Source organism: Cryptomeria japonica, chromosome 1, assembly GCF_030272615.1.
Source record: "Cryptomeria japonica chromosome 1, Sugi_1.0, whole genome shotgun sequence".
NCBI classification, from domain to species: domain Eukaryota; kingdom Viridiplantae; phylum Streptophyta; class Pinopsida; order Cupressales; family Cupressaceae; genus Cryptomeria; species Cryptomeria japonica.
In genome coordinates, this window is record NC_081405.1 from 203,120,135 (window position 1) to 203,192,223 (window position 72,089).

The window sequence follows — 72,089 nt, forward strand, 5'->3', positions numbered from 1 at the left end:
TTGATTAATATATGTTTAGTCTTTGAATGCAACACTAGATTCTTAGAAATGTTGATAGCACTTGAATTATCACAATATATAGTTGTAGACTCATCATAAACAACTCTGATATACTTTAACATCTTCTTCATCTATACCACATGAGTACAATTGCTAGCAGTGGCAATATACTCAACCTCTACATTATATAAAGAAATAGCATTCTATTTATTACTCATCCAGGAAACCAATCTCTTTCTCAAGCAAAATGCACCACCACTAGTACATTTTTTGTCATCCACATCTCTGGCCCAATCAACATCAATAAAAGCACTCAAAGTAAAATCATCATCTTTAGGATACCACAAACTAAAATCAATTGTTCCTTTCAAATATCTAAAAATCCTTTCCACAGCTACAACATGAGATTCCTTAGGATCAACTTGAAATATAATAACAAGATAGACAACATTCATGATATATGGTCTAGTCTGAGTTAAATATAGTAATCCACCAATCATAGATCTATATCTAGTCTAATTTACTTTAGGGGATTCATCATCCTTTATCAACTTACATCTCATCACATAGGAGTACCAACTGACTTTGAATCATATAAACCAAACTTCTTCAACAATTCCTTCACATACTTGGATTGATATATAAAAATACCTTTATCCAACTAAGTAATTTGCAATCCCAAAAAGTATTTCATCTCGGCAATCATATTCATCACATACTCATTCTGCATCTCAACAAACTTCTTGCACAAACTATCATTCACTCTAGATAATATCATCAACAAAAACTTCAATAATCAAAATGTTATCATGGTCAATCTTGAAATACATATTACTATTAGCAGTACCTTTACTAAATCCAAGCTTTAGTAAATACTTATCCAATTTGGCATACCATGGTCTTGGAGCTTGCTTCAATCCATATAGTGCTTATTTCAATATGCAAACCATATCTTCTTGATCTATCAACTGAAATCCATTCAATTTCTCAATACAAATCTCCTCTTCCAACTCACCATTAAGAAAGGCTGACTTGACATCCATTTAATAAACTTTGAAATCTTTGTAAGCAACATAAGCAAGAAATAATCTAATAGCTTCAATTCTTACCACTAGAGAAAAAGTCTCCTCAAAGACAATTTTTTCCATCTTAGAATATCCCTTACAAATAAGTCTTTCTTTGTTCCTGTAAAGTGGAAAATTGGGGTCTTAGCAAATTTGCCATTTGGAAGGGAGGATTCACTAAGCTCAATTTTCACTTGGAGGACTTTACATTCAAAATACGAGGATGAATCCATTATATCCAATCCTAAAATGATACTAGGACTTAATACAAAGTAGATTGATTGTGTTTAGATTGTGGTTGACCCTCTTTTGTAAGTTGAAAAAGTAAAGTGCTAGAAATGAAGACAAAGTATGAGGAAACAATGAGCTACAAATTTGGGATTCAATTGTGCACCTATATCTAAGAAGTTTGAGATGATTCAAAGGTGCTCCGTGAAATCAGGCAAAAGTTGTAGGGACCATGTGTCCAAATAGGAGCGTCCCCAACTTGGTCCTCTGAACTTGCCATGCATCAAAAAGGGTTTTTCCATCTTTGCAAATAAAGCTTAATTCTAGAAGTATAGTTGCGCACCTACTTCCTACACACACAAAGAAGAAGAAAGAGGTTGGGAATAGGGGTTTTTCTAAGTCAAACCTCAGTTTGGAATCAACCTTGAACAAAATAATGCAAGTTCTTGAAATAAATTATGGAAAGATATACCTTCAGATCTGCAATAGATGACGATGCTTTTCTTATTAGATGTAATCACATATGTTGTATGAAATGTCATGAACATGACAAAACCCTAACACACACACATGCTAGCAAATGAATGATGTAATAATGCTCCAATGGATAGATGAAGAATATGCAGCCTTGAGGAATGCTAGATGATGAATGCTTGAATGCTTGATGCTTCAACGCTTGAGATCCAATTCCACCTTCATGAAGGTATGATGATATATCAAAATGAGAGGAGAACACATCCTTATATACTTTCCTATTGTCAAATATTTAATTTTCCAACACAGGTCGACAGGGGATTCATTTCTCTCTCAAAATTGACATGGGGCCTAGGGGCCAAGATATGTCCTAATTAGGGAGGATAAGGGCATGGTGCCCTGGTCCTACCCCAATTTGGGCCAGGATCAAAGGGCTATGCAAGTTGTAGGATGCAAATATGAGGTTTGGTTGCATAAAATATGCATAAATAGGTCTCAATCAAGCATGGCAATGAGACCGATAAGGTGAGGGCCCAAAATGGGGTCAAAATTGCAAGGGGTGCAATTTTAGGATGTTACAGTTCCTAACAACCTCACCTTGTTCATCCAATTTGTTTCAGAAGAACCATTTAGTTCTAATTATATTTTTATCCTTATGTCTAGGAACAAGAATCCATGTATTGTTCTTTTCAATTTGGTTCAATTCTTCTTCCATTGCTTTCACCCAATTTTCATCTGTGCATGCTTCATTAATATCTTTAGGTTCAATCTTAGAAATCAAGCAATATTCTTCAACAATTCTTCTTCTAGTCATCACACCTTTATCCTTATCTCCTATGATCTAATTTTTTGAATGATTCAACCGCACATCCCTTGGAGTCTTAGGATTTTCTTAACTTTTAGACTCTTGAATTCTTTCTTCTGCACTAGCACTAGTCTCTTCTTGATTTTGTGGCTTTCTTGAAACAATCCAAATTAGATTCGGGGTTTGCACTTTCTTTCCTTTGTCTAATCTGTCATCTAATCATCCTAATCGTATCCATAGGATCTGATCCGTTTCTCATTTCTTTCAACTTTCACATTTGCACTTTCAACTATCTTTCTCAATCTCTTATTATAACACCGGTAGGCCTTGCTCTTAGAAGCATAACCAATAAAAATTCCTTCATCACATCTATCATTAAACTTCCCTAGATATTCATCTCTTTTGATATAGCATTTACTTCCATTTTTTTTGAAATATCTAATTGTAGGAACATGACCAAATCATAACTCATAAGGAGTCTTACCGGTATCACCTTTGATATGCACCTAATTAAGAGTGTATGCAACAATACTCGCAGCTTCTCTCCAATAGATTTGTGGAACATTTCCTTCAATCATCATGGTTCTAGAAGCTTCCTGAATTATTCTATTCTTCCTCTCCACAACACCATTCTTTTGAGGAGTTCTAGGTGTAGATAACTATCTCTTCACTCCATGCTCTTCCCAAAATGCATTGAACTCACTGGAAATGAATTCACCACCTCTATGAGATCTATGACACTTTATCTTCAATCATGTCCTAGTCTCAACCAGGGCATTGAAAAATCTTGAACTTCTCCAAGGCTTCAAACTTCTCCCTTAATAAAGCAACCCACATCATCCTTGAATATGTTGGATATCATTGGCATATGATGAACCAACATGTTGATATGATGATAATATATATTGTCATTGATGTCAATAAGTGTAAGTGAACCGGTATGCAGATTGAAAGAAGTTGGTGAACTAGTATGAAGAGGTATGAAGAGATGTAGTGAATTGATGTTAGGGTTTCACTAAGTGTGACTACCAGTTGGTAGTCTCAGCTCTATGGTTATCGGTATGGCAATTTAGCTTGTGCGATGTAACCGATGATACCTTGTGATTAGTTAGCTAAGAGATATGAATGAGATCAAGGTGCCATGTCAGCCTTGTGCACATGAAGGATTTTCTAGAGGATCTTGCATGAGAAGATAGATCGCGTTTGAAGTCTACCCTGGGAATGATCATTCTTCTTAGTGGTATGAGAAGAAAGCATGATGGGTTACTAATTCCTATGTGCAGTGAAGAATGAATGATGCAGATTGTCTTGTGATCTGTTTGAATTTGTAAAGCTCTATGCAATGTGTTTGGATGGTCAGGAATGGACCACTTGTGTTGTAAACCTAAGATGCTTAGGGTTTAGGGTGTATGCCACCGACATATTTGTTGTCTATAAGGTTGATGATGTTTGTTATTGTAAAGTTGTTGGAAAATGTTGTGTGTGTATTCGAGTGATGAGATACTTGATACTTGCTAGACCTGTAAGAGGGAAACTACAGAGTGTGATTGCAAAGTAGAGGATATGAAAAGGACTTGTCTTGGCATGTAGTGCTATTATTAGATCAGAGTTTTACCTATTGTCTTCTAAGCATTTCAACAGTTGGAAAATCCCTTTACCGGGTATCTTTAACAAGCTTATTGTAAAACCTATAACCAGGTGACTCAAGATCATTGAGTTCTTCAAATCCTCTAGCGAGGTAACCTCTAATAGGGTTTCAACATTTAACAAGGTATGTATCCATCCCTTAACCGGGTGATCTCTAACAAGATTGGTTCCTAACAGAACCTTATTGTAAAGTCTTTAACCGGACTAGGCTCCTAACAGGGCGAGATTCAAAAGAGTTCAAAAACAAGATTGTGGGTATTCATTCCCACTGTGGTTTTTCCCATTTGGGTTTCCACGTGAAAAATCTATGTTATGTGTTATGCATTTTTCATGTGATGTTTATGAAGTATTTGACTGAAAGATTATGCATGCAGAGTTAATAGGTTATGGTATTTCTAGTAGACCATATGCATATGTTTATGGGTGAAGTTGATGTCAAGTATTGATCTTATTTGAAGTGTTCAGACTTATTAGTTTATGGTGTCTAATGTCTTACTGTGTTTAATCAGTATTGTTGTGGTTAAGTTGAGTAATGGTGATAACCAGTTGGTATTGTTTTAACTAGATAAGTTGTTGAGAATTGTTTTGTTTGTACTGATTCACCCCCCCCCTCTTAGTACCGGTTGGGGTATCTACTATTCATCATTATTCATCAATTGGTATCAGAGAAACTCCAGGTCCTCGGTGATATAAGCTTAACCACTTGAGGTAAAAGATCCTACTATAATTATGAAGAGGTAAGGTCCTATGTTCAATAGAGATAACTTTGAGATATGGAAGGATAGAATGAAGATTTATATCAAGAGTATGGGTGCTCAACGCTGGATCTATGTTGAGAATGCCTATGTTACTCCCACTGGCACTTTGACTAATGATCAGAAGAGAGAGATCCAATAAAATGGGCAAGTCATGGAAGCCCTGATTTATCAGCATCCTCTCAGATATTGAGTTTATTGATGTACAAGACAAGGACACACCTAAGGATGTATGGGATGCACTGGAAACAATGCTGAGAATGTAAAGCAAGCTAAGGAGGAAATCCTTAGAGGTAAATTTGAGGATATGAGGATGGTTGAACGTGAGACCATTCAACAGTATGGTATTAGGATTAAGACTGTGGTTGGTGATATCAAAAGCATTGGTGGAACTATTGATGATACCACTATTGTTAGTAAAGTTCTTAGATCATTGTTACCAATCTATGCAATCAGAGTTGCTTCTATCCAAGAACAAAGGTCTATTGATAAAACCAAGGTATCCTTAGATTCTATTATTGCAAAGTTAATTGTGTATGAGTTGAATAGCTATGATGATAGTGTTCAGAAGACAAAGTCAACTTTTAAAGTATCTATTGTACCATATAGAAAAGGAAAAGAAACTGGTACCAGTTACGAATCCAGACAATGCAGAGATATGGATGATGAAGAGATTCTAATGGAGTTTGAAGCTCTTCTTGCTAAAAGACTTCCAAAGGATAGAGGTAAACTTCCTTTGAAATTTTTTTCCTACAAGATAGGACATATAGATATTAATTGTCCTAACAATGACAATAAGGATAAACCCAAGAGGTTTAGAAAGTTTAAAGGAGGAAACACAAGAAATTTTCTAGTTGTTGTGGATGAAGGTGTCATTGATGAAGAATCAGAGGATTAAGAAAATGAAGACATAGTGTTTGTAGCAGTAAAGGAAGAAGTGTCTGACAAGAAAGCTCTTGTCTCTCGCATTGACAACTCTAATGAGTAGATAATTGATAGTGGTTGTTCTCACCACATGACTGGTGACTGGAGAAAGTTTCTATCTCTTGAGGAATATGATGAAGGTGCTATCAGATTTGGCAATGATGCACCATTCTTGGTGAAAGGTAAAGGATCCATCTCACTGAATGGAAAGAGTAGTGCAGATGATGTCTACTGGGTAGAAGGTCTTAAGCATAACCTGTTAAGTGTTGCTCAGTTGAATGACAAAGGATTAGTTCTGGAATTCAAAGGTGGAATTTGCAGTATAACTGGGAAGAGTGGTGAAGTTATTGTGACCGATAAGTAGACTAGAGGTAACCTATTTCAATTGAATGCCAAGATAAGTCGGTGTCTAATGGCTAAGTTTGATGATAGTTGGATATGGCATAGGAGATCTGTCATATGAATTTTGACAACATTGTTAAAGCCAGAAAGATCAAAGCGGTAAGAGGATTACATTTGTTGAACAAACCTGAGAATTATTTGTGCAGAGAATGTCCACTTGGGAAGATGTCTTCCTCAACTTTTAAAGGTAAGTCTTTCTCATTAGAAAATTTACTTGATCTTGTGCATACTGATTTGTGTGGTCCTATGAAAACTAGAAGTATTCAGGGAGATAGGTATTTTATGATTCTTACTGATGACTACTCAAGAATGATGTGGGTCACATTCTTGAAAGACAAGTCTAAAGCATTTGGAAAGTTCAAAGCTTTCAGAGCATTAGTAGAGAAAGAAAGTGGTAAAAAGAAAAAATTCCAGAGAATTGATCAAGGAGGAGAATTCACTTCTGATGAATTCAATAAGTACTGTGAAGATAATGACATCAAGAGGCAGCTGTCTACCCCAAGGACACCACAACAGAATGGCATAGCAGAAAGAAATAACAAGACTATAGTTGAAGCAGCTAGAACAATGCTGATCCAAGGAAAGGTTGCTCACACTTTTTGGAGAGAAGCGGTGAGCACTGCAGTCTATACTATGAACCGGGTACTCATCAAGAAAGGAAAAGATAAAAATCCTCATGAGTATTGGACTGGGAAAAGTCCAACTGTGAGTTACTTTAAAGTGTTTGGTAGTATGTTCTATATCAAGAGAGGTAAACATGTGAGCAAATTTGATGCAAAGTGTGATGAAGGAATATTTCTGGGGTATTCCACTAAGAGCAAAGCTCTCAAGTGCTACAACAATAGAACTTAGAGAATTGTTCAAAGTATCAATGTTAGGGTTGATGAATCCCCTAAGGAACCTGAGGAAACATACAACAAAGAAGTGGAAGATGAACCAGGTATAGCCTTCTGGGAACTGCTTAAGAAAGAAACTTGTAAAGATCTCAGTGTTCCTATACCGGTAGAAGTTATAGTGAGAGAAGAAGAAGAAGTTAGTGAAGAAGAAGATGAAAAGTTAGCAGATTAGGCTAGAATCATTCCTAGATATGTGAAGCTGCATCATGATCCCAAGAAAATCATAGGAGATAAATATGCAGGGATACTCACAACAAAAGTGAAAGAAAACTCTTGCATGATTTCTGAATTTGAACCCAAGACTTCCAGAGAAGCTCTTACATATGAAGACTGAATTAAAGCAATAGAAGAGCTAGACCAAATAGAAAAGAATGCGACATGGTCTTTGGTGCCTAGACTGAAACATAAAAATGTCATAGGTACCAAATGGGTCTTCAAGAATAAACTAAATGAAGAAGGCATAGTTGTAAGAAACAAGGCTAGGCTTGTATGCAAGGAATACACTCAGGAGGAGGGAGAAGACTATGGAGAAACCTTTGCTCCTATGGCTAGACTAGAAGGTGTTTGAATACTACTTGCATTTGCAACATTTAAGGGATTTAAGGTTTATCAGATGGATGTGAAATCTAATTTTCTAAATGGAATCCTAGAAGAGGAAGTGCATATAGAGCAACCAAAAGGGTTTGCCTTATTAGAAGATAGTGACATGGTGTGTATATTACTGAAAGCCCTATATGGACTAAAACAAGAACCTAGGGCATGGGATGAAAGACTACACTCTCATCTTGTGAAGATTGGATTTCAGAGAACAAGTGAAGATAGCAACATCTACTTGAAATCAGAAGGTGATCAAAGTTTGATCTGTGAAGTGTTTGTGGATGACATGATCTTTGGAGGAGATGATAAAATGAGTCATGTGTTTGCAGATGAAATTACGATAGAGTTTTAGATGTCTTTGATAGGAGAAATAAAGTTCTTCATTGGTTTACAGATTCAACAAATGAAAGAGGGTATCTTTATTACCTAGTCCAAGTATGTCAAAGAGGTATTAAAGACTTTTGGCATGGAGGAAAGCAAACCGGTTGGTACACCGATGGTGATTGGCTGTAAATTGACCAAGGAAGATGATTCAACACTGATGAATGAAAAATAATACCGGTCAATGATCAGTAAACTACACTATGTGGTGCACAGTAGACTAGATATTGCTCATGCAGTAGGCATAGTAGCTTCTTTTCAGAAATGTCCAAGAGAATCCCACTTGGTAGCTATCAAAAGGATTCTTAGATATATGAAAGGAACAATTGATTATGGATTGTGGTATCCATATAATGGTGACTATAATCTCAAGGTATATACTGATGCTGGTTGGGCAGGTAATGTGGATGACCAGAAGAGCACAACCGATGGAGTGTTCTTTCTCAGTGGAAGATTAGTATCATGGACAAGTAAGAAGCAGAGATGTATTTCCCAATCTACAGCTGAAGCCGAATATGTGGCAGCATTTATGAACTGCACTCAAGAAATTTAGATGAAGCGTGTATTGGAAGGTTTCAAAGTACCTGTAGCTGAACCATTGAATATATTTTCTGATAACACAAGTGCAATAAATATTTCTAAGAATCTGGTATTGCATGCTAGAACTAAGCACATTGAGCTTAAATATCACTTTTTGAGAGAAAAAGTTCAGAATAAGGAGGTTGTACTACAACATGTTTCCAGTAAGGAGCAACTAGCAGATATATTCACTAAGCCCTTACCAAAGACTATATTTACCTATTTGAGAGGTGAATTAGGGGTTTTGCCCCTTCATGAAGTCAACTAAAGTTGTGTGCTCCACATCAGTCAAGTAATATAGTGACAAATCTTTTAGGATTGATGTGTTGAAGGATGCTACTCCTTAGAGGGAGCAACATAAGTAGATTTTGGAAGCTTATGCCTCCACTTTGGCATTGTTGTCAAAGGGGGAGAAGATATCTAATGTATGGGGAGAAGATATCTGATGTTAAATATACACTGGTCTATGATGTCTACAGTTGCAATGCTACATTGAGTATTGCCATCAATGCCAAAGGGGGAGATTGTTGGATATCATTGGCATATGATGAACCAACATGTTGATATGATGATAATGTATGTTGTCATTGATGTCAATAAGTGTAAGTGAACCGGTATACGGATTGAAAGAAGTTGATGAACTGGTATGAAGAGGTATGAAGAGATGTAGTGAACCGATGTCAGGGTTTCACTAAGTGTGACTACCAGTTGGTAGTCTCAGCTCTATGGTTATCAGTATGGCGATTCAGCTTGTGCGATGCAATCGATGATGCTTTGTGATTAGTTAGCTAAGAGATATGAATGAGATCAAGGTTCCATGTCAGCCTTGTGCACATGAAGGATTTTCTTGAGGATCTTGCATGAGAAGATCGACCGCGTTTGAAGTCTACCTTGGGAATGATCATTCTTCTTAGTGGTATGAGAAGAAAGCATGATGCGTTACTAATTCCTATGTGCAGTGAAGAATGAATGATGTAGATTGTCTTGTGATCTGATGAATTTGTAAAGCTCTATGCAATGTGTTTGGACAGTTAGGAATGGATCGCCTGTATTGTAAACCTAAGATTCTTAGGGTTTAGGGTTTATGCTACTAACCTATCTATTGTCTAGAAGGTTGATGATGTTTGTTATTGTAAAGTTGTTGGTAAATGTTGTGTGTATATCCGAGTGATGAGATACTTGATACTTGCTAGACCAATAAGAGGTAAATTGAAGAGTGTGATTGCAGAGTAGAGGATATGAAAAGGATCTAACTTGGTATGTAGTGTTGTTATCAGATCAGAGTTTTACCTATTGTCTTCTAATGATTTCAATAGTTGGAAAATCCCTTTACTGGGTAGCTTTAACAAGCTTATTGTAAAACCTACAACCAAGTGACTCAAGATCATTGAGTTCTTCAAATCCTCTAGTGAGGTAGCCTCTAAGAGGGTTTCAACCTTTAACAGGGTATATAGCCATCCCTTAACCAAGTGATCTCTAACAGGATCGGTTCCTAACAAAACCTTATTGTAAAGTCTTTAACCGGCCTAGGCTCCTAACAGGGTGAGCTTCAAAAGAGTTCAAAAACAAGCTTGTGGGTATTCATCCCCACTGAGGTTTTTCCCATTTGGGTTTCCACGTGAAAAATCTGTGTGGTATGTGTTGTGCATTTTTTCATGTGATGTTTATGAAGTATTTGATTGAAATATTATGCATGCAAAGTTAATAGGTTATGGTATTTCTAGTAGACCACATGCATATGTTTATGGGTGAAGTTGATGTCAAGTATTGATCATATTTGAAGTGTTCAAACTTATCAGTTTATGGTGTTTGGTGTCTTACTATGTTTAACTGGTATTGTTGTGGTTAAGTTTAGTAATGGTGATAACCATTTGGTATTGTTTTAACTAGATAAGTTGTTGAGAAAGTTTTTGTTTGTACTGATTCACCCCCCCCTCTTAGTACCGGTTGGGGTATTTGTTGTTCATCATTATTCATCAGAATAGTCAACAATCAACAACATGAAAAACCTATCTCCTTGTAAGATTCTCACTCTAGAAGGACAACAAAAAGTAGTATGCACAAGATCCAATAATCCATTAGAACAATATTGTTTTCTTTTAAAAGAAACTCTTGTCTCCTTCCCTAACTGACATTCCTTGCATATTGATTTAGTAGGCTTTTCCAACTTAGGAAGATCTCTCACTACTTGAGTAGAACTTATCTTAACCATGCAATCAAAATTCACATGACACATCCTCCTATGCCATAACCAGCTTTCATCAATCTAAGCAATCAAACAATTTTTACCTCTAGCATTCAAGTGAAAGATATTACCTTTAGTCTTTGTCCCTGATGCAATCTCAATTTTGGAATCACTTAAGATTCCACACTTGCAATTATTCAATTGTAAATCATACTCCTTATCAACCATTTTTCCAACACTCAAAATATTATACTTTAGACCTTCTATATATAAAAGATCATCGGTATTGTGCTTACCATCAACAGAAATGGAACCTCTATGACAAATTATACGAGCTTTGTCATCACCAAATCTTACTACACCACCATCATACTTCTCCATACTCACAAACTTACTCTTATCACCTATCATATGATGAGAGAAAACACTATCAATAACCCATTCATCTTTCTCTTCATCTTTTGTAGACAAAGCTTTCTCCTCATTAATGCAGCTAGTAGAATCAATAGGCACTAGATCATCTTCCTTGAGAGAAAAACATACCCATTCATCATCACCTAAATTTCATTTCTCAGATTCATCATCTGTCACACCTTCATCAACAAAATAATAATATTTCTTTTGATATTTAGTCTTGTATTGCTTCCTAGGAACTCTTTCTAGATACCTTGAAGAAAAATGTCCAATTTTATTACATGAAAAGCATTTAAGAGGAAAATTTCCTTCATACTTATTGGCTCCTTTACGCAATCTTCTGACAATAAGGGCTTCGAGCTCCTCAATTTATTTTTCTTCTTCTTCAAGTTCCTTCATCTCCTTCTCATATCTAGATACCCTTCTTGAAAAAAATTCTCCCAAATCATATCTCTGCTTTCCCGAAATAGTAGCTGTGAATGCAGATTCTGTCTTAGGAAGAGAGTCACCAATTTCACTTAATTCAAAGGCAACAAGATTTCCAATCAGCATGTCTCTAGTCACATTAGTCATGGTTTGGATCTCCTCAATAGCAACAACTTGGTGCTTGTAAGAAGGAGGCAAGGATCTCAATACTTTAGCAACAATCTCTAATTCTTCCAATACTCCACCAACACATCTGATATTGCATGCAAGCTCATTCATTTTTTGCATAAAAGATTTAATGTTCTCATCTTCACTCATCTTCAACAACTCATACTTTTCTTTCAACCTCTACAACTTGGCAATCTTCACATGGTTGTCACCTTCATACAAAGTTTCGAACTTCTTCCTGATCTCATGAGCAGTCTGCAAATCTATCACATTTGTCATTTCAGAATTAGTCAAGGCACTCAAAAATACTTCCTTAGCTCTAATATTGTATTCAAATTCCTTTATCTCATCCAAAGTTGTAGGACTTGTTACTACTTATTAAATTGCCATTCGTTTCATATCCAAAGTCATACTATATATTCTAGTTGGTTAGTATTACCGAATCATGCAGTCGGTACACACAGAGAAGTTGGTATGAATAGTCTAGTTGGTTATAGAAGAAAATAGTCACAGAACACAGTATTCACCGAGTTGTTTACCGAGTAATGTTTCATGGCTATCGAGCAGTAAAGTTAACTCACTGAGTTGATATGCACTGAGTGAAATGTTTTACCAGATACATTGAACCTGGACATGCACATGAAAACGTGTTACAAGATCGAGGCACATCTAACCGTTTTTGGATTGGAAATTGCACTAGGAGATTGTGTATGATTACAAGGTCAATCTAACCAATGAGATATTTTGTTTAGTTATTCATTTGGAGAATATTTTTGTAAGATCGAAGCAATGAATTAAATCACCACTAAAAGAGATCTATTTATACAACATGATTTTAGGGTTAGAAAAGACATACAACAAGAGATGTGAGATATGTGTGTGTATGCATGAAGGAAGACTGTTACAAAGACACAAAGAGGTCACTAAGAAGGTTATCAATGAATAGTCAAAGAATAGAGTAAATAGAAGGGTTTACCGAGTTTCATTATGGGTTACCGAGGTATGCTACAAGCTAGGTAATCTTATTCTGAGCACATAGAATCTTCTATAGTGTTTCAGATGTAAAGTTGCAGATATTTGTAATGATTCTATTGTAATATTTGAAGTTGTAAGAGAAACCTTTAACAGGGTAAAAGACTCTAACCAAGTCTATAAATTGTAAATCCTTTAACCAGGTGCAACATTTATATAGTGTTGTAAAATCCTTTAGTAAGGTAGATCTAACTGATCTTGATACTCCTAACAGGGTAAGCTATCAGAAATAGCTAAATGTAACTCTAACCAAGCAATCTTTATTATTGCACTAGTGAAGTTGTGGGTGCCATCCCCACCATAGTTTTTCTCTCTAACCAAGAGTTTCCGCGTGACCAAAATATATGTGTTATGGAGTAAATTATGTATGATTGTTATCTGTTGATTTTAGCTTTATTTTATGTTACTGCACTATTATGTTTATGCATAATAGTAAGGTTATTATCAAAGAAAAGTTTTGGAGTACTGATTCACCCCTCCCCTCTCAATACATTAGTTTTCCATATTGGGCCTAACAATTGGTATCAAAGCTTGAATCTTGGAAAAGGGTTTAACTACCTAAAGAGAAAGATCTTAGCAATGGAAGGCTACAAACAATCTCGGAGGATTGTGTATCTTCAAGAAGAGCTGGATAATGCAAATCAAGTGATTGTAGACATGCAAAGGCAAATGCAAAAATCTTTGAAAGTAAGGAGAAGATTATCTGATGACTTGCAGGATTCTCAAGAGCTAGTGGAACAAATCGAGACATCATTTGAGAACAGTATATCTGAAGAGACTGAAGAAATGATTGGAATGTTGAAAGAAAAGAACAAAGCATTGGCTGATCAACTAAAAGTAATGAAAAGAGAACATGAACATTTCAGTACACAGATGACTGAAAATCTAGATGCATTAAGGATAGCTGAGGATAAAGCAAGAGGTCTACAAAGAGAGAAACAACAACTTGAAGCTCTAGTATCTGATAAGGATGATGAAATCATAAGGTTAACTGGTATTCAACAAAATATTACAGATCAACTAGGTTATGCACATCATGAAGCAATTTTGAAGAATGATGAAAATCAATCATTGAAAATTGAAGTATCAAGGTTGACTGGTGAACTTGAAATAGAGAAGAAATCCAAAGAATCATTAGAGAAAAGTTATGAAGCATCAAAGATGTTGGATGACCAACTGAATACAAGAAGACTCTACAAAGATGGAGGACTTGGTTACAAAGGAAAAGAATCAACCGAGAAAGGAATTCATACTACCGAGAGAGGAGAATCATCAAAGCAAGCTGGAAACAGGAATAACATCAAAAGGAAGAAGCCTATTTGCTACTATTGTGGAAATCAAGGTCATACTGCCAACATATGCCAGATCAGAAAAGGTAAGCAATTGAATATCTCTAAGTCCAATGGATATTGTTACAATTGCAATAAATATGGTCACACACCTAATCAATGTAGGACAAAGTCTATTAACAACTATCAGAAGGAAAAATTCAAAGGGTTTTGTAAAAACTGCAATAGATATGGACATAGTACCGAGAAGTACTGGTTTAAGAAAAAGAACTACATGAAGTATCCACACCAAGCAAACACTAGAGGTTACCGAACTTACACAGATCCTTACCGACAATATGCAGCAGTACCATGGGATTACAATACAAGGATATGGTGTGAATGTTGTGGAAGATATGGACATATAAGTGCCAACTGTTTTATAAGATTTGGAATGAACAACTGGAGATCATGGAGAAATCCTAGTATGGCATGTTTTCATTGTCACAAAGCTGGACATTTAGCTGGAGATTGCAGAGATCAACCGAGAAGAGACACGGAAGAGATAAAAGAAAAATTCAAGATGATATGGAAAAAGAAAGAAATTATGTCTAATGAAGAAAGCACCTTACCTACCGAGTTAGGTGCACCTATTTCAAATTAGTCAAGAAAAGGTATGAAGGGGTTGCATTCTCTAAAAGTTAAATCATAACAGTTCCTATTCTATTATGTACAAAATTCAAAATCTACATAGTTAAGATGCAATTAGTCAGTTTATATACTATACAGGAAACCTGTCAAGTCAGTGTATACAGGAAACCTGTCAAGTCGATTAGTAAAGAAAAGTTGGGTACTCGGTTAAAACAAAAAAAGGAGTAAATCAGTAAAAGGTGAATCAAGTGCATTTAATGTCTTGACCTAACTTGCACGGAGCCCGATGAGGTATTTTTGAGTACTTAAAAGTGTTTTCATGGTCATTTTCTTTCACCCAAGTTTTTGAGAAGCAGAGCAAAGCGAATCAAAGTGATCAAACTTCATTCTGAGCAAATTTCAAGGTATTTACATCAATCTATTCACTGTTTAGCTGGTTTCTGATCTAGTCAAATTGCTGTTGTCTACCGAGTGTGAAGCATCAGTCACTTGTAAACCCTAAGGATAACTTGTCAAATCTTACCCGAAACCTACCATGGCGCCCAAGATCCAAGACCCTGTAGTTGTCCAAAATGTGGAGAAGCCCTCGCTGAAATATTCTCTAACTCCCAAAGTTGCCTCAGAACCGGATGATAAAACTGCATTTTCACTCATCCCGAATCGAATCTTGTTAGTGGAAGATGTCAGATTCTTTACCAAATGCCATGTTGAGGAACTCGGTCATGTAGATATTAGTGACACATATGATGAACTTTTCACTGATGGCAAACTGGATAGCAAATTTGAGCATATCAAAATCAAGGGATTAACTGAAGCCCTAGTCTATCCCTATGTGTTCAAACCCCAGTGGGTTAAGTTTGTATTAAGTAGAGTACATGATGATTTCATGTGGCTACAAGAGCAACCGTTCAAGATCACGAAGGAAGTCATTCACCTGATCACCGGGTATCCCATCTACGATCATGCTCATGCATAGAAAATGATATCACAAAAGGAGCTAATCAGTCTAACCGGAGTAGAATCTGATTACCGAGGACTGAAACTGAATAATGTCACTGATGCAGAACTAAAGTTTGCAATTAGAGTTATTGGTTATTGTTTCTTCCAATCTACAAGGGAAAACAGTGTACCATGTGCTGCAGTTGACTTGGCCTACAAAATAGTGAAGAAGGGAATGAAAGTAGACTTATGTGAAGTGCTACTGAAGAACTTGTTTGAGAATCTGAACACAATAAGGAAGTCGAAGAAGAACAACTTGGCAAATACACTAAAGTTCGGTTCACTACTTGTATGTATGTTTTTCTATTTTGAGAAGTTCTTTCCCTCAGTCGGTAAAGTAGTATGGGAGCTACACTGACCTATCACCCATCAAATCAATGACTACATCAAGAAGTTAGGAGATAACTTTAATGATATCATGGATGATTACTTCAGCGAATTCCAAGAGAAAATGCACAACAAGTACAAGATTCCACCATAGCTAGTCGAAAAATGCAAAGATAATATATGTTTTGAAGTCGACACTGATTATTGCTATGTAAATGATGTTGAACGGAGGACTCAATCATTGCAACCAATGGGTTATGAGATTGATTATGATATTACACATCAACAAATTGATGCCTATTTATCACTGCCAAGGCATGCAACTAAACTAAGGTATGGAACCTATGAAGAGGTGAAGGAGAAAGTAAAAATGAGCATTGTAGTACCTAAGGCTACAAGAAAAGCTATAAAGATGATAAAGGTTTTATCTGAGAAATTCAGAGAAGAATCCTCCTCTACACTTGTCAAAGGCAATCTTGCCATTACCAAAGAGGAATCAGAAGCTCAAGAGGCTGCAATAACATTGAGCACAGAGTTGCCAAAGGGTAAAGTTCTAAAAAGAAAGAAACGGGACATCACAAAGGCCCTACCAACTCCACCAACAAAGAGACCCAACACCAGAGCATCAGCTGCATCACCGAGTAAGAAGCAAAAGAGTGTTATTGCACCAAAGGTAACCAAGACTTACAAGAAATCTACTCAGAGACTCATTTTGGCAAAAGAGTCAAGTGATACAGAGTTTGATGATGCAAACAAATTCCAAACTGTGAAAAGCAAAAAGGTAAACATTCACAGTGTGGAAATTTTTTGTGCCAATCTTAAAGAATACAGTGGATTTGCATGATTCAGATATGTTAAGTATGAGACTAGGAATAATGATGAGAAGCGATAGATTGAAGAAGCTATCATCTGTACACTTTTGAAGTTTCGGTTAGCACCATTAGAACTAGCAAAGTCACTTCCTAGTGAACTCTACTTACACATTGATAACAGATGGAAATATGCAATGGACTCAGAGAGACAAATAAGAGAAAGAAGTCTAGTCCATCTATTTCTTGACATGTTCGTAGCTGAAATCAAGGAGCATTTGACCACATACAGTTCTAAATTTCTTGTGAAACAAAGAGCCTTAAAATTGATGAATGGGCTATACATTGATGTGGAGAATGAGACAAAAGCCAAGTGGCAGGAGATCTTCAAACAAAAGGATGTCGATGAACAATCTCAAATTGAAATTGTTGAAGTCACCGAGCGAGATCTAGATGTCACCGAGCAAGGTCCAGACCCGGTTGACACTATACAAATTGATGAAGATGTAATGGATGAAGTAGCACCAGAGCAGGCAATGATTGAAGGCACTACCTATGCAAAACTTGTCTCTAGTGAATCTGTCTTAGAACAAGTTCAGTCTTATCTGCCGGTGAAGCCACCAGTCTCAACCGAAGCTCCCAAGGACACCGAGCAAGGCACCAAAGGTAACAAATCTAAAGTTGCAGGAGATACAAGTAACAAATCTGAAGCTACATGAGATACAACCAAAGATCAGACGTCTCAAGCACAGACAAGCACTGCAAATGTTACAATTGAGACCCCTAGCACCGAGCCACCCAAAGACACTACAACGGCTACAGGAACCAACCAAAGTGTTGCATCTATCGAGCAACCTACTGAGGGTCAGCAAGCCTCATAAGAACTTGTCTTAGTGCCACCGACCAAAGGAAAAGAGAAGAAGGTGAGAAAGCATGGTTTCAAATTTGACTTATCTAAACCGATCATGTTGCCCAATGTAGACATTTCCAAATTGAAAGGGCAAGCACTCACTGAATTCGGTGAACTAAGCAAAGCAAAGGCAGAACAGGAGAAGCAACTGGCCATACAGAAAAAGAATAAAGTACTTCAGAAGGTTAGGACACTACTCACATAAATGCTACCTTCAACAACAGTGTCAACTGATGCAGCCATCCATATTCAACTGGATGAACTCCTCAATCAGATTGAAACATCTGGAGTTGATGCATTTGAGTACTTAAGAAAACTCAAGGATAAAAGACTTACAGCAAAAATGATAGAGGAAGTACAAAAATCAATTATTGTTGGCAAGGTAAAACTTGTCAAATTCATTACTGAGTTGTCCCCTCAACTCAAGCATATTCTTTATTTATTCTAGAAACTGTGTACATTTTCCTTATTTATTAAAGATGTCAAAAATAAAACTGATACAATTGAGAAAGAGATCACCGATCTCTCATCTAAGTTGACCACCGAGCCAAATTCAGTTCAGAAATTTTATACAAAGCTACAACAACTCATGGCTCAACAGTTAGAACTGAGGAATGAAGAGCATAAAATTAGGATGGATATAATGACCCTTCAGACATTATTCCTTCCTCATCTCTCATCAGTACAGGAAAATATCAATCGAGCTACACGCTTATCAACTACACAAGAGGGAAGCACTCTTGATGGCTTAATATCACTCTTATTTGATATTCAAGCACAAAATTAATTAATGGAAAGTGTCAAGGACTCACTCTCATTCGCCCTCACCGACACCCGGACCAAGTATAAGACTATTTTTGATCAGTTACCACCTCCGGATGGAAATTAAGTTTTTAATGTTTGTCAAAAAGGGGGAGTAATATTATGATACCACATAGAGGAAAGTAATACCCAGCAAAGGGGGAGTAATTCTACATTTGGAGAGTAATACAGTTTTGATAACACAATTTTGAGTATTGTATACAAGGGGAGTATATCAAGCAGAATATACAGAGCATTCAGAGCACACAAGTACAAAACAGAACCGAACATGCAAAATTCAGAGTTATGTATAGAATAATGATAAGGGGAGTATATCTACATATACTATTTTATTGACTATTGTATATATTGTCAAGTATAGTCATTTTGCAAGTATATAGTTTTTGAGTTATGACTTTGAAAGTAGTTTTTGTCAAACATCTCAACTAATGTCAAAAGGGGAGATTGTTACTACTTATCAAATTGCCATTAGTTTCATATCCAAAGTCATACTATATATTGTAGTCGGTTAGTATTATCGAATCATGCAGTCGGTACACACAGAGAAGTCGGTATGAACAGTCTAGTTGGTTACAAAAGAAAACAGTCACAAAACGCAGTATTCACCGAGTTGTTTACCGAGTAATGTTTCATGGCTACCGAGCAGTAAAGTTAACTCACCAAGTTGATATTCATTGAGTGAAACATTTTACCAGATACAGTGAACTTGGACATGCACATGAAAACGTGTTACAAGATCAAGGCACATCTAACTATTTTTGCATTGGAAATTGCAATAGGAGATTGTGTACGATTAAAAGGTCAATCTAACCAATGAGATATTTTGTTTAGTTATTCATTTGAAGAATCTTTTTGTAAGATCGAAGCAATGAATTAAACCACCACTGTAAGAGATCTATTTATATAGCATGATTTTAGGGTTAGAAAAGACATACAATAAGAGATGTGAGATATGTGTGTGTATGCATGAAGGAAGACTGTTATAGAGACATGGAGAGGTCACCGAGAAGGTTATCAGTGAATAGTTGAAGAATAGAGTAAACAGAAGGGTTTACCGAGTTTCATTATGGGTTACTGAGGTATGCTACAAGCTAGGTAATCTTATTCTGAGCACATAGAATCTGCTATAGCATTTCAGATGTAAAGTTGCACATATTTGTAATGATTCTATTGTAATATTTGAAGTTGTAAGAGAAACCTTTAACAGGGTAAAAGACTCTAACCAAGTCTATAAATTATAAATCCTTTAACCAGGTGCAGCATTTATATAGTGTTGTAAAATCCTTTAGTAAGGTAGATCTAACTGATCTTGATACTCCTAACAGGGTAAGCTATCAGAAATAGCTAAATGTAGCTCTAACTGAGCAATCTTTATTATTACAGTAGTGAAGTTGTGGGTGCCATCCCCACTACAGTTTTTATCTCTAACCAAGAGTTTCTGCCTGACCAAAATATATGTGTTATGGAGTAAATTATGTATGATTGTTATCTATTGATTTTAGCTTTATTTTATGTTACTACACTATTCTATTTATGCATAACAGTAAGGTTATTATCAAAGAAAATTTTTGGAGTACTGATTCACCCCTCCCCTCTCAGTACATTAGTTTTCCATATTGGGCCTAACAGGACCATTCTAAGGAATGTTATACAACTATCTAGTAGTCTTGACCAGTGCATCCCAAGTGACACTCTATCTAGCTTTTCCAAAGAGTGTAGTTTGATCCATCAAATCTTGGACTATCCTTCCTATAAGTTTCCATCCTGGATCACCTCAAGTGATCAAGCTTCTTCAGAGGAACATGCTCTAATACCAATTGTTAGAAACAAGGTAGAAAACTAAGAGGGGGGGTGAATGAGTTTTCTCAAAATATTTTATTAGCTCAAACACAATTTAAGATATGATTATTAACAGTGAAAGCATATTAAATCAACACATCAATAACTCACATAACACCAAGATTTTTGACATGGAAAACCTATTCAAGGGAAAAAATATGGTGGGAACCTACCCACAATATGATGATACCCTATTATAAGTATATGAAATTTTACAATGGGGAATGCACATGCATTCAATCACACTACCTAGAGCTCACTGCTTAAAAACAACAAATGGCTACAACCCATGGAAGACTCAGTGTCTTACAAACATATTCAGATTACATCTAGAGGATCATGAACTGATAGAATAGAATCTCCTCATGCCTGGTTACAGTTTCGGTTAGGCACATAACACATATTTTTCTCTTTCGCACTTCTTCACACTTCTTCACACTACTTAACTTTTTCCAAAAGATCAAAGAATTATTCGCACACACATATACCTCTCTAACATGAGTATTGCATTTATTTATACATATCATCAACCTATCTTTCAAGGTCAGCTCAACACACATCAAAAATTAAAAAGCTATAACTATACACGATACAATATTATATACAGACCAAATCAATGTTGACTAAGACATAGTATGGACCTAAATAAATACCTCAAACATGAAACACCTCCAAGAATTATGCCTCAAACATCCATAACACGCTACAATCATCATGTCAACCAATAACATAAAGAACACCATTGAAATGGAGAAAATCATCAATAACATGCTCACCAATCAGTGAAAACCATCAACACAAATAGGACATGATCTAGAAACATCCACAAGCATCATGAATTATCACATCAACAACCACACTAACACTGCTTACTGGAATCTTCATCTATATTATACCGAACTTCAAGAAAACTAACTGCAATGATTGTCAAACTAAAAGATTCACTTGCGGACCTCCAAATCTCGAACAATCTGAATTGAGGACACATCAGAATGTCCCAAACATTCTTCCAAATATGAAAACCAAGATATTGCAATGCAGAGAAAGATCTAGAACATTGATCAACATTGAACAATTGAAAAACCGACTGCAATAGTGGATCTCATAATTCATTCAAATCTACATGTGAACCGTTGGAACTTGATCTGAATCAACTAGAGATACTTATCTCAAAACCCTTTAATCCGCAACAAATCATCTGCAACACACTGGCCAAATCAACTCACTTAATCTACCTACAACACTGGAACACAAAGAGGAATATGTTGACATCAATGATAACACATCACTCAGTCAACCCAAACACATATTTGCACATTATCCTAATAATCTCCCAAATGCCAACATTGAGGAGACTTGAAGGTTATTTTGGATGGTTGAGTTAGGGAATAAGTGTCTGAACTGAAGTCAAAAGTGAGTTAGCTTGTTTAAAGAGAAAAAGGTTTTTAATGCTACGTAAGAGCCTTAATTGTTTTTGGGAGACTTTGGGAGCTAACTTGTGGAAGAAAAGGGCTTTTAATGTTATGTAAGAGCCTTAATTATTTTGAGAAAAGACTCCTTCCTAATCCTTAGTTTAGGAATGTGCAAATATTTAGAAGGGGATTAGGCTAATTTAGAAGAGTTTAGAAGAAAATTAGTGAGCAAGTGGGTATTGTAGGAGAATGCAAGTGGATGAGGATAAAAAGGATTTAAATAAATTTTTATTTATTTAAATATGCATGAGAATTTTGGATTTTATTTAAATTCTTGAAGACTTGAAAAAAGTCAGTAAAGGCTTAAGAGGACTCTATAAGGAAGCCACTAAAGGATTGAAAACTTTGAGGGAAACCACTAAATACTTGAGAAGACTCTAGAATGAAGCCATTAAAGGTTTGAAGACTTTAAAGGAAGCCATTGAAGGTTTGAGTTGATGGGTTTTGAGTTAACCTTTGGTTTAGGAATGTGCAAACCATTAAAGGGTGATTAGGCTAATAATAGGGGTTTAGACATGATTAGGAGGAAGGTTAAATTTTAAATTGTATTTTATATAAAGTGCAAGTGGGGGAGAGATTTTAGGAATTTAAATAAATATTAATTCGCCAAAGGCATTTCTTATTTGAAACGCACGACCTGGATTTCATGATCAATGATTTGGCTACATCGAGAAGGGTTGCAAGACGATCAAACTAATCCTGGTCCTCTATTTTTGTATTGCAAAAAATTATTTCGATGATGGAATGCCTTGTTTCTTATGGTAGCCAATTTTCCGCACCATTTTCCACACAGTGTTGAATGCACCTCTGTAAAATGCATTAAATCCACCTATTCGATTTCACTACAACACTTTGACGATATTTTGGATGTTGTCTTAATAAATTAATGTCACATGGGGAGTAATGTATCTCCTCATAAATGAAGGATAAATAGATGGTTCGGATTTCACTTATATTTCATCTAAATGTTTATTTCACCATTTTTAAAATATTGGAAAGAGATCCAGATTTCCAAATATTTTCTTTATATTTGCAATGGTTTTAATATAGGTATTGCTTCAATTAAATTTATCATGACATGCTTCTGTGCTATATCTTATTTGAACAATCATTAGTGGAAATCAAATAAACAAAATAATAAAAAAAATATTACAGAAATTTTAAAATATAAAATAATGCAATTTTATAATATAAAATAATGTAATTTTATTATATTATATTACATTAAAAATATATTTAAAAATTTAATAGTATATAAAAATATAATACATAATAATAGAAAAGTACAATATATTTCTTAAAGTGAAAAAAGATATATAATTACATACAATTATAAAAGCATAAAATTATAATGAAAATCTAAATCAAGTAAATAAATTGTTTTTAAGATAAAATTATAGTGAAAATGTAGTTTAGATAAAATTGAAAGAATATATTTATAAAGTACAAGATCATTTAAAATAAATTGATTTGTTACTTTTAATTATATTTTTTCTGAAATTATATTTATACATATTTTGTTTAAGCAAAAGTGGTAAACCACTAATATATATTAATATAATAAGGATTACAAAAAGTGGTTCAAAGAGCATACTAGGAGGAAAGAACCAACAAGAAAACCTCTGGTTATAGCTCGATATAAATTACAAATGTTATCAAGATACATAATGTATCTCAAAAAATTAATTGTAAAACTATCACCTATCTAAGCTAAACATTGGCCACAATCATAATACAATCAACAAGACCACATTGGCAAGAGTCATCCCGATGTCTACTATTCTAGGGCCAAAATAACTCGACTAATACTTATTGGCCAAGCCACGTTGATGTACAACCAAATAGGTTCATCGGTCACACAAAAACCATTAGAGTCACAATCTAAATGTTGTCCCGAAACATCATGTCACCCCAATAACCCCGACTCCAAAAGTTCATCAGCCAGACTCTCACCAAACAAAACCCCATTAGCCAAACAATAAAAGTAAATTTGACATTCAACAGGTCATTTTGAAGACAAATGTCACTCCAAAGCTCCTCTATACTCAATTTGTCGCCATGGGTTACGTCGATAGCTTTTCTAAATCTGCTCAAATGGCATAGGCTTGACTTACACCGAAGAATTCATCGATCACACAACATCCATTAGAGTCACAATATAAAAGTCATCCTAAATCATCATGTCACCCTGATAACCTCGGCTCCACAAGTTCATCGGCCAGACAATAAAAACCGGTCTAACATTCGACAAGTCATTCCAAAGACCAATGTCACCATGAAGCTCCTCTATACTCAGTCCATCGCCATGAGTTAGTGGATAGATTTTATAAAGCTCTTCAAACAACATCGGTCTGACTTATGTCGAAGCATACATCAGTCACTCAACATCCATCAAAGTCACAATCTGAAAGTCATCCTGAAACATCATGTCATCCCGATAACCTTGGCTCCACAAGTTCATCGGCCAAACAATAAAAGTCGGGCTAACGAAGACAAATGTCACCCCTAATCTCCTCTATACTCAATCCATCACCATGGGTTATGCCAATATCTCTTCTAAAGCTACTCAAATGGAATCAGCCTAACTTACACCGAAGAAAATCCCCATCGACTTGACTCTCCATATTACTAAGACTCTTACAAAGAGCTTGAGACACACCATTGAATTCTAACATCAATCAGAGTCACACCGATGGATAGAAAACACCACCTCATCGGAAAGACTCACTCTGATAGGACTATTCTGACCTATTATCAACTAGACATGATTGGTCAATAGAATACATATCGATAACCTGAGTCAACTCGATAGTAAGCACTATTTGAACATCAGCCAAAGTCACACCGATCAAATAGACCAAATATAGTTCAAGAATACTACGTAAGTCGGCCAAAGTCATACTGATTAGGTCACCAAGGGAGACTTCTCCAGCACTGCTCAGTTAGCCAGACATCTCAGGGATCTCACCAATATTGCTCTCTTAGAGGTTCAGGCCAGTAAGATTGAGGTACATTTATCCAACAATATCCCACTTGATGAAGATCTTACTGGCACCTCCAAAGAACTCAAAGACTACTAAGATTCATGGATTCCAAGGCCAATCAAAGTAGAAACAACCAGATCAGACACTACTCTTGTTTGTCAGCATAAAGGACTCTTGATCATAGATTTCATAGATAATAGTCTATTCAAACAATCTGAAAGAAAATCATGCATATATATGGCTCTAACCTACAACTCACTCTAAGTTGAGATCCTCTCCTACTTCACAATTTTCTCCAGATGGGGTAATATCCCCGAATGACATCTCAAAAAGTCATTATTCCTATTGATCATATACTTTTCATTCATCACAATATCTTGTAAGTGGGGAAAAGCATCTATATCTACACCTCCATCAATTGAATCCACCTCCATTTTGTCACATCCCATGTTAGCTAACATGTCTACTAGCTTATTGCCTTCTCTGAATGTGTGTGATAAAATGTAAGACTTAAAAGAATCTAAAAGAGCCCAAGCCTGAATTAATACATAATTGATATGCCAGTTGAAAAAAAATCTTGTTTTACAAGCATTTATAATCAATGTAGAATCACCTTCTACATGAATCTTCAAGTATCCCAATTTCTTTGCCATTGATAGTCCACATAAGAGAGCCTAAGCTTTTGCCATATTATTAGTCCCTTGTGGCAATGAAGATGATTTAAAAGCTTGAACCTCACCCAAATAATTCCTAATGCATGCACCTGCTCTTGAATCTCCTGCATTACCTCGAGAGGAACCATCAAAGTTAATCTTCACAAAGTCTTGATGTGGGGGTTGTCAGGTTATAAGAGATCTATCAATCCTTGGCTTAGGGATCATAGATAAATGACCATTGGGAGATAAACATATATACTTCCAATTCTTGATGATAGAGCCATCCTAGGAGGTGAATTTTGAATTACAAGTGTGATGATTCTGTACCTAAACATTTACTAATTCAGAGACTGATTTTTATATTTCATATTGCACTTTCCCAATAGAGGAGGAGGCTTTCCTGAAAATTATCTTATTATGTTCCTACCAAATAGACCACGTAGTTGTTGCTAGAATGATTCTCCAAATGCAAGAGAAAATAAAGGGCTTGAAGAGGATGGGCCACCCTTGGAACAAGTCTCATATATTATTTGGAAGGGGCATAGAAAATTTTAATTTATTCATCATAAAATCCAGCACTATTGAGCAAAAGGACATTGAATAAAAAGATGACCAGTTGTTTCATACTCTTGATCACATAAAACACATTTAAACTGTTGTGAGATTTGTAGCTTAGTTAATTTATCACTTCTTAGAATTTTTTTTTTCAAAGCCAACCATGCAAAACATCATGCTTTGGGCATAATTGCATTGTTCCAACAAAAATAAAATGCTCTCTATACTTGTTGTTGATTCATCAAGTGTTGGAGTGTTGTATATCCATGCTTCATCGAACAAGTTCCATCATTGGATGGAGCCCATATGATTTTGTCATCTATGTCTGTCAAAAAAACTACCCTCTAAGATTAAACTTGCTGGATTAGCCTCATTATATCATCATCAATCCCAATATCCATGAGATCCTTCCAAAATGACTTTCCCTGAATAAAGATTGATTGCACTCAGATAGTCTATTAATTTAGAGCTCCATTTTTTAATGAAGGGTGGGATTACTATTTGCAATTAATGAATATGGGATAATGGGGTATAGCCATTCCATGAATCAAACCAAAATTGTATTGATTCATCATTATGGACTTGCCAAGAAATGTTTTTGGTCACCACATCCCTAGAAGCCATCATGAACTTCCACATAACTGAGCCATCTGGAGGATTAGATATAGTAAGAACTCTAAGAGGATTGGATGTGTCCAAATACTTAGCTTGCATGATTTGATACCATTTTGAGTTTGGCTTTGTATACATGTTCCAAACTAATTTCCCTCCAAAGGCTTTATTTTGCTTAGCCTAGTCATGTAAACCTACTGCTCCCTCTCTTTTCCCAATTGCCATGTTACTTAGTGAGACTAATGGAATCTTCTTTTCTTCTAATAAATTTCCCTTCCAAAGAAAGTTCCTAATGACTTTCTCATATTAAAGAATCATAGATTTGGGAGCTTTAAGTACAAACATATAATAGTTTGGAATGGTAGTCAAGATAGTTTTGATAAGTAAGATGCATCCTTAAAGTGATAGCCATCTAGCTTTCCACACTAGAATTTTGGTTTTTATCTGTTCAATAGCATCTTTCCAATAAGATATCTTATTATTTCCCATGAATAAAGGTATACCCAAGCATATACTAGGTAACTCTTCTAACTTGAATCCCAGAATCTTAATAATCTTTCTTTTAGTAATAGCCTTAGCATTCAAAATAAATACCTTATATTTCTAAGGGTTTATCTACTTGTTGGCATTGTGTTGTCATTCATGTCAATCGGTATAGAAGGACAACCAGTATGGGAATATAGTTGATTTGATATCTTTGATCTTACCTTGTGTTGTAGAACACTGGTAAGGTAAGGAAGAGAATGTCATCCAGTAGAATGACCTTTGGAGTCACTAGTATACAAGTCAGTGTTTGACTTGTGCTAAAGACATGAACAGGTTACCGGTATAGTCTATCACCAGTATGGTGAGGTTGTCAACTAGTAAGTGACATGTTGATAGTGAGTGGTTGCAAACATGTTACCTAAATCACATCAACACAAGGAGGAGATGGATGCACAGATCACCAGTACACTATGTGGATGCAGAACATCAAGACTCCCACTGAATAGAGATGCAGTCACCATGTGAAGAGATGGCTGACAATGAATGTGCCCACACCAGATCAGATGTGCCTCTTTGAAGATATGTTGCACAAATAGGGAAGCCACATGAGTGCATTCCAGGATGCAGATGACAAGGAATCACTATCACCGGTAAGTGGAGCTTATCTCCTATTATGCATAGTGTGCATCATAGTTTTGTGAGATAAGGAAGAAGAGGTAAAGGCAGGTGTTTGAAGACTCACATTGGATCTACCAGTGAATTAAAGGAATGCCTCAAGTGCAAAAGATTAGGGATATGCACTAGACCGACAAAGAAGGCATGTTGAGTTTCTAGTATAGATGAAGAGTGATGAGTTTGTTACTTTGAAAAACCAGTTGAGATATGGTCTGAGCTGATCAGGAAGAAGGCAAGGTCAAGCAGATGTAGACAGAGCAAAATGGCTAGATTGAGGATAGAATCTGTTGAAGGTTCATGACATGGTATCATCAAGAGTGTTTATTGGTATGTAAGTCCATCGGTAATATGGACAAGGTGTAGATGCAGAAGACTTCCTATCTGATGAATATGTGCATAAGGTAGGTTAGCAAGAGTACTAACCAGTTGAGTGTTCCACTAGAAGAGAAGCAAAGAGAAATGTTAATGACAGACCGGTTTGAGGGTTTAACTAGCACGGTTGGTAAGCCGATAGATGAACACAATAATGGAGTTGGCCGGTGATCCAATCCATACCGACATAGTTGTTCGAGTAGAGGTGGATGCTATCATGGATGCTATGTGGATTCAAGGTGGTGGACATGAATGTAGTAGTAGATGGAGCGTGCATCGATGAGGTTATTACAATGTTGGTTGACATTAATTGTACACCCCGTAAATCATGGGAGGTGTTGCAGAGGAGCAACAAAGGTGTGTGGCTTGAGGAAGGTCAAACATAAGTGATCGATGGGATGCATTAGCCAATGCAAAGTGTCCAAGTGTAGAATGAGGTTGGTGATGAAATCTACTGAACCATTAATGGTGATTGATCTTGTGTCTCATCGACTAATTGTTCGTGGTTGCTAAACATAGCTAATGGGTATTGGAAGGCACGTTAATAGCGATGATGTGCAGATAGTTATCTGGGCGATTGGATTGGATATGATCTGATTGGATTTGGTTTGCCTTGAGGTTGATGAGGAAACCCTAACCGCCTGTGATTTGAATTGTCTTTTGGCAGGAAAACCAAGTTATAAATAAGGAAGCCAAAATCATTGAAGGTTGTTGATGAAGGAGAGAGTATTATCGTTGGATGAAGGAGTGTTGCTGCAAGTTCTCATCAACAAGATATAGAAGAGACTAAGTGTGAGGGAGAACCAAATTGAAGTGTTCAACTGGGTAGCAGTGAGAAAATCGACACTGATCATACCGACAGAGAAGAAGTGTAGAAGACTACAGAGCAGGAAAGCATAGAACCAACAGAGGGTATTACCGATAGAGAGAAGTGGTGTTGTTGAGAGGAGAGTAAGCTAGTAGAGAGTAGAACCAGTAGAGTTATGAACCAGTAGAGAGTAGAACCGATAGAGTGAGAGAGAATTGGCAGTGAACTGGACAAGCGATCCAGTAGAGAGATTTGACGAAAAGTTACAAAATCCATTTGTAACAAGGCTATTGACTTGTAAATGAATATGTTTTGTATTCACTGAGTTGGAGCTCGGTGCAGGGGTTGTAGCTCCTTGGGTTCGTGCCCTAAATCAAGGGTTGGTGCTCCTTGGGTTGGTTCCCTCAATCAGGGGTTGGTGCTCCTTGGTTTGGCACCCTAAACATTGTAATCAGAGATTGATTGTGAGGCTGGATTGGAGTAGTAGTCTCCAGCAACATTTCTCACCGAGGTTTTTCCCATCTTGGGTTTTCCTCGTATATGCTGGTGTTATCTGATGTCCCTCTTGTGTGAATGCATTTGTGTTTAGTCTCCTCACTAACTTGTAAGTCTACATTCAATTAGATCTGTTAATCGATATACTCACATCAGGCTAGTTAAAGGGAAAATTCTGAGAACCACCGATTCACCCCCCTCTTAGTGGTGCATTGTGTCTAACAATTGGTATCAAAGCCTAGGTTCCTAGTCAGACAAGCTTTCTCCAACTTGGGTAGATTCTAGCTTAAGGACACAATGGTTTTTTTAGTGTCATTCCCTTCTCCAATTTTTAATGGTTCAAACTATTCCATTTGGATTTGTAGAATGGAAGTCTACCTATCAATTCTTGGGTTTGATGTGTGGATGTCTGTTGTAAATAGTTCCCCTAGTAAAGTTAGTCCTCCCACTGATTCAGATGCAAAAAGAAGAAAACAGTACAATGAAGCAGCAATGAAGGCTATACTTTGTGGGTTAATAGATGATGTCTCCTCATTGGTGGATAGATGCAGATTGGCAAAAAGCTTATGGGAGATATTGAAGAAGCTCTGTGGAAATGAGCCCACTATTGCAGATCTGGCTTGCGATAATAAGATGAGAGATGTATCTCACGAATTTGCAGATGATGAAAGAAGATCTACTAGTAGCCACAATATTGATGAAGAAGGAACCCACCTCTTCATGGCTCAAGAATCAGAAGATGAGAGGCACACATCTGAGAATGATCATGCAGATCACTTTTACCAGCAAGATGTGTTTAGCAGTAATAGTGAAGTTGAATAAGAAGAGGAAGAAACAGTTGATCTTGAAGGAGAGCTTGTAAATGCACTTGAAGAACTCAGTAGAGTAAGAAAGGAATACAAGCTATCCATGAATGTTTCTATTGTGGAGCAGAATGGGTTAACCAACTGCCTTGAAAAATATAAGAAATGCATCTCAGAGTTGAAGTCTCACAAGAAAGACACCAAGGAGTGTCGATGCAGTGATCTAGCCTCTGAGCTAGAAGTAAAAGATAAATAATATCAGAAGCTGCTTGGAGAAATGGAGGTTCTCTGAAATGATCTTGAGAAATGTCAAGCTAACCTCAAGGTAAGAATCCATTTTGATGGTAGCAGTGATGCCTTAGACAAAATGTTGAAGAAGCAAAAGCATGCCAAGGACAGTGAAGGTTTAGTAAGTGGTGTCATTGAATGCTCCACCAGCGAGAATGTCCCCCACAATGACATTTTGTTTGTCTCCTCAAATGGAGAAAACAAGGGACATACCTTCATAGTTAAAAATGCTCCCTAGAAGAAGGTTGATCTAAATACAACCTGTAAGGACTTGCAGAAAAGAATGAAGACCAATGTTGCAAGGAGGAACAATGTAGATCCCAAAGGGAAAGCAAAAATGGGAGAAGATAGATTCACCAGAAGCAGGAACATGAGAAGACAACAAAGAAGACCTCCTAGCCGTAGAAGACAAGGAAGTGCTATTGCCCACAAGAAAAAACAAGTGTGGGAGAGGAAGAGACCAGATGGAAGGGCTGCACAGAATGGACAACCAAGGATCCATTCTTAGAGAAGCAGAAATGGAGATGCTAAATCAGTAAGATCTCCCCATGCAATGCAAAATAAATTTGTAAGTCATATGCCATCCTTTACTGGTTATTGCTTTGCATGTAATGGCTATGGCCACAGGGCAGAAGAATGTAGAAAGATATCTAGAAGGAATAATATAGGATCTCATTGATTTCATGCATATGAGAAAAATATATCCAGGAGTAGATACATGCATGTCCCCTCTCCCATTTATGCAAATATTGTTTGTTATAACTATAATGGAATTGGCCATAGAGTGTTTGAATGCAGGAAGAGGAACTTGCAAACACATGGAAGCTGGTATGGCAACTATGCTTTGCAGATAAATGGATATAGAGTATATGGAAGTAAGAGACTTGCATGGAACCAAAGGAGAAATGTCCCTGCAAATGCAAGAGGTCCACCGATTTCAGTTGCTAGTCACAACAACATGACCGGAAGAAGATTGTCAAACCAACATGTTAAGAGATTCCCCAATCATGAAGTTGGGATGAATGTTGTGTGCTAATATAGCACTACCTCCAGTTGTGATGCAGAGTCTAGAAATAAAAGGACCCATCATTAGAAGATGCTAAGACCTACTCCCAAGACTAAAAATGGGAAGAAGAATGAGATGAAGCAGGTTTGGAGGAAGAAGACCATGGACCGACACTGTGCATTCAATACATAGGTGATATCTCCTAAGGCCTAAAGGAGATGCATGAACTCAGGGGGAGTAGTATATTGAACCAGATCATTCACCCCCTCAATGAAGAAGGACACTTGGAAGAACAAGGTGCTGCCAGTACAAAAGATGGAAATGAGTAGATAAGTGTGTGTAGTGACTGCCTGGGCTACACACCTACAAATCAGTGTTGGATCACTAGGACTATGTCAATGTATGACAAGATAACAATTGGAATTAGATACAAGGTGACACAAAATGTCAGGAGTCATAGGAAGGTGCTCTGGTAGTGATAATAGACTAGTACATGAAACCGGTATGTGCAGGATGTTACCGGCATGAATGCTAATAGGTACTTGCAGGTTATGTAAGACAATGAGGTTGGAGATCATTGCAATAGCCACTGTAGCATGGAATGTGAATTTATTTCTCAGGTGGTATTGAAAAATACCTAAATGACATATGCTAGCCTAGTTATTAATCATGCAGGCTTGCATGTTTTGGGCTAACCAATTTGATTTATGACTTGATGATGACATTGTTTGGCATTGTGTAGATACAAGATCATGTTATAGGTTGTGGAGAATATAATGGAGCTAAAAGATCATCAGATGATCACATATGCACAACTCAATTGGTATATGGAGTTGATTGGAGCCCCAATATTGGATCTAACCAGCATTGTGGACCTGAGATGTATGACAAAGGGGGAGTTCAAGTGCTTATCAAGAAGAGCTATCATGCTTGAACTTGTGAGGATATTGACTGCATAAACTATAGATGATGGAAATTGTTGTAGGAATACCTAGGAGAATTTCATAATTAAGGGTATCTACTTTTGATTTGGTTGGTTGTATTCATAGTACAATCACACTTGATTCTAAAGAAATTTGGGATCAAACAGGAGGTGATGCAGTCTAACCGATAGGTGAGCAGTATTCACTAACACATCCTTCTAGAATTGAGTGCTTTAACAATTAGTATCAGATTTGCATACTCAATTGCTATCAGTTGGTGGTTGAGTTCTCTATCTCAAGTACTGCTACTTGAGAAGATGTAACAAATGATAGTATCATAGGAGGAGATACATCCGGTAAAGAAAAAGGGGAGAAAGGTTTTTGATAGTGCTTGGTAAATACAAAGAGGAATGAAACCTTGACAGTGCCCTTTGTCATTGTTGTCAAAGGAGGAGAAAGATTTTGTAGTATACCGCATACTACATGTGTGAGAATCCATGAATTATACAAAGGGGAAGAGTTGGATCACACAAAGGGGGAGAGAGATTATGTAGTATGTCGGATACTAAATGAGTTGACATCAATGCAAAAGGAGGAGATTGTTAGCATTATGTTGTCATTGATGTGAACTGATATAAAAGGACAAACGGTATGGGAATATAGTTGATGTGATATCTTTGGTATTACCTTGTGTTGTAGAACATCGAAAAGGTAAGGGAGAGAATGTCATCTTGTAGAATGAACTTTGGATTCACTAGTATACAAGTCAGTGTTTGACTTGTGCTAAAGACATGAACAGGTTACCAGTATAGTTTGTCATCGGTAAGGTGAGGTTGTCAACTGGTAAATGATGTCTTGAAAATGAGTGGTTGCAAACCAACAAGTTTATGACCAGTGTACAAGTAGGATGAACAGGATGTTGAGTTGTTGTTTGTGATGAAGAGGCAGAATGTTACCTAAATCACATCAACACAAGGAGAAGAAGGATGTACAGGTCATTGGTACACTGTGTGGATGCAGAACATCGGGACTCCCATTGGATAGAGATGCAATCACCATGTGAAGAGATGACTCACAATGAATGTGCCCACACCAGATCACATGTGCCTGTTTGAAGATATGATGCACAAAGAAGGAAGCCACATGAGTGCATTGTAGGATATAGATGACAAGGAATCACTATCACCGGTAAGTGGAGCTTATCTCCTATTGTGCATAGTATGCATCATAGTTCTGTGAGATAAGGAAGAAGAGGTAAAGGAAGGTGTTTGAAGGATCACATTGGATCTATTGGTGAATCAAAAGAATTCCTCATGTGAATAAGATCAGGGGTATGCACTAGACTGACAAGGAAGGAATGTTGAGTTGCCTATACAGATGAAGAGTGATGAGTTTGTCACTTTGACAAATCGATTGAGATATGGCCTGAGCTGATCAGGAAGAAGGCAAGGTCGAGAAGATGCAGACAAAGTAAAATGGCCAGATTGAAGATAGAGTCTGTTGAATGTTGATGACATGGTTTCATCAAGAGTGTTTATCGGTATGTAAGTCCACCAGTAATATGGACAAGGTGCAGATGTAGAAGACTTCCCATCTGATGAAGATGTGCATGTTGGCAATTGACACTCATTGGATTCATTTTGTTGTCATTGATGGCAACAAGATCAGATGAAGTCATATACCAGCACTAGGAGGCATATACTAGCAGATATAGGCTTTGGAGAATTCAAGGCTACACTGACACTGACATCGACATCAATACTTCATTGGAAGCCGACATCAAGGATGATTTACTTAATAAATAATTTTGTAATTATTATCAAGGCTGACATTGAATATCTTTTGTAAATGTATTGTAAGCCGACATATAAGGCATATTATTTTTAATAGGTATATAGGTTAGTCTGCTAGGTTATTTTGACATATACAAAGTGTGTGGATATAGGAAAATATAGCAGAATTGTATAATGAAAAATATATGTATAAAAATCATTTTGTATGCGAATGTTATATCTAGCAATGATCTATAGATAGCTTGGAAAGAAATCTTGGAAGAGAAGAGATACTAGTAGTAGTTCAAGGTTTATGAACCAGTACAAAGAAGAGATAGAACCAGAACTCTATTTGGCATAGCAGATGCATTCTTGAGATCATTTTCAGTAATTTACTTTAGTAGAAAGCTTGTAGTCAGTGAGGCTCTTTAGAGATGAGCATTATGCTCTAGGCAGTGTGCCTTCCTGCATGTGCAGGCTCCTATTATATGTAATATCTTTTCATATGGCCAGTGAACTAATATTGTGGGTCACAAATCCCACCATGGTTTTTCCTTTTTGAGGTTTTCCACGTATAAATTCTATGTGCTATGGTGTTCATTTATGTGGATGGTTTATTTTCTTCTTGTTATATGTTTATCTATTTACTAGTTTATATGTGTATGGTATAAAAGGATAAAAATTGTTCATACTAGTAGAACACTAATTCTCCCCCCCCCTCTTGGTGTTCTTGGATCCCAACAATTGGTATCAGAGCTTGGTATCTTGGAAGAAGTTTAATAGCTTGAGGAAGATCCTAAAACTGAAATCTTTGAACATGGCTATGGAGAAGCAACTTGAGATGGCTCTTGAGGATTATGATGCTGAAAGAATGAAGAACTTGAAATTTCAAGAAGAATTGAATTTTGTAAATGAATTCATTGTTATCCTGCAAGAAAGGTTATCATCTTCTCAAGCCAAGAGAAAAGAACTTTTGCAAAAATTGGATGATGAGGAGAAGAATGCTCTTAAGGAACAATGTCAGAAACTAAGTCAAGCAAACATGCTCATGAAGAATGAAATACAAGATCTGACTATGAGGTTATCAAAAGATATTGAGGATAGAAAGAAGAAGGAACATAATCTTGTCATATTTCTGAAGAACAAATTTGATGAATGTGGTATATTGACTCATGAGAATAATTTGTTGAGAATTCATTTGGCACACTCCCAAAAAAATGAACAAGAACTTGAAAGAAAAATAACTACTCTGAGAGATGATCTGACTACTGCAAGTGAGTATAAAGAAAAGTTTAGGATCAGTGCTACACAGTTGGATGACTTATTGAAAAGACAAAGACAGATTGATGATTCTAGAGGACTTGGATTTGTACAAGGTGAAAGCTCTAGTACTGCAAATGAAGATCAGACAACCGGTACGTAGATCTCATCAGAAGAGAGGATATCAGTAAGGCAATTTAATGCTTATAAATTCAATGGTAGATGTTTTTTTTGCAATAAATTTGGGCATATGGCTAAACAATGTAGAAATAAGGCAAATCAAAACTACAATTTTGTTCCCGATCAATGCACAAATTGTAAGAAATATGATCATAGATTAGAAGATTGTAGATTGATTGTTAAATGTCATGCATGTGGAAGGTTTGGACATTTTACTAATCATTGTAGGTCAAGAAATGATACCGGATATGTCAAAGCAATTCAAAAGAACAATGTTACATGTTATGCATGTAACAAAATAGGTCATATTGCTAAGTATTGTAGAAGCGAAACTCAACTGAATAATAATGATAAATATAATGAGAAAGAAAAGTAGAAGGTAGATGAAATACAACAAGATCACACCAAGAGATGGGTTATAAAATCTTAAGAACCAAGTGGAGATGGATCTACACTGGTAACTCCACCGGTAGAACAGGGTATTCCTCCACCGACAGGAAATTCCATCAGTAACTGAGGCATAAGCCTTAGGGGTTGGCAAAGTCATTGCTAAATTTTGCATATTACCCTAGAAGAGATCTAAGGAGATTTGGAGAGTTGTGTTCATCATCGATGAAGGTTCACTCGACACATGACTGTGAAACCGGCATCCGTAAGATTGTTGGCAAAACATTTACTATAGAGAAAGATTAGTGTTTTATTTGCTGATAAAAGGGGCTATCTGAAGCACTCAATCTTCCACTAGCATCCACTTTCAAGAATTTTTTTAAATGGCATCTAGATATTCATCTCCTACATTCATTGCAAATCCCACCATTGTTGAATTCAAGGATAGGTTAACACCAATATTTAAGGAGGTTCCAAAAATTGCTAAAAAGGAACTCTATGGGAGCATTTTCTAGGGTTCCTGATGGCGTAATGTATGTTGAAGATGTGAGGGCATACATTCACTGCACCATGGAGGATTTGGGCATAGAGGACATCAAAAGCATGTATCAATCTTGTGTGGGAGAAAAAGTGACATTAAGCAAACATGCCCTAATCTCACTTTCAGTCACACATTTGTGGAATACGAAAGAGCCTAGAGGTATCACACAATTGGCTACTTCTTTTTGTGGAAGAGAGAGCCACGGGCTACCTATTAGGATTTCTATTCCTTTGTTGCAATTGAAAGATAAAATGATGCAAGTTCAATCCCTAACCCCAAAGTGCAAGTATGAACTAATAACAAGATTGCAGAATTGAACTTAAACAATGGAAAGCTGTAAACACAAGGACAAGGCAAGAATGCAAATGCGTACCCGGAGTCAAAATCCGAGTGAAAATGTTTGGGACGGGGGCGCCGGCGCCACTATCCTAATTCTGCCCCAGAAACTGCTCCGAAAACTATTGTTTTGCACTCTGGAAAAGCTGTCAAAAATGCTGAAAATGCTGTCTGTCAGGAGGACCAGGGCACCCAGCGCCCCTGTCCCAGGGACCAGGGCACCTAGCGCCCCTGTCCTGGTAGGACCAGGGCACCCCATGCCCCTGTCCTGGGTTTTTGCTCTGCAATTTGGTGTGGAGTTTTGTCTCAGTCTGCTCTTCCCAGATCTGTACCCTGCGGCGTCGTCCGAGTCCCGAAACCTGCACTTATATCTGAAAAGGTGTTTTGGGTGGCTATATAGGGTTTTTCCTTAGTCAAACCCCTGCTTCGGTGATTTCCACCTCCACGAATAGCCAAGTTGTATTGTAAAATGTATTGTGTGTGCAGACCTAGTGTGTGTGCAAGGTCCTAAAATGCAAGAAAGCAAACTAGAGCAACCTAGAACGTAAACCCTAATTGCTTGTAAATGATAATGTAAATGCTCTAAATCAAGATGCAAAGTGATCTAAAGCATGAATACAGGATATATTGAAGCTTATGCAAAGACATGAAAACAACATGAAATCATACCCAACCCTCAAGGGAGGAGTACAAGCTAATCTTCAGTCGGTAATCTCCTATTGTTCTTCAATGTCTTCCAAGCCCTAAATGGATGAATGAAATTGATAAATGCTTGATAGAAGGATGCTGAATGTTGTTGAAGTCCTCAAAGATCTGCTCTCTTGTTGCATATGAGGTTCCTGAAAACAAAAATCGGATCCCCTCAAATGAAGAAAGAGAGCTCTTATATATGAAACTCTAGGTCTTAATTTCAACTTTTGGCCGACCTAGAGATTGAATCTCCCGCCAATTTCTTGGGGTTAAGCTTTATTTTATGATTGGATCGCGCTCCTAAAATTTCGGGAAAAATGTCCGGGACCATATTGCACTCCAGGCGCCATGGTCCCGACAACTTTTCACCAAATTTTTAGGACTATCGGATATGATGATTTTAGAGAGAATCCCAAAGTTACAGGTGATTTCGAGATGTTTTGACCCCCGAAATCAAGCCCCCAAGTTCAAAATAGGACCTAATTAGGGTTTTTGATTAAATGATGTATTGGAGGAATAAAATGAAAAGGGCACACTTTAATGAAAGGGCCCAACTTTATGATGTGGGAGATGATGAAATAGAACCTTAGACCTAACTAATTTGACTAATTAAGTGCTAAAGGGGAAATGCAATGCAAAATGCAAAATGCGCCAAGGCGGGTGCTAAACTAGGTGTGAAATTGTACCACCCTAGCAAGTGCGTACAATTTACGATGCTACATTTAGCCCCCACTTTAGCGGTCATATGAACACTACGTGCATATGCAAGCTAAAGTACAGAAAAGTAAACATTATTTGAAAAAGGATATATCCATAAGTCTGTCGAACGAAGCCCCCAGTGGTATCTGTAGTACACAGTTAGGAACCGCACCCTACAAAACACACGTTAGATCACAAAATCACCTAATGCTTACTAAGGAAGGTGATGAAAATTTGAGGGTAGCTATATGCCCCACCCTATTTCGGCTTGCTAATTTTAGTGAGTTGAAACAGGGTATCATGTTTACCACTTCGAATTGTTAAAGAATATTGATGACAAATGCTCACAAGAAGATTTGATATGAGATCAAAAAACTAATGGAGAATCATTTGGTAAGAAAGAGGACTAAACCTCAATTCCAACACAACAAAGAGTGTGAGGATTTGAGAGTTCTCTAACACAAGATGAAGGATGTAAATGGAAACAAAATGCAAAGAGAAGAAAAGAAAGGAAAAAGGCATGAATACACACATTGGTGATCCATGAGAAGAATAGTGAGAGAGAAAACATGGACTTCTCGCCCCTAGATCTTGTCTAGGTGATCCATGGAAAAAAGGACATGGAAAACTAGCCCCTAGAGTCTATCTAGGTGATCCATGTAAGGGAGGAGATTGAGAAAGTCTAGCCTTATGCCGCTAGTTCCACTCAACCTCATGCATGTGTGTGTAAGGGAGGTTAAAAGCACCTCATAGGAGTCTATGCCCGAGTATGCTACAACCTGTATATGTATAGTACAAAAACATGACATCTCGCTCTAAGAGTCTGTGCTCTGGTTCCGAGAATAATCAGCTTGCATAAAAGAAAAATGGAGACATCTCGCTCTAAGAGTCTGTGCTCTGGTTCTGAGAATGACCCATTGCTCAAAAAGTGTAATGTTTATGTCATAAGCAAAGTAGAACAAGGATACCTACCTTCATCACAAAAGAAGATACCCCAAAAAATGCAACAATGTCATAGATCCAAGCAAGGGAGTTTTTGCACTCTTTAAGCAAGGATAAGATAGTTGAAAAATGGATATCTTGTAGTATGTGTAAAGGAGATCCTTAGAGGAGAAGAGATCTTTGTACAAAAGACACCTATCCCCGAGAGGAATAAGACAAAGAAGAGAATAAGAATGCAATACTTCCTTCTTTTGTGAGGTGAAAGTGATTCTTAATGAAGGATGACGCTCCTTTTAACCCAATTGGGAGAGTGAATTCATTATGGATGTATTTTACCAAGTTCAAAAGAGGTTGTAGTCAAGGACTTACACCTCTTGTAAGAGAGAATCCTTGAACAAACAACAACAAATGCATACAAGGAATAACATCAAGTAATAAAGTTCACACCATCCACGAAATAGGAAAAAGTGGATCCTTAGATAAAATAAGGAAAGATCATTGCCTCAATGAGAAGGACTTACACAATCTTCTAGGGAGAGATTTGGACATAAGCAAAAGAAGAGATGTATGAAATCACTCTTGTCCCCATAGGAACCAGAGATAACATAGAAAATTAGGCTATTATGTTGCTTCAAAAATATGATTGCATGTGAAATTGTACCATCATGAATGACAATGAGCCCCCAGTAAATGAGCTACCAATGTCACATAATGATGAGCAACATAACAGCCATTAATGTTATTTAAAGACATGATAGATTGAATGAGGTATTTGAATATGACATGTTAAATGCTCAACTATAAGTGAGATCAAAAACATGTATAAAGTGATAAAAATTGAAGAAGAAAAGTCACAAGAAATATTAGAAGAGGGATGAGTGTAATTTATTAGAGCCTTATCCCTAGAGGAAAGGACTTTATGATAAATAGGAGATAAAGATTCATAAGTGGATCTAGAAATTTGAGGGGAATCATAAAGAGATTTGTTCATTGCCAAGATTTCCTTATGAGGGGAATGAGAGATGATAGAAGTAGAAGATGATTTAGTTGAAGTGAGATCATCATCACTACTAAATATAGCATTCACATTGAGAGATGGTCTTTTAGATGCTTTGGTACGTTTACAGGGATTATAGCCGAGTCCAAAGGCATAATTGTGAAAATTAGTCTCTAGAGGAACTTTTATCCCTTGTTCATGAGCACCACAACCATTTCCATGATACCCATGCTTAGCAAAAATGCGAAAACCATGACCATAACGATCAGCCATTTCTGGAAGAGAAGGTGGTTTTTCATAAGACAAAGAATCAAATTCTTCAGAATTAAAGGTGTGAGGAGAAGAAGTTTGAGAAGCGGCCACAAAATTATTGCTCATAGGTTCAAGTAAGATTGATTGATCTCTAGTTTCTTCCTTCTTTTTACCTTTAAGATCTCTAGGAGGAACCCTATACTCACCTACAAAGGTGGGATTAAAGTCAAGGGATCCCCAATTGTCTTCTGCGAGAACCTTCTCAGGATCAAAAGCCTTTTCATGTGTAAACTCAAGTCGAGAAGGATCTTCTTCAGGAGCTTTAGACTCATCCAAAGAATTTTGATTATCAGAGGGTGATGATTCATCCATAGGTATCTTGTTTAACGAGTCATTACTAGAAGAGGAAGGCTTAGAAGAACTCCCTTTGGAAGTAGATGTTTGCAAACAAGTTTGAAAATTAGTATCACCTATCAAGGTATAAGTCTTATTGTTATAAATGAATTTAACTTGTCTATGCAATGTAGAGGGGACAGCTTGTATACCGTGAATCCAAGGTCTCCCTAATAACAAGTTGTATGTTAGATTTCCCGACATAACATGGATAGGAGTAGGCAAAGTAACAGGTCCCACTGTGATGGGTAAGGTGATAATACCTAATGAAGACTTAGCCACGTTATCAAAGCCTCGAATGGGACGAGAGTCAGGCTCAATAAGGGATGTATCCACATTCATCTTATGCAATAGATTGATGCTACACACATTAAGGCCAGAACCATTATCTACCAGTGTTCGTCTTATAGCAGTGTCATTTATGATAACCACAATCATCAAGGGATCATATTGATGTTGAATTTCACTAGTAGGCAACTCATCTTGAGTAAACACAATTTGAGCTTTAGGATTCATCACAGAGTTAACTAAAGATGCTATATTACTAGATGTATTCGGTGGAGGAACATTCAAATCTTTCAAGGCATCTTGTAACATTCCATGATGAGTGGAAGAAGTTTGGATCAAATCCCAAAGGGATATCTTAGGAGGGGTAGCTTTAAGTTGTTCTATGAGATCATATTCCTTACCAAGAACTTGTGAAATACGTGGAGCTTGTGGAAGAATTGGTTGAGAAGGAGGAAGTGAAGCTGGGATAACTGGAGGAAGATTAGGTTGCCTATTGTTTCTTGTGTTATAGGTATGAGAAACCGCATGATAACTCTCTCTAGTCAGTTGCTTAGCATACTCATAAGGGCTCTTAGAAGAATAACCTCCTTCCACAATAATAATAGGTTTCTTAGGAGTGCAAAAAGAATCATTAGCATAACCACCTTGAACCACTAAGATAGGCTTATTTAAAGGTTGAGAATTTTGAGAAGGACAAGCACCTTGGACAGTGAAGAGAGGTTTGTTAGGTGTTTCATTCACATGTATCAAATTGATTGAGGATGGTTTAGAGGAATGAAAAGAATTGTTGATGGTCTTCTCTTGCGCCAAAATCTCATCACGGATTAAATCAATTTTAGGAGAGAGACAAGGGGTAGGCATTGATGCTCTAGTAGGAAGAGGAAAGGTCATATCATCCTCTATCATCAAATGATCTACATGGGGAATAAACTCTCTAGGAGAAGGATCAACATTACTCTCTAAAGTCTCACTTTTGAGAGGGAGATCTCTGAAAGAAATGTTAACCATCTTGCTTTGAACTAGGGTTTCCTTATGAGTAGAACCAAATTGAGGAGAGGGAGATGCTTTATTTTTAGAGGGAGAATAATTAAGATTCAAGGAAGGTGAGAAACTATCAAGGGAGTTTTCAATCTTGATTTCATCCCATTTGGCTAGGGTTCTCTCACGGGGTAGAGAATAATCTACACGTTCTTCCAATGGTTCATCCCAAATAGTGAAGTTGTTGAAAGGAATGTTTGAAGTATTGTCAATTTCGGGAGAGGAGATAACATTGTTTATAAATTCCTCATCCTTAGAAGGGAGAGCATCAATAGATGTGTTAAACTCATCCTCTTTCCTCAAAATATGTTCAATATGATCTTTAGGGGAGAGAGAATTAAGGAAATTGCTTATTATTTCATCTTCTTTCTCTAAGGGATGCTTATGGGTGTGTGGGAGAAAAAGTGACACTAAGCAAACATGCCCTAATCTCACTTTCAACCACACACTTGTGGAATACAAAAGAGCCTAGAGGTATCACACAACTGGCTACTTCTTTTTGTGGAAGAGAGAGCCACGGGCTACCTATTAGGATTTCTATTCCTTTGTTGTAATTGAAAGATGAAATGATGCAAGTTCAATCCCTAACCCCAAAGTGCAAGTATGAACTAATAACAAGATTACAGAATTGAACTTAAATGATGGAAAGCTGTAAACACAAGGACAAGACAAGAATGCAAATGCGTACCCGGAGTTAAAATCTGACTGAAAATGTTCGGGATGGGGGCGCGGGCGCCACTGTCCTGATTCTGGCCCTGAAACTGCTCCGAAAACTGTTGTTTTGCAACTTGGAAAGCTGTCAAAAATGCTGAAAACTGCTGTCTGTCAGGAGGACCAGGGCGCCCAGCGCCCCTGTCCTAGGGACCAGGGCGCCTAGCACCCCTGTCATGGCAGGACTAGGGCACCCCACGCCCCTGTCCTGGTCTTTTGCTCTGAAATTTGGTGGGAAGGTCTGTCTTAGTCTGCTTCTTTCGGATCTGTAACTTGCGGCGTCGTCCGAATCCCGAAACCTGCACTTATATCTGAAAAGGTGTGGTGGGCGGCTATATAGGGTTTTGCCTTAGTCAAACCCCCGCTTCGGTGATTTCCACCTCCAGGAATAGCCAAGTTGTATTGTAAAATGTATTGTGTGTGCAGACCTAGTGTGTGTGCAAGGTCCTTAAATGCAAGAAAGCAAACTAGAGCAACCTAGAAAGTAAACCCTAATTGCTTGTAAATGATAATGTAAATGCTCTAAATCAAGATGCAAAGTGATCTAAAGCATGAATAAAGGATATATTGAAGCTTATGCAAAGACATGAAAACAACATGAAATCATACCCAACCCTCAGGGGAGGAGTACAAGCCAATCTTCAGTCGGTAATCTCCTATTGTTCTTCAATGTCTCCCAAACCCTAAATGGATGAATGAAATTGATAAATGCTTGATAGAAGGATGTTGAATGTTGTTGAAGTCTTCAAAGATCTACTCTTTCACTCATAGAAGGTCCTCGAAAGCCAAAATTCTGATCCTTTCAAATGAAGAAAGAGAGCTCTTATATATGAAACCCTAGGTCTTAATTTCGACTTTTGGCCAACCTAGAGATTGAATATCCCGCCAATTTCTTGGGGTTAAGCTTTATTTTATGATTGGATCGCGCTCCTAAAATTTCGGGAAAAATGTCCGGGACCATGTTGCACTCCGGGCGCCATGGTCCAGACAACTTTTCACCAAATTTTCAGGACTGTCAGATATGATGATTTTAGAGAGAATCCCGAAGTTACAGGTGATTTTGAGATGTTTTGACCCCCGAAATCAAGCCCCCAAGTTCAAAATAGGACCTAATTAGGGTTTTTGATTAAATGATGTATTGGAAGAATAAAATGAAAGGGGCACACTTTAATGAAAAGGGCCCAACCTTATAATGTGGAAGATGATAAAATAGAACCTTAGACCTAATTAATTTAATTAATTAAGTGATAAAGGGGAAATGCAATGCAAAATGCAAGATGCGCCAAGGTGGGTGCTAAACTAGGTGTGAAATTGTACCACCCTAGCAAGTGCATACAATTTACGACGCTACATTTAGCCCCCACTTTAGCGGTCATATGCAAGCTAAAGTACAGAAAAGTAAACATTATTTGAAAAAGAATATATCCATAGGTCTGTCGAACGAAGCCCCCAGCGGTATCTGCAGTACACAGTTAGGAACCGCACCCTACAAAACACACGTTAGATCACAAAATCACCTAATGCTTACTAAGGAAGGTGATGAAATTTCGAGGGTAGCTATATGCCCCCCCCTGTTTTGGCTTGCTAATTTTAGTGAGTTGAAATAGGGTATCATGTTTACCACTTCGAATTGTTAAAGAAAATTGATGACAAATGCTCACAAGAAGATTTGATATGAGATCAAAAACTAATGGAGAATCATTTGGTAAGAAAGAGGACTAAATCTCAATTCCAACACAACAAAGAGTGTGAGGTTTTGAGAGTTCTCTAACACAAGATGAAGGATGTAAATGGAAACAAAATGCAAAGAGAAGAAAAGAAAGGAGAAAAGCATGGATACACACATTGGTGATCCATGAGAAGAATAGTGAGAGAGAAAACATGGACTTCTCGCCCCTAGATCTTGTCTAGGTGATCCATGGAAAAAGGGACATGGAAAACTAGCCCCTAGAGTCTATCTAGGTGATCCATGTAAGGGAGGAGAGTGAGAAAGTCTAGCCTTATGCCGCTAGTTCCACTCAACCTCATGCATGTGTGTGTAAGGGAGGTTAGAAGCACCTCATAGGAGTCTATGCCCGAGTATGCTACAACCTGTATATGTATAGTACAAAAGCGTGACATCTCGCTCTAAGAGTCTGTGCTCTGGTTCCGAGAATAATCACCTTGCATAAAAGAAAAATGGAGACATCTCGCTCTAAGAGTCTGTGCTCTGGTTCTGAGAATGACCCATTGCTCAAAAAGTGTAATGTTTATGTCATAAGTAAAGTAGAACAAGGATACCTACCTTTATTACAAAAGAAGATACCCAAAAAATGCCACAATGTCATAGATCCAAGCAAGACAGTTTTGCACTCTTTAAGCAAGGATAAGATAGTTGAAAAGGGATATCTTAGAGGAGAAGAGATCTTTGTACAAAAGACACCTATCCCCGAGAGGAATTATCTTAGACAAATATAACATCTTCTAGAATAAGACAAAGAAGAGAATAAGAATGCAATACTTCCTTCTTTTGCAAGGTGAAAGTGATTCTTAATGAAGGATGACGCTCTTTTTAACCCAATTGGGAGAGTGAATTCATTATGGATGTATTTTACCAAGTGCAAAAGAGGTTGTAGTCAAGGACTTACACCTCTTGTAAGAGAGAACCCTTGAACAAACAACAACAAATGCGTACAAGGCATAACATCAAGTAATAAAGTCCACACCATCCACAAAATAGGAAAAAGTGGATCCTTAGATAAAAATAAGGAAAGATCATTGCCTCCCAAGGATAAGGACAATGAGAAGGACTTACACAATCTTCTAGGGAGAGATTTGGACATAAGCAAAAGAAGAGATGTATGAAATCATTCTTGTCCCCATAGGAACAAGAAAATTAGGCTATTATGTTGTTTCAAAAAATATGATTGCACTTGAAATTGTACCATCATGAATGACAATGAGCCCCCAGTAAATGAGCTACCAATGTCACATAATGATGAGCAACATAATAGCCATTAATGTTATTTAAAGACATGATAGACTAAATGAGGTATTTGAATATGACATGTTAAATGCTCAACTATAAGTGAGATCAAGAACATGTATAAAATGATAAAGATTGAAGAAGAAAAGTCACATGAAATCTTAGAAGAGGGATGAGTGTAATTTATTAGAGCCTTATCCCTAGAGGAAAGGACTTTATGATGAATAGGAGATAAAGATTCATAAGTGGATTTAGAAATTTGAGGGGATTCATAAAGTGATTTGTTCATTGCCAAGATTTCCTTATGAGGGGAATGAGAGTTGATAGAAGTAGAAGATGATTTAGTTGAAGTGAGATCATCATCACTACTAAATATAGCATTCACATTGAGAGATGGTCTTTTAGATGCTTTGGTACGTTTGCAGGGATTATAGCCGAGTCCAAATGCATAATTGTGAAAATTAGTCTCTAGAGGAACTTTTATCCCTTGTTCATGAGCGCCACAACCATTTCCATGATACCCATGCTTAGCAAAAATGTGAAAACCATGACCATAACGATCAGCCATTTCAGGAAGAGAAGGTGGTTTTTCATAAGACAAAGAATCAAACTCTTCATAATTAGAGGTGTGAGGAGAAGAAGTTTGAGAAGCGGCCACAAAATTATTGCTCATAGGTTCAGGTAAGATTGATTGATTTTTAGTTTCTTCCTTCTTTTTAACTTTAAACTCTCTAGGAGGAACCCTATACTCACCTACAAAGGTGGGATTAAAGTCAAGAGATCCCCAATCGTCTTCTGCAAGAACCTTCTCAGGATCAAAAGCCTTTTTATGCGTATATTCAAGTTGAGAAGGATCTTCTTCAGGAGCTTCAGACTCATCCAAAGAATTTTGATTATCAGAGGGTAAGGATTCATCCATAGGTATCTTGTTCAAAGAGTCATTACTAGAAGAGGAAGGCTTAGATGTTTGCAAACAAGCTTGAAAATTAGTATCACCTATCAAGGTATATGTCTTATTGTTATAAATGAATTTAACTTATCTATGCAATGTAGAGGGGACAGCTTGCATACCGTGAATCCAAGGTCTCCCTAATAACAAGTTGTATGTTAGATTTCCTGACATAACATGGATAGGAGTAAGCAAAGTAACCGGTCCCACTTTGACGAGTAAGGTGATAATACCTAATGAAGACTTAGCCACATTATCAAAGCCTCGAATGGGATGAGAGTCAGGCTCAATAAGGGATGTATCCACATTCATCTTATGCAATAGATTAATGCTACACACATTAAGGCCAGAGCCATTATCTACCAGTGTTTGTCTTATAGCAGTGTCATTTATGATAACCACAATCATCAAGGGATCATATTGATGTTGAATTTCACTAGTAGGCAATTCATCTTGAGTAAACACAATTTGAGCTTTAGGATTCATTATAGAGTTAATGAAAGACACTATATTACTAGATGTATTAGGTGGAGGAACATTCAAATCTTTCAAGGCATCTTGTAACATTCCATGATGAGCGGAAGAAGTTTGGATCAAATCCCAAAGGGATATCTTAGCAGGGGTAGCTTTAAGTTGTTCTATGAGATCATATTCCTTACAAAGAACTTGTGAAATACGTGGAGCTTGGGGAAGAATAGGTTGGGAAGGAGGAAGTGAAGTTGGGATAACGGGAGGAGGATTAGGTTGCCTATTGTTTCTAGTATTATAAGTATGGGCAACCGCATGATAACTCTCTCTAGTCAATTGCTTAGCATACTCATAAGGGCTCTTAGTAGAATACCCTCCTTGCATAGTAATAATAGGTTTCTTAGGAGTGCAAAAAGAATCATTAGCATAACCACCTTGAACCACTAAGATAGGCTTATTTAAAGGTTGAGAATTTTGAGAAGGACAAGCACCTTGGACAATGAAGAGAGGTTTGTTAGGTGTTTCATTCACATGTATCAAATTGATTGAGGATGGTTTAGAGGAATGAACAAAAGTGTTGGAAGAATTATTGATAGTCTTCTCTTGCACTAAAATCTCATCACGGATTAAATCAATTTTAGGAGAGAGACAAGGGGTAGGCATTGATGTTCTAGTAGGAAGAGTAATACTAGGAAAGGTCATATCATCCTTTATCATCAAAGGATCTACATGGGGAATAAACTCTCTAGGAGAAGGATCAACATTACTCTCTAAAGTCTCACTTTTGAGAGGGAGACCTTTGAAAGAAATGTTAACCATCTTGCTTTGAACTAGGGTTTCCTTATGAGTAGAACCAAGTTGAGGAGAGGGAGATGCTTTATTTTTAGAGGGAGAATAATTGAGATTCAAGGAAGGGGAGAAACTATCAAGGGAGTTTCCAATCTTGATTTCATCCCCTTTGGCTAGGGGTAGAGAATAATCTGTACCTTCTTCCAATGGTTCATCCCAAATAGTGAGGTTGTTAAAAGGAATGTTTGAAGTATTGTCAATTTCGGGAGAGGAGATAAAATTGTTTATTAATTCCTCATCCTTAGGAGGGAGAGCATCAATAGATGTGCTAAACTCATCCTCTTTCCTCAAAATATGTTCAATGGGGGAGAGAGAATTAAGGAAATTGCTTATTATTTCATCTTCTTTCTCTAAGGGATGCTTATGGGTAAGACCAACTTTAGGAGAAGGGTAAGCATTTACCATTAATTCATCATCTCTAGTGGGAATTTTGTTGGAAAAGGAAAGGCCATCACTAGGAAATGTAGGGATAATGTCATCTTCTTGCACAAAAGGATTAAGGGCATCATTCAACAAAGCATGATCATATCTATTAAAAGGTTTATCTTTTGATTCAAAAGGAGATATCTCTTCATAGAGGGGATCATTGAAAACAACCATGTTACTAGATTTAGTGGAAGAGCTGATAGGAATGTACCCTTGAGAGGAATCATTCGACTTATCTTTCTCATCACAACGAAATGGCATAGTAACAATGTTTATGAGTTTTTGGTAAAATGAAGGTTTGGTATATTTAGGTTTCAAAAATTCATCTAAAGCTTCATCTAACTCATAATCATCACAAATATGAACATCTTGCAAATAAAAATCTGACATTTTGAAATTCCATAAAATTTTAAACACACAATGCAAAGAAACACACTTTTTTTTTCTTTTTCTTTTCTTTTTAATGAAAATGAAATGAAAACACACTAAATCTAGATCTAGATCTAACAAATGCAATGCAAGAGGAAGCAATGATAGATTCACGTCGGGTTCACCAATATGTGTGGGAGAAAAAGTGACACTAAGCAAACATGCCCTAATCTCACTTTCAACCACACACTTGTGGAATACGAAAGAGCCTAGAGGTATCACACAATTGGCTACTTCTTTTTGTGGAAGAGAGAGCCACGGGCTACCTATTAGGATTTCTATTCCTTTTTTGTAATTGAAAGATGAAATGATGCAAGTTCAATCCCTAACCCTAAAGTGCAAGTATGAACTAATTAGAAGATTACAGAATTGAACTTAAATGATGGAAAGCTGTAAACACAAGGACAAGACAAGAATGCAAATGTGTACTCGGAGTTAAAATCTGACTGAAAATGTTCGGGACAGGGGCGCGGGCACCACTGTCCTGATTTTGCCCCTGAAACTGCTCCGAAAACTGCTGTTTTGCAACCTGGAAAGCTGTCAAAAATGCTGAAAACTGCTGTCTGTCAGGAGGACCAGGGCGCCCAGCGCCCCTATCCCAGGGACCAGGGTGCCCAACACCCCTGTCCTGGTAGGACCAGGGCACCCCACGCCCCTGTCCTGGTCTTTTGCTCTGAAATTTGGTGGGAAGGTGTGTCTTAGTCTGCTTCTTCCGGATCTGTAACTTGCGGCGTCGTCCGAATCCCGAAACCTGCACTTATATCTGAAAAGGTGTGGTGGGTGGCTATATAGGGTTTTGCCTTAGTCAAACCCCCACTTCGGTGATTTCCACCTCCACGAATAGCCAAGTTGTATTGTAAAATGTATTGTGTGTGCAGACCTAGTGTGTGTGCAAGGTCCTTAAATGCAAGAAAACAAACTAGAGCAACCTAGAAAGTAAACCCTAATTGCTTGTAAATGATAATGTAAATGCTCTAAATCAAGATGCAAAGTGATCTAAAGCATGAATAAAGGATATATTGAAGCTTATGCAAAGACATGAAAACAACATGAAATCATACCCAACCCTCAGGGGAGGAGTACAAGCCAATCTTCAGTCGGTAATCTCCTATTGTTCTTCAATGTCTCCCAAGCCCTAAATGGATGAATGAAATTGATAAATGCTTGATAGAAGGATGTTGAATGTTGTTGAAGTCTTCAAAGATCTGCTCTTTCGCTCATAGAAGGTCCTCGAAAGCCAAAATTCCGATCCTTTCAAATGAAGAAAGAGAGCTCTTATATATGAAACCCTAAGTCTTAATTTCGACTTTTGGCCAACCTAGAGATTGAATATCCTGCCAATTTCTTGGGGTTAAGCTTTATTTTATGATTGGATCGTGCTCCTAAAATTTCAGGAAAAATGTCTGGGACCATGTTGCACTCCGGGCGCCATGGTCCCGACAACTTTTCACCAAATTTTCAGGACTATCGGATATGATGATTTTAGAGAGAATCCCAAAGTTACAGGTGATTTTGAGATGTTTTGACCCCCGAAATCAAGCCCCCAAGTTCAAAATAGGACCTAATTAGGGTTTTTGATTAAATGATGTATTGGAAGAATAAAATGAAAGGGGCACACTTTAATGAAAAGGGCCCAACCTTATAATGTGGAAGATGATAAAATAGAACCTTAGACCTAATTAATTTAATTAATCAAGTGCTAAAGGGGAAATGCAATGCAAAATGCAAGATGCGCCAAGGCGGGTGCTAAACTAGGTGTGAAATTGTACCACCCTAGCAAGTGCGTACAATTTACGACGCTACAATGGGTAAGACAAACTTTAGGAGAAGGGTAAGCATTTATCATTAATTCATCATCTCTAGTGGGAATTTTGTTGGAAAAGGAAATGCCATCACTAGCAAATGTAGGGATAATGTCATCTTCTTGCACAAAAGGATCCTCATGAAGGGAGTGTTTTTTAGGAGGAACATGAACATATTTCTCCAAAGATTCATGCTTAGGAAGGAGATCTTTGAAAGAAGTGTTCATAACCTCTTGTTGCACTAACATGCCCCCATTGGAAGGACCAACTTTAGGAGAAAATAATTCAATGTCCATCAATACCTTTTCACTTAGAGAGGCATCATGGAGGGAAGGTGAAGTAACATTAAGAAATGTGTTTATGATATCATTCTCTTCCTCTAGGATAGCTAAATAGGAAGGGCACATTTTAGGAGAATTATCAAGATCACTCTTAAAGACTTCATCCTTAGAGCATGGGAGAGTCTCAAAGGGATTGGTAGAAACTCTTTTAGGCACTAAAATGTTGTTATAGATGGGGGGAGGTTCTTTAGAAGAAGGAAAAATTGAAACAAGGGAAGCTAACCCATTATCACATCTATGGAATGAATGCATCATGACAACAATTTTCCTCTTTCAAATGATAACACATGCAAAATAGAAGAAAATGTTCAATTTTAACCAATGCAAGCACTTAGAATGTAGATTTAGAAAATGAAATTTATGATTCAAATGAGTTCCTAAATCAGATTTGAAATTATTGATCCCAATTAAGCTATCCACAAGTTCAACTTTGAATTGAAAAATTAGGGTTTTAGCAAAAATTTCTTCTAAATTTTTGAATCTTGCAAGAAATTAAAACCTTTAAATACAAATTTGAATTTGAAAACACTCAAATTTGAAAACATAAATCAGAATTAGAGAAGATTGGAGTTCACGCCGGGTTCACCAAAATGTGTGGCAGAAAAAGTGACACTAAGCAAACATGCCCTAATCTCACTTTCAGTCACACATTTGTGGAATACGAAAGAGCCTAGAGGTATCACACAATTGGCTACTTCTTTTTGTGGAAGAGAGAGCCACGGGCTACCTATTAGGATTTCTATTCCTTTGTTGCAATTGAAAGATAAAATGATGCAAGTTCAATCCCTAACCCCAAAGTGCAAGTATGAACTAATAACAAGATTGCAGAATTGAACTTAAACAATGGAAAGCTGTAAACACAAGGACGAGGCAAGAATGCAAATGCGTACCCAAAGTCAAAATCTGAGTGAAAATGTTCGGGACGGGGGTGCGGGCGCCACTGTCCTGATTTTGCCCCTGAAACTGCTCCGAAAACTGTTGTTTTGTACTCTGGAAAAGCTGTCAAAAATGCTGAAAATGCTGTCTGTCAGGAGGACCAGGGCGCCCAGCGCCCCTGTCCCAGGGAATAGGGCGCCCAGCGCCCCTGTCCCAGGGAACAGGGCACCCAGTGCCCCTGTCCTGGCAGGACCAGGGCGCCCCACGCCCCTGTCCTGGGTTTCTGCTCTGCAATTTGGTGTGGAGTTCTGTCTCAGTCTGCTCTTCCCGGATCTGTACCCTGCGGCGTCGTCCGAGTCCCAAAACCTGCACTTATATCTGAAAAGGTGTTTTGGGTGGCTATATAGGGTTTTGCCTTATTCAAACCCCCGCTTCGGTGATTTCCACCTCCACGAATAGCCAAGTTGTATTGTAAAATGTATTGTGTGTGCAGACCTAGTGTGTGTGCAAGGTCCTAAAATGCAAGAAAGCAAACTAGAGCAACCTAGAAAGTAAACCCTAATTGCTTGTAAATGATAATGTAAATGCTCTAAATAAAGATGCAAAGTGATCTAAAGCATGAATACAGGATATATTGAAGCTTATGAAAAGACATGAAAACAACATGAAATCATACCCAACCCTCAAGGGAGGAGTACAAGCCAATCTTCAGTCGGTAATCTCCTATTGTTCTTCAATGTCTTCCAAGCCCTAAATGGATGAATGAAATTGATAAATGCTTGATAGAAGGATGCTGAATGTTGTTGAAGTCCTCAAAGATCTGCTCTCTTGTTGCATATGAGGTTCCTGAAAACGAAAATCGGATCCCCTCAAATGAAGAAAGAGAGCTCTTATATATGAAACCCTAGGTCTTAATTTCAACTTTTGGCCGACCTAGAGATTGAATCTCCCGCCAATTTCTTGGGGTTAAGATTTATTTTATGATTGGATTGCGCTCCTAAAATTTTGGGAAAAATGTCCGGGACCATGTTGCACTCCGGGCGCCATGGTCCCGACAACTTTTCACCAAATTTTTAGGACTGTCGGATATGATGATTTTAGAGAGAATCCCGAAGTTACAGGTGATTTCGAGATGTTTTGACCCCCAAAATCAAGCCCCCAAGTTCAAAATAGGACCTAATTAGGGTTTTTGATTAAATGATGTATTGGAGGAATAAAATGAAAAGGGCACACTTTAATGAAAGGGCCCAACTTTATGATGTGGGAGATGATGAAATAGAACCTTAGACCTAATTAATTTGACTAATTAAGTGCTAAAGGGGAAATGCAATGAAAAATGCAAAATGCGCCAAGGTGGGTGCTAAACTAGGTGTGAAATTGTACCACCCTAGCAGGTGCGTACAATTTACGACGCTACAAATCTATGATACTTGGAGATTCTAGAACCATCAAACCAAAATACAAAGCTATTGAGGATCTATGGTTAGCCGATATTTGGTACATATCGGAATTCAAAGATGAGGTTATTAGATACGTTCTGATTAGGGTTCACAACAAATTTATTTTTCTAGATAGGCCTTACATGATCATGAAGGAGGTTATTCAAGTAGTCACAGGCCTACCCAAAGTCAGACAAGAACCAGGCAAGAAAATTTCCAACACAGAGGTTGATAAACTCACCGGTGCAATGTCTGATAGCAGATCAATGAGGATCAGCACAATCACTGACACTAACGTAAAGTTTGCAAGCATGATAATAGGTTACAAGGTAACTCAATCCAACTGATTGAATTCTGTTGCTAGTTCATGCATTCATGCTGCATATTAGATACTAAGGAATAATGTGAAGTATGACTTATGTTAATGGCTGAGGAGTGAATTGATGTTGAACCTTGGTAAGATCAAAGGAATCAAGAAAGGCACTTTTAGATATGGAAATTTGATTATTTGTTTTATACTTTACTTCCTAAATGAGCTACCTAGTCTAGGGAAGAAGCATTGGGCTCATGACATACCGATAGGTATGAAAATCAAGGAAGCAATCACTGGTATTGGTACCGAAAGAGATGAGAAACTTTGGGGGTATTTAAAGACATTCTGAGAAAACATGAGGCAAAGGGAGATAATATCAAAGAACATTGTGGAGAAGTATTCCACTGATATCTGTTTCATGGTAAAAATTGATGAAACTCTTATGGAAGCAATTGAACCTAGGAAAATATTGATTACTGAGCTTGGATATGAGGTGGATGATAGCATTTTTTAGCTCTATGCAAAAATGTTGTTAAATGCCCCATTAGATGATAAGACAGAGCATTTTGGTACAACAAGAGAGAAGGCTCTTGAAGTGAAAACCAATTTTAATAGGAAGAGAAGAGAGAAGAAAATAGAAAAGATGTCTGCATATGTACAAGATGTAATTTATAAGATAGACACTCAATTGGCTTCAGGATCCAAACAAGCAGCTAAACCGATAGAGATTGGTACTGCAGAAGTGAAGAAGCAACAAGTTCACATTTCCCCTATTACTTCTGATTTTGACTCTGAGGATAATGAACCTCTAGCTTTCAGAAGGGTACAAAGGAAGAATGTGGTAAAACCATTGGTAGAGAAAAATAAGGCAGAGCCTAGGAGGAGACTTGTTAGAAAGGCAACTAAGCATACTGCACCTCCACCACCAACAAGGAAGCCTATGCAAAAGAGGAAACCGGTCACACCACCAACCACAAGCAAAAAGAAGAAGGGTGATGTTACTAAAACTGGTAAGACCACAATGACCTGTGCTGAGCTTATTGATGAAATTACAAAAGATGGAATATTGAAAAATGTATCAAAGTATTATGAACATTTAGAAGAGAATGATCAAAATGAATTAGAAGAGGCTATTTTGTTATATATAGACATTTATAAGAAAGTCTTGGTTGAAATTTTGAAGGAGACACCTTTATCCTTGTATAATAAACTTGAGGCTAGAAGACTTGATGTTGTCAAGACAGATAAGGAGATCAAGGAAGTAGCACTTTTGGAATTATGTGGTGTTGTAAATAATGAAGAAATGAAAATATGCATAGATACTGCAAATAGGACAGTTTTCAGTAGTAAGCCCTAACAGATAAGCCTTATGATGGGGAAAGTGAATGAGGTGATAAATGAGACTAGTAAGGGATGGACCAAATTATTTTAGAAAAAAACCCGGACTTTCTCACATCTCAAGAAGAATTTGCAAGGGCAACATCTTCCACCATTCCTGACAAATCAAAAGGGAAATGTATTTTGGGCAATTCAACTCCAATTTTGACACAACCGGCCATAACTATAAATATTGAGACACAACCGATAGTTAAGGAGAGTGTACAGTCTGTACCGACACAAACCATTTTTGTGCAAGGTAATGTACTAGACACTATAAATATTGTGGGTAATACTCCACCAGCAGCAACTGATACTGCACCAAGTGGCGAAGCCACTGGTGCAAAAGAGGTTGAGATAGACAAGGTAAAAGAAACTAAGTCCATACTGGAAGGTAAAACTGATTCCCCGACAAAGGTATTAGCAATTGACACTTCTCAGGTTGAGAAAAAATTAGTCTCTGAGTTGAGTCCAACTGAATTGATGATGGTGGCTACTCTGAAATTACTAAAGGAAGATACTATAGATAATGGAATAATTGATCAATCGGTCACAGTTTTGCACAGATTAATACCTGACTGTCAGATTGAAGATGGAGAAAGCCCTTTTGACAAGCTCAAGACTCTAGCAGAGCATATCTCTAACAATTTTCAATATTTGAGGTAGATTGTAGATCGACAGGCTTTGGATAAATTCACAGTAGCTAAAAGAATAGCTTTTGATCACATTATAGAAACAGAGAAGAAGAAAATTGAGGACAAACTTATTTCTGTTGAGGTTTGTTTAAAACAATGTACAAATATCTACAGAGTGTGTTGTACAAAATAGAAATTCTTGCGGCTAATGTAGATAGCAGATTAAAGGAGTTATATGATAAGATAGCTAAAATTGCTAACTCTTTTGATGGGCTGACTACACTGACCACATCTGTTGATGGACAAATTTTTTCCTTGGAGAACCAATTTTTTTATTTTGAGAAGGAGAGAGATAAAATCATGTGAAGAGCAAGAAGTCTAAGAGGACTGGTAAGTCCTAGATTAGATTCATTGGGTGTTCATAAAAGAGAGTGCATGGATATGATAGCCAAACCCACACCGACAGATGTCCAAGAGAAGGAAACACATGCCCACTTACTAAGTGGACCAGCATCCATTTCAAATACTTTCAAAATCGGCTGGGAAACATATCTTAAGTTATTGCAAAAGGCATACCCAGAAATCTTGAAGATGATTAAACTCCAGTGAAACTAACAATATTCATTTATTCTTTTGTTATAAAATTCTTCCAATTCTTCCACTGGTCTTTGGCATTAATGTCAAAGGGGGAGTATGCATATATGTGAAAAATATCAGAGAATACCAGATAAAAACACATGGGAAGGATATTGGGATATCAGATGGAATGTATTGCTCAGGGGGAGCATACCGACAGAGAATCCATTTTTCACATGAGTGTTGCCACCAATGCCAAAGGGGGAGATTGTTGGCAATTGACACTCATTGGATTCATTTTGTTGTCATTGATGGCAAAAAGATTGGATGAAGTCATATACTGGCACTAGGAGGCATATACTGACATATACTGACTTTGAAGCATTTAGGGCTACACCGACACCCACACCAACATCGATACTTCATTGGAAGCCAACATCAAGGAGGATTTACTTAATAAATCATTTTATAATTATTATCAAGGACAACATTGAATATATTTTATAAAGGTATTGTAATCTGACATAAGGCATATTATTTGTAATAGGTTTATAGGTCAGTCTGCTAGGTTATTTTGACATATATGAAGTGTGTGGATATAGGAAAATATAGCAGAACTGTATAATGTGAAATATATGTATAAAGATCATTTTGTATGTGAATATTATATCCTACAATGATCTATAGATAGCTTGGAAAGTATTCTTGGAGGAGAAGAGATACCGGTAGTAGTTCAAGGTTTATGAACCAGTACAGAGAAGAGACAAAATTGGAACTCTATTTGGCATAGCAGATGCATTCTTGAGTTCATTTTCAGTAATTTACTTTAGCAAAAAGCTTGTAGTCATTGATGCTCTTTAGTGATGAGCAATATACTCTAGGAAGTGTGCCTTCCTACATGTGTAGGCCCTTATTATATGTAATATCTTTTCATATGGCCAGTGAATTGATATTGTGGGTCACAAATCCAACCATGGTTTTTCCTCTTTGAGGTTTTCCACATATAATTTATGTGTGTTATGGTGTTCATTTATGTGGATATCTTTTCATATGGCCAGTGAACTGATATTGTGGGTCACAAATCCAACCATGGTTTTTCCTCTTTGAGGTTTTCCATGTATAATTTATGTGTGTTATGGTGTGTTATATGTTTATCTTTTTACCAATTTATATGCATATGGTATAAAAGGATAAAAACTGTTCATACCGGCAGAACACTAATTCTCCCCCCCCCCCCTCTTAGTGTTCTTGGATCCCAACAATGCATAAGGTAGGTTAGAAAGAGTACTGACCGGTTGAGTGTTCCATCGGAAGAGAAGCAAAGAGCAAGGTTAATGATAGTCTAGTTTCAGGGTTTAACTGACAAGGTTGGTAAGTCGATAGATGAACTTGGTAATGGAGTTGGTCGGTGATCCAATCCATACCGAAACAATTGTTCGAGCAAAGGTGGATGTTGTCATGGATGCCACATGGAGTCAAGGTGGCGGACATGCATGCAATGATGGATGGAGTGTGCATCAACGACGTTGTTACAAAGTTGGTCGATATTAATTGTAGACCTCATAAATAATGAGAGGTGTTGCAAAGGAGTTGCAGAGGTGTGCGACTCAAGGAAGGTCAAATAGAGGTGATCGATGGGATGCAAAGATCAATGCAGAGTGTCCAAGTGCAGAATGAGTTTGGTGATGAAGTCTGTTGAACCATTAATGGTGATTGATCTTGTGTCTCGCCGATTGACTGTCTATGGTTGCTAAACATAGCCAATGTGTATTGGAAGGCACGTTAATGGTGGTGATGTGAAGATAGCTATTTGGGCAATCAGATCAGATATGATCTATTTGGATTTGGTTTTCCTCGAGGTTGATGAGGAAACCCTAACCACCTATGATTTGAATTGGCTTTTGGTAGGAAAAATATGTTATAAATAGGAAGCGAAAATGATTGAAGTTTGTTACTAAAGGACAGAGTATTGTTGTTGGATGAAGGAGTGTTGCTACAAGTGCTCATCAAGGAGATATAGAAGAGACTAAGTTTGAGGGAGAACTAGGTTGAAGTGTCCAACCAAGTAGCAGTGAGAAAATCGATAGTGATCATATCGGCAGACAAGCATAGAACCGATAGAGTGTAGTACTGGTAGAGAGAAGTAGTCTTGTTGAGAGGAGAGTAAACCAACAAAGAGAAGAACCAACAGAGTTATGAACTAGCAGAGAGTAAAACCGGCAGAGAGAGAACCGACAGTGAATTGGACAAGCGATCCAACAGAGAGATTTGAGGAAGAGTTACAAAATCCATTTGTGACAAGGCTATTAACTTGTAAATGAAAATGTTTTGTATTCACCGAGTTGGAGCTCAGTGTAGGGGTTGTAGCTCCTAGGGTTTGTGCCCTAAATCAAGGATTGGTGCTCCTTGCATTGGTTCCCTAAATCAGGGGTTGGTGCTCCTTGGGTTGGTGCCCTAAACATTGTAATCAGAGATTGATTGTGAGGCTGGATTGGAGCAGTAGTCTCCAGCAGCATTTCTCATCGAGGTTTTTCCCATCTTGGGTTTTCCTCATATATAGTGGTGTTATTTGATGTCCCTCTTGTGTGAATGCATTTGTGTTTAGTCTCCTCACTAACCGGTAAGTCTGCATTCAGTTAGATCTGTTAATTAGTATACTCACATATTGATAGTTAAAGGGAAAATTTTGAGAATCACTTATTCACCCCCTTCTCAGTGGTGCATTGTGTCTAACACTATTGTCCTAACACTGATGCATAAAGTTCTAGCACTATCTTCATTTTAGTGGCTTCTTGAGCAGTTGATTTTCCATAGAGAAAAGTATCATTTGCAAATAGAGAGCGTGTGATAGAAATAGATGTACTTGGGATATGAATACCTTGCCAAACACCCCTATCATGATTAAATCTGATTAATCTACTAAAAGTTTCAGCCATAATAATAAACAAGAAATGAGATAGTGGATCTCCTTGTCTAACTCCTTGGGTAGTTGCAAAGAACCCTACCGGTGTCCCATTTATGATTACTGAGAAATGTGCACCTGATATACATGCCTTAATCCATTTACACTATTTTGTAGAGAAACCAAACTTATGTAAGACTGATATCAAAAAATTCCACTTTACCTTATCACAAGCTTTCATCATATCTAATTCTAATAAATTAAAAAAAATATTACTATTTACATTTAGGTATTTTTTACTTAATAATATTATCAAATATCAAGACCATTGATATTTATTATTTATTTTAAAATTTTGATTTTATTGACATTTAGGTTTTATATATTTTTATTTTAATTATATTTATTCTATTTTAATGTTTAAAGTAGATTTAAATTACAATAATAAATAAAATTTATTAAAACTGATTTAAATTTTCATTTTTTTTCTATTTAAATTTGAATTATTATAAAATGACTATGTTTTATGCTTTTATATTAAATTATATAATATTTATTAATTTATTTTACATATTTTATTATTTTATAAAATATAATATATAATAATAGATAATTATAATATATTTTTTAATGGAAGAGATTTATAGTTAAATACAATCATAAAAACATAAAATTTTAGTAAAAATGTAAATTAAGTAAAAAAATTAAAGATAAAATTACAATTAGAATGCAAAGCAGATTTTTTTTAAAGGATATATGTTTATATTATTTACATAAAGTACAAGATTAATAAATCTCATGCCATATTAAAATAAATTGATTTGTTAAAGATTTCGATACATTTTTTATATTGAACTAACATTTTTGAAATTATTTATACTTCTTATACATATTTTATCATATTTAAATTCTAACGAATTCAAAAATTATCATTATTTTTATTTCATTACTTTTGACTATATATGCATGATATTAATAATAATTTTAATACATATTTTATCATATTTAAATTCTAATTAAATAAAAAATATTATTATTATTACATTATTTTTGGCATGATACAATAATTATATACTAATATTATTGTTATTTATTATTAATTAATTTGTTTTAAATTATTATGTTTATTAATATTTAGATTTTATATATATATTGATTTTACATTTTTGTTTATTCTATTTTAGTTTCTAAAGTAGATATAAATTTGAAAATGTTTTAATTATTTACGTTTATTTTGTGAAATTATGTTCTAGAATTTTTATCATTATTATTAAATATTTATTTTATTTAGTTTGCAAATTTAATCATTTTTAGTAATATTAAATATTTGAGATGTTAAGTTAACATCATTCTCTCCCTCTTTAATGCACCTTCCATCTCTCTCTCTCTCTCTCTCTCTCTCTCTCTCTCTCTCTATATATATATATATATATATATAGATGTAGATGTAGATGTAGATGTAGTTGTAGATGTAGATGTAGATGCAGATGTATATGTATTGTATCTATACATATACATATACATATACATATATAGATGTATCTACATATATGTATCACACACACACACACATATCATACACATACATACACACACACACACGCACACATATCATACATATATACATATACATATACATATATATACATATACATACACATATGTATATGTATGTATATGTATATGTGTGTGTATATATATATATATATATATATGTGTATGTATATATATGTATGTATGTATATATATATATGTATGTATGTATATATATGTATGTATATATATGTATGTATATATATACATACATACATATATATACATACATATACATATATGTGTGTGTATCCCTACCTCTTTTTATCACTCCATCTCCCCCCATATTTATTTATTTATTACTTATCTCAATCACCTACTCTCTCTCTCTCTCTCTCTCTCTCTCTCTCTCTCTCTCTCTCTCTCTCTCTCTCTCTCTCTCTCTCCTACCTACCCTCTCCCTCTTTATATATCACTTCCTACATCTTTATCATTATCAACAACAGAATCAGAATATGTTGCAGCAGGAACTAATTGTACTCAGGTTTTATGGATTAAGCAATTATTGAAGGACATAAAAGTAAAAATGCAAAGAACCTATAATCATTTATTGTGATAACTCAGTAGCAATTGATATATCAAAGAATCCAGTATTTCACTCTAAGACTAAGCATGTTTCTATCAAATATAATTTTTTGAAAGAGAATGTTGATGCAAAATCAGTAAGATTGGTTTATGTGAATACTAAAGAGAAAATTGTAGATATCTTTACAAAGCCTTTGCCTAAGGAAACCTTTGAATATCTCAGAGAGTAGCTTGGGGTAATACCCTCACTAGCAGAGACTTAGATAACTGAAGTTTGGCATAAAACTGACAGAAACTAACATATAAATCTTTTTTCTGGCTTTGATGGAGGAGAACTACTTCTCGGGGGGAGTAGTTGGTTGTATGTTCTGGTATTTTTTATTGCTTTGGCATTTGATGTCAAAGGCGGAGGGAGATCTATGGAAAAGCATTCTTTTGAGAGACATTATTCATTGGGGGAGGGATATATACTCTTTGTATTTTGATTTTGATTTCTGGTATTGATCTATTCTGGAGATTATTGGTTTTTGGGTTTTGGCATTCTGCTTTGGCACCTAGATGTTTTTCCATCTACTATTGCCATCAATGCCAAAGGGGGAGATTGTTGGTATTATGGATGTGTTGCATTAGTTTTGTCATTGATGTCAACACTTATCCTTCTAGAGATCTATATTGTTGATTTAGCATTATGGTTATATTGGTTTACTGATGAACCGACACATTGTGTTCACCAGCAAGGTCAGTGACTTATGCATAGTCGTCAGTATGTGCTCACTAGTAGGTTATATGGTTTACCAACATAGTTGATGACTTGTTATCATCTGGAGATCACTTGATTATGTTGAAGACATGGTTTGGATACTTGGTTTTGGTGTTCTGGTTATTGGTCTAATTTGGTTGACATATTTGTTGTTACTGACAGATTGGTCTAGGTTATGGACTAGTATGCATTATCTATTCCAGATTAGCACGGCACATTATGGAGATTATTTATTGATTGAATATTGTTGTAAATGTATTGAGCCAACATGATGCATCACATCAAGACTTATTTGTAATTGATTTTATTGTAATATTCTTAGTAAGCGGACCTACACATTTGGTCTTAGGTTTTGTATATATGTAAGATCTCATTTGTGAGATGATAGATAGGATATGGTTATGGTATGGTATTGTAACATGGTATGTGTGAATATTGAAGATCATATGAGCATACCATAGAGAAGGTTCAAGGAAGGTTTGAAGGTGTTTATCAGAGCTTAACCGGTACTAAATCAAACATTGGAGATTCTATTTTGAGTAGTACATTATTCTAGGATTTAACCATCCTACTGTAGTCATTGCAACTCCCATTTGAGCAGTGTGCTCTAGGCGGTTGGCCTTTCTGCATGTGCAGACCCCATTTGTATACACATACTATCTGCAGTAGTATCATCTGATTGTGGGTAAGGTTTCCCACCGTGGTTTTTCCCCTTACAGGGTTTCCATGTCAACATCTTTGTGTTATGTGTTGTGGATGTTGTTTCTCTTTATGTTTCATGCATTAAGTTTCACCAGTATTGATATTAAATGTTAATCTGTTAACTGACAGTAAGTTTGGTTTACCAGTATTAAGTATCAAGTTTGATTAAGTTATAATTAAGATGAAATTCATTGACAACTGATTCACCCCTCTCCCCTCTCAGTTGCCCTTCTGGTTCCTAACATTCCCCCCTCTACCATTAGCTCACCATTTATCTCCATTGTTATATCTCTCCATCTCTCTAGATTTATATATCACTTCCCATCTCTATCTTTATCTTGATATCTCTCCCTATCTCATTATATCTCCTTATCTATATATTTATCTCCTCCATCTTTATAATTCTCTCTCTCCTCTCTCTTTATCTCTCCCTCTCCTCTCCATATTCATCTCCTTCTCCATGTCCCTCTCTATCTTCCTATCTTTCTCTATCTCCTCATCCTATCTCTTTCTCGCCCCTAACTCTACCTCATTCTATCCCAATATCTCCCTCCCTCCCTCCCTCCCTCCCTCTCTCTCTCTCCCTATTACAAACATAATATCTTCCCAATTTAGATGTCTGACCAATTGAAATCATATACTACACAAATGTATCCAAAAATTAAACCAAACTATTGCCTACTTGATCTTCCATGCCTTTTTGCCATACCCATTGCACACTAAGGTGCAATTGCTAGTTTATTTAAATGTGAGAAAGGGGATTTTAGGGATTTAAATAAAAATTAAATTATTTAAATGTGAGATATGGGATTTGGGGATTTTAAATAAATATTAATTTATTTAAATGTGAAGGAGGACTTAATTAAACAAATATGATTTATTTAATTAATTAATGGTCTGAATTCGGTTAGGTGAATTAAATCAAATAAATTGAATAATTTATTTAATTAATAGGAGAAGAGGGTTGGGATGAATTAAATTAAATTAATATTTAATTAATTGTTGGATGAATGATAATTAAACAAATATAAAATTCATTTAATCAAGTGGACAAAAATAGATGTCTACATTTTTTCCATCTTTGAAGTGACGTGGTTTATCTCATTGTTTCGAAGAAAAATAAGTAAGCATGGTACATGCCCAAGCATGCGCCAAGTTGGTCGTTAGGTATGCCCCCTCGAGACATTGGACGAAATTTTGAAAACTTGGGCAATCTCTAAAAAATTTTAAGAAAAACAGTCATGGTAGAATGGAGGATTGGGGATGATGTGGGGGTGAATTGTGGAGGAGAAGGATGATTCGGTGAGTACCCTTAGGTCATGCAAGAGATACTATGTAAGTGTAGTGTGGTGCATTTGATTGATGCTATACAATAAATCAATATTGGTTGGACACTCTGGTGCAATTGATTGAACTGCCCTAGTTTAGTCAAAGCATGATAGTTGATGTCAGATGGTCACTTGGATAGGATAAAGTCTGAGTAAGTGAGTCAAATTGACCTTATGAGACTTAGACAATTGATGTAATTGTCTGATGAAGTCAAGGTATCTGAAGCAAAATACTGGATGATACTTAGGCAATTGATGTAATTGTTTTTTTTTTATTGTGTTTGATTGGTTGACCAATTGACAATTGTGTTTAAAATGCATACATAGTATTGCATACAGGATGACCAAGGTGACACAGGCTATGTAGCCCCTTCCTGTTAGATGGAATTTGATGAACTTGGCTTGATCAGTTTATGGAACACCATGCAGGGTGTTCGATGACCTAGATAGGGAGGGGGGGAGTCAATGTTAGATAGAAGGTATGGAGGACCTAGGCCTCATTCTTGTGGAAGAGGATAAAAAATAGAGTTTATTCATTGGCATAACACTGTATGAATGATATGCAACGATATCCAGATTTATGGATGGATGGAATGCAATGATATGATATGCTCAAATGAAATGAAATGGATGAATCTTGTGCTTACTTTAAATGCAATTAAATGGACTGATAATGAATGTAACTAAATTTAATGATGTGAATGATGTATGCAAGCCTAGTTATGCAATTTTCTCATTATGTTGATCAATTTTTTGTGCCCTTTTTATCATCATTGAGTTTTTTTTAATGTTGGAAGAGAGTACAAACATCAAGGTATAATTAAACCCTGATGACCTTAGTACCTCTTACATGGATTTTGATATGGCAAGATAACATAAGAATCAAGGTATATTTGAACCAAGATGACCTAAGTATTGCTTGTATAAAATAGACAAAAGTTAATCTTTTTCCTATACAAATTTTAAATATCCTTGATGATACGTTATTGATCACATCTTGTGACAAATTCGTATAGTAGTAATGATTAACTCACAAACAGTAGACAAACAAAAATATCATGTTCCTTCCTTGCTTCTCTATTTCAATACATTCTTGAGTCACTCATGAGATATGATAACAAAAATCAAGATACAAAAAGTTGAAACCATCATGCCAAAGTGATCAAACCTTGATTTAGAATAGATCATCAATTGAATTTTTGTTTATCAATCCTGATTTTGATTTTGACATTTGTGATCTATGTTCAACATTGAGTTTCTGTGTTATCTTTGTTCCAATGTGTTATCCTACTAATGTTTGTATATTGTGTTATGCTCAAAGCAGATTGCCCCTATCGAGTTTAGGATTTTTGCCTCTAGTCCAAAAACAACCTTTTATAATGGATATATAAGATAATCACCAAGTCATGGTGAGACATTACTGCAATGTTCGAGGTGTATATAAGGCTTTACTATGAACATAGATAATGATAGTGAAAAGTGGATGGTATGACACATGTATCAATATATGGAAGAGTCAATCTATCACAAATAGTGCATGTTGCCAGGTTTTCACTACTTGATTTTATTCCAACCTTTCGATTTTTTATTTTTTTGCTTTTCTTTCTTTTTCTTGCTTTTTTCTTGCTTTTTTTTTTCTTTTTTCGTGCATTGGGTGATTCAAGTGTAGAAACTTTTGAGATGGATTTTGTTGATAGGTTAATAAAATAGGTCCCCTTCTAATGTAGATAGTTGATATGCCTCATATCCATATGTTGATTTGATGATGAATAGACCGAATTAGTTGGGTTCAAATTTTCCTTTCTTTTCTCGATCTTGTTGATTGCAGGGATTCTCTTTTAGTACCAGGTCACCAAATTGAAACATTCTCAGTCTCACCTTGTGGTTATAGCTTTTGGACATCAGTTATTGATATGCTTTCAGGTGATCAAAAACATGCTAACAATGTTCATCTAGCAGTTCCAAATCTTATAGTTTGTTCACCTGATATTCCTCATCTAGGATGAGTCCTTTTAATGATACTCTGAGTGATGGTAACTTGACCTCAATGGGTAAAATGGATTATGATCCATATAAAAGTGCATATAGTGTGGCTCTAGTAAGGGTGCAGATGCTAGTTTGGTATACCCACAAGGTAGGGTTTAGTTGGACATTCCAATCATGGCTAGCATCAATCACATTTTTCTTTAGGCTTTTCAAAATGGTCTTGTTTGAATCTTTTGCTTGGCCATTCTGTTGAAGATAATAAGGTGTGAAAAAGTGATGCTAGATATGGAATATTTCGCAAAGTTCTTGCACATTGTGATTCTTCAAAGGTCTACCATTGTCAATGATAATGGAACTAGGGATACCATACCGACAAATAATATAGTTCAAAATGAAGGAGGATATATGTTTGTTGGTGACAGTGGTTGATGGACCATCTTTGATCCATTTTGTGAAATACTCAGTGGCTGTGATTATGAACTTGTGTCCATTTGAGGAGGAGGGATGGATCTTACCCACGAGGTTGAGTCCCCATTGATAGAGTGACCATGATGTTGTGAATGGTTGTAGCTTTTGTGCCAGTGCATGTATAAGATTTTCATGAATTTGATGTTTTTGATACTTCTCAACAAATTGATAGGATTCGTTTTGCATGTTTGGCCAATAGTATCCCAGTCTTAGAAGTTTCTTGGCTAGAGTAGGACTTCTTGAATGTGCACCACAAATACCTTTGAAATTATCATAAGGTGGTATCAGATTCATTAATTTCAAGACATCTAAGGAGAGTATCATCAAAACCCTGTCGGTAATGTTAGTCCCAACTGGTGCTGAGAGGGGAGGAGCGAATAAACACTTTACCAGTTATATCAAATTTAACCTCAATAAATTTTTCTATTTAAATTTAATACTAATCAGAATAAGAAGTGTTAGTAAACTACATGCACACACATGACCATTCACACAAGAACACCAAGATTTATCTCATGGAAACCTAAATGAGAGAAAACCATTGTGTGAGTAGAAACTCACAAAATCTGCACTCTTCTGGAGTACAGCTAGTGAGGAGCCATCCCTATTACGAGATTACAAAGACACTGATAGGTTCCACCTAGTTAAGGGATTTTATTTAAGGCCTATTAGTGCCTTTACCCTGTTAGAGGTAGCCTTGTTAAAGGAATTAGGATCATCAATTCAGAGGTCACCCAGTTAAGGGATTTTATAAAAGGGACCTGTTAAAATCGACCCGGTTAAGGGATTTTGAGTTGCAATGGTTAGAAAGAAACATGAAGTTGATCTGCTAGAATAGCTATTGATAGCTTGATCAGATCACAATGAATCTCATACTCTATCTCCACCGGTTGTGTCTGCTCTACACTACACCGGTTCTTTGCTCATACCCTCAGCTCTGCACTCTGCCATTCTAATTCACACACACACACACACACACACACACACACACACACTAGTATGTTAAATCACTTAGCACTTCTTCTTCTTCACTCGGCATCTTGGATCTCCTCTAATAGGATTTTCACTTTACAAATTTTTTGATCAAAATGTTTTGCATGAACTCAAAACACTTTATACTCCCTCTGTCATCACCTTTAGGTGTTTCCTTAATCAATGCAATCATAGATTTTGGTAGATTTGAAATTCAAATCTTCGTGCTCTTTCTCTGCACGCCCTGCAACAATTCCACCAACTACTCATCCAAATCTACCACTGCATCCCCCAAAAATAGCGACTTCTGGGTTGAGTTTAGTCTTTTAAATGCAAACCAAAAAATACACAAGAAATCATGGCTTAACTACATGATGACTGAGGTTGACTTCACCAACCTTTAGTTTGGCGTTATCACAAACTAACCAACTCACCTTTTTCCATCGCAACTTTGTAACCAATCACTGCTCCTAGATTTATGGTGACCACCTATCTTCCTTCTGCTTCACCATCCTACTAGTATACCTATTCTCTCTTCACTACCGGTCCTTCTACTTCGCCGGCCTATCGGTATACCAATGTACTCTTGAGTACCGGTTCATCCTTTTCTATCGGTTTGTAGTATTTCAATCAAGCCTCTTTTCTTATTTTCCAATGAGGTTTTGGTTTGCATAGGACCTCAATCCTTCTTGTCTAAGTCACCTTCTGTGACTACATTATCATGAGAATCAACAACTTGAAGATCTAACCTTAACATCAATCTTCTTGAATGACAGATTGGTTGGCTTATTTTGTCTTCCCTTGAACCAATTAAACCTTAATCATCTGTCTCTAATGCTACTTCCATATTGTTTGCAAGCCATCACCTTTTCTACTGAGATACACCACTCCATCGGTCATTTTTAGTCATCAGTGACAAATCTCAGCTAATATACCAGTTCACTAGATTAACCGATTTTGTCAATATCAGTAATGCCAACAATCTCCCCCTTTGGCATTGATGGCTACACTTCAGACTCTGTCTTATCAGTTTCTCCTACATGTACTTTCTTCATTTCTTTTTCTTTCTTCATTTCTATATTGGTCATTAATTCTATTCTGAGTAATGAGTATCTCACCCTAACACTGGCAATACTCTGTTTCCATCAGACCACTCTACCCACTTCTAGCAACCCTCTGCTTCAACAATACTCAAACACTATAATAATCTCTCCCTTTGACAACAATTCCAAAGATGTATTTTAATATACGTACAAGACTACTCCCCCTAATCGAAGTAGTCCACACTTATCAATCTAGTCTTAGAAATTTTTCATAAAAAAAGCATACTAGATTGATGTAGAGTCCTTCTTCACTTACTTTAATTCAAGTAGGGGTATTACCCCTAGCTTACCTCTAAGATATTCAAAGGTGTCCTTTAGTAGTGGCTTGGTGCAGATATCAACCACCTGTTCTTTTGTTGGTATATACTCCAATCTTACTTCTTTGTCTTGAACCTATTCCCTGAGGTAGTGGTATTTGATAGATATATGCTTTGTCTTAGAATGCATCACTGGATTCTTTGATATGTTGATAGCATTGGTGTTGTCACATTGAATCACCATAGGTTCAGTCACCTTTTCTTGGATACCTTCCAATATCTACTTGATCCATACTACCTGTGTATAGTTGATAGCAGTAGCCACATACTCTACCTTAGCTATGGATTGAGAGATGCAATTGTGTTTCATCCTTGTCCATGACACAATCCTATCTTCAAGAAAAAATTCACCTCCACTAGTGCTCTTTCTGTCATCAATGTTCCCAACCCAATCTGCATCGGTGAAGACACTTAATTTGAAATCTCCCTTATGTGGATACCAGAGACCATACTCATCAGTCCCCTTAAGATATCTAAATATTCTCTTAACCACCACCATATGAGTCTCTTTTGGATTTGCAGCAAATCTAGCAACCAAGACAATTGCTTGTGCTATATCCGATCTACTATGAACTGCATACTGCAACTTACCGATCATGGATCGGTAAAATGTCTCATTCACTTCATTATCCTCATCATTTTTGGAGAGTTTGCAACCTATAATCATTGAAGTTCCAATAGGTTTGGAATATTCCATTCCAAAAGTCTTCAATATTTCCCTTATGTACTTGATCTGGCTAATGAATATACCATTCTTTAGCTGAGATACTTGCAGATCAATGAAGAATTTTATTTCACCGATCATGGAGATTTCAAATTCTTGCTTCATTTCATCTACAAAACCTTTTCCCATCTCATCATCTCCCCCAAAGATGATGTCATCTACAAAAATCTCTGCAATCAGATGTTTTTCTTTTCCTCTGATTTTCAAATATAAGTTGTTGTTGTCACCGGTTCTCATGAATCCTATACTCATTAGATGTGAGTGCAACTTCTCATACCAATCTCTTGGTGCTTGTTTTAGCCCATACAGATCCTTCTTTAGCTTGCATAACATGTCTCTTCCATCTTCTGATACAAATCCTTCTAGTTCCTCAATGTACACTTCTTCCTCTAAATTACAATTCAAGAATGTCAATTTGACATCCATTTGGTAAACTTTGAACTTCTTGTTAGCAACATAAGCAAGCAATATTCTGACCCCTTCCAGCCTGGCCACTGGTGCAAAGGTTTCTTCATAATCTAAACCTTCTTCCTAAGCATACCCTTTGTAGACTAACCTTTCTTTGTTTCTTACTACTTGACCAGTTTCATCCCATTTGGTGCCTATCACATTTTTGTTCTCTGGTCTGGGCACAAGAGTCCAAGTTTCATTTTTCTCAATCTGCTCTAGTTCTTCCTCCATGGCTTTGATCCAGTCTTCATCTTTTAGAGCCTCCTTTGCTGTTTTGGGCTCAATTTTGGAGAGAAGACATGTATTCTCTCTTTCTCTTCTTCTATTCAATACTCTAGCATCTTTGTCAGCAGAGTGATTGTTTCTGACATACTTGCTAGTACTAGTTTTATTTCTTGGAGCTTCTTCTACCAGTTGTGTAGGTTCTACTTCACATGCCTCCTCATTTGCTGCTACAAAAGGATTCTCTTCAGCAATTTTGACTGGTACAACGTACTTGAATCTTTGATAATCCTCTAGTTCACTCTTGCTATCCTGTTCATTTTTCTCAAAGAACTCATCTACTCTTACATTGGCACTCTCCACAATCTTACCGGTCCTTTTGTTCAAAAACCAATATGATTTACTCTTTGTGGAGTAACCTAAGAAGGTTCCTTCATCACTCTTGGGATCGAACTTTCCAGAGTACTCATCCCTCTTGATATAGCACCTACTTCTAAATACTTTGAAATAGCTCACATTTGGTGAGTATCCACACCATAATTCATAGGGAGTTTTATTTGTCCCTTTCTTCACCTGTATCTGGTTCAAGGCATACATAGCAGTGCTTACTACTTCTCTCCAGAAGATATGTGGAATATCCTTTTGTATCATCAGAGTCCTCGCACAATCAATCAGAGTTTTGTTCCTTCTTTCAGCAACCCCATGTTGTCGAGGAGTTCTGGGTGCAGACATTTGTCTCATAATCCCCTGTTCTTCATAATAATTTATGAACTCTTGAGAGGTGAACTCTCCTCCTCTATCTGATCTTAAACATTTCAGACTCTTACCAGTTCCTCTCTCCACTTGAGCCTTGAATACTTTGAACATGTGAAAGGCTTCAGACCTCTCTTTCAAGAATACAACCCACATCATTCTTGAGAAGTCATCTACAAACAACGTGAAATACCAGTCCCCATAGAAACTATTGGTCCTCATAGGACCATACAAGTCTGTATCAACTAAGTCTAGTACATTCTTAGATGAATAAGATTTGTTGTTGAAACTAGATCTGGTCAACTTTCCTAGTTGGCATTCTTTACACATAGCATTTTCAGGTTTCATAATATCAGGCATACCTCTGACAGACTTCATTTTACTAACTTTTGCTATGCTATTAAAGTTAACATGACACAGTCTTTTGTGCCACAACCAGTTGTATTCTACCTTTTCCATAAGACAACTACCTACAGTGGTGTCTAGGTGAAACAAATTACCTCTAGATTGTTTACCGATAGCAATCAGACTTCCTGATTAATCATTTATTTTGCATATTCCTTCATTGAATTCTAACCGGTAACCCTTATTGTTAAGTTGTGTAACACTCAACAGA